This window comes from Crocuta crocuta, unplaced genomic scaffold, assembly GCF_008692635.1.
Source record: "Crocuta crocuta isolate KB4526 unplaced genomic scaffold, BGI_CrCroc_1.0 scaffold28, whole genome shotgun sequence".
NCBI lineage: Eukaryota > Metazoa > Chordata > Mammalia > Carnivora > Hyaenidae > Crocuta > Crocuta crocuta.
The window spans coordinates 5,672,909-5,744,407 of NW_027533256.1; the positions used below are offsets into that span (position 1 = coordinate 5,672,909).

Consider the following 71,499-nt stretch of genomic DNA (forward strand, 5'->3'; position numbering starts at 1 on the left):
AATATTTAATGATCACAAAGGGAAAATAATAACTTCCCAGTGGATAAACCTGGCATACACCCCCTTGGCCCCATGAAAAAGGTTAACATCATCAATTATAAGCATGTCAGCATGGAGTTCCACCTGATATAATACACTAAGAAGGTCAAATCACTTCTGTAGTATTCTTGCCAAAAAACCATAACCTCAATCTAATCGTGAGGAAACTTCAGATAAACCCAAATCAAGAAACATTCTACAAAATAACTGACCTGTACTTTTGAAACATGTGAAGGTCAGGAAAGACGAAGAAAGGCTGAAAAACTATCACAGATTAGAAAATAGTAGAGACATGACACCTAAGTGCATGCAATGTAGAATCTTGGATGGGATCTTGGAAGAGATTTTTTTTCATTTCATGGGAAAACCGGTAAAAATCTGAATTAAGTCTATAATTACTGGGATTGTACCAATGTAAATTTCTTAGTTTTGATAAATATATAAGTTGCTGACATTAGAGGAAGCTTGATAAATAGCATGTTGGACTTACACTATTTTTGCAACTCTTATATACGTCTTAAATTAATTGTAATTAGAAAGATAAAAAAAAGAGTGTTTCCAAAGTACTCATAAAATAAACTAATTTCTTTAGCATGACATTTAATGTCTTTCATGGTCTGACCTGCTTGTCACCTCTGTCTCCCACCACTGCTCATAACACAACCAAGGTTTTTAGCCCTATTACACTTCTTACCTTGTACCACTTTTTATAAGCACACACACATTCACTCTTACTCATATATACTCACTCAGCACACATGAAGCCCACAAGACAATTGTCTGATTTTGTCATTAATGGACATAGGGCTAAAATTAAGGTTCCCTGATTCCTAAACTGCTAGTCTTTATTAAATCAATATAATTCTAGTCTGCTCACTGGGACACCCAAGTTATGACGTATGACATGTCATAGCTAAGTGAAGATATTCAACTTAATTTTTCTACCAGCTTAATTGAACCCTTTGATGGGGAGTAATTCTAGGTATGTCACACATGGAATTAAGGACTTTTAACTCATTCATCTCAAATGCAAATACTGCAATAATTTCTCATGAAGACAAAAATGGGCACACTTACACACATTTACAAAGTGCATAGTTCTGCTTTTATCACTCCCATTATAGTCCTATCTAAACCCTAAAGTAAAAATGAACGTCACAGTGAAAAAATTACTGGTGCATATAAAACAGCCTGGTCTAACTTTTTAATATATTCATAAACAGGGATTTCATTCTTTTATTCGTAGTTAGGAAAGGTTGCATTAATATTCAGTAGTTAAAATGTGCCATTCTAAATTTTTCATAATTTCCCATGGGGGAATAAATTTTTTTGAAATTATTCCCAGTAGGTGAATGACTTTAATAACACAGTGTCTGTAAAGATGGCAAATAAAATGGCTCATAGATCTATGTGTAGGCAAACAGCTGAAATAGGTCTTCCTTTATAGACAAGTGTTAGCCCTGCACATCAAACGTTAATTGAGTTGGATAGCTTCTGTACATAAGTGTGTATTAACTTTTTGGGTCCCAAAATCCTTTCCTGAGGTCTTTCAAAGCTAACGCCTTAGTACAAAGAACAGAAAGTACACACAGATGGGCTTCAGGAAACTGAAGGATTCCAAAATAAAAGAAATGAAAACACTAAATAAAATTCTGGGTTGCCAATCTGTCTCTTTTTCCTTTCTCTCTTGGTTGTGGAGATAGAGTAGCCAACGTCTATTTATTTATTTGTTTAAGCATAGCAACTTGATGTAGCAAAAGGGGAAATTTCTTACTCAAGTAAAGAAAAGAGCTACTAGAAGCCACAGGAAAAGACAGGCAATCATAGTGGGACAGAAAGGACCACAATCCTGTCAAAAGCTTTTCTTCGTGGGGTGCTGGAGAGAGGCATGGAGCACTCCACAGTTCAGAGGCAAGACCAGTTGCAACATTTCCTGGCCAGAAAGAATCAATGCAACTACACACAAGGCTCATGATGGATTCTTTTCTAGAATTTGCTCACAATCAGATAAACAGCCTTTTCCTTGAGAGTGGCCATGTCTAAGGATTCCAACCTTTGGAAGTGGAGCTACTTTTCTGTCTCCCCAAGGCCTGAAGTAGATTTGTAGATATGGATGCAAGGGGTTGCCTGTGCCCAGGCAGGTTCCCATTCGCAGACAAAAACATCAGAGATAACGGAGAAGGTGTGTAGGGAAGATTTAGGGAATCCCCCCCACCCCCAACAAATCCCTACTCTGATGAAGAGGACAGCAGAGTACATGAAAACAGCAACTATCCTAAAAGTAGTAAAGTGAGATTATGGACACACATATATAGGAGGAACATAAAGATAAATCAATGAAAGAGATAGATGGGGGCACTTGGGTGGCTCAGTTGGTTAAGTTTCCAACTCTTCATGTCGGGCTCAGGTCATGATCTCACAATTTGTGAGATCAAGCCCCTCATCCGGGCTCTGCACTGACAGCAAGGAGCTTGCTTAAGAGTCTCTCTCTCTTTTTGTCTCTCTCTGGGCCCTCCCCTCACTGTGTGCTCTCTCTCCTTTCAAAAATAAATAAATAAAACTTAAAAAAAAAAAGCCATAGATGGAAAGACCAACTAATCTGCATTCATAGGAAAGGTTCTAGACTTCTATAACTACTGTATTAACAGTGCTATCTCTGACCCCTGGGATTATAGATTGCTTTGCTTTCATTATTTTTGATTCATTCAAGCATTTTTACATGTCTCTCAGATAACGTTGGCCAGTCATTGGAAACTCCAGCTCTTACAAGCATCTTTTCTAGGAAAAAGATGAAAACAAATGATGAAATATTCTTCCTGCATCTAGGATTTTGTTACAGAGAACTAAAGAAGGAACAAAGAAAATCAAATAGGGATCTGGGTACCTTGCAAAGTGCTTTTACTGAAAAGAAGAATAAGCTTTTAGCATGTATTTCTATAGAAATACTGATTTTATTTGACAATTACCTTCCAAATATTTACATATGACCTTCCTTTATTATTTTAATCTCTCTTTTAAATGAGACTATAAAAATTACAAATGAATTGCTTTATTGTAAGAACAGAATTATACCTTATATTAATGGAACTCTAAATAAGGGAGAAAATATTTACCCTAGTTTTATTTTAGAGATACTTGTAAACTTATTTCTGAAATTAGGTGAAACCAACTATTGTTCCAAATTACCTTTACTAACCTCAAACTCTAAAAAAATGTATAATTAGGTACCATGATCTCTTGGAGAAATGGTAAGATAAAGAATTGCTTTATGGTCAATTTATTCAGAGATCCGATTCCTCACAAACAATGTGTGTCATTCCTCACAAATAGTATGTGTCGCCTGGGATTCTGAACAAAAAGCCCATTTCTACCGCTCAGAGGCAAAGGCTTATGAGTACCTATACCCTGGCAATGGAAATGAAGATACATTCCCAGTATCTTAATAAATCAAATTTTGTGGCAAGTGTGCTAACGGTTTGACTCCCACCTGCTATAGGGAACTTGACAGATCTGATATATATGATGACTTCTTTCCTTGAAATTAGCCTCAAAGGAGGTTGCATATTTCAAGTGGATACTAACAAACTGAGAGTTTTGAACAAATCCCTTCCTGTTTCTGGAACGGTCACACTACAGAATATTAAAGGTCTCTTAACCTCAGGGGTCCCAACATTAGAGTCTTTGCTCAATGTAAACCTGCAAGCGACAAATTTCTATTCATTTCTAAAACAAGAACCAAAAATAAAATAGTAAATAGAGATAAATGTATGAATGAATGACGAACATAAGCGCTTCTACATAAAAAGGATTTGGATTTAAATATCCTCTGGTTTCTCCTGAGAACAAGGCTCAGGAACCCCAACATGCTAACTATTCAAGAGTATTCCCAGCAACTGTGCTCCCGAGTCTGTGGTGATATCGGTTCTGTCTCCATATGTCCCTGTTCAGATATTTATTACAAAGGCTGAAACAGAGAACTTTCTCTTCTTAAATAGGTACAATAATGTAAACACAAATAGGTGCACTAGGCAAGCCCCCAAACCCTATAAACTGTACTAGGACAGGTATCTGAAATACACAGCAGGAGGCAAAGCTGCGGCAAGCTCAGGTTTTTACTCCAGATCTAATTTTTAAAACGTGCAGCACAAATTCACTCCAAGGAGAAATTATATTAAGCACAGACTCCTTTATTTCTGCTGATGAGCATAGCCGTGTGAACAGCTGAAAAAGCCATCTCTCCCTGCAAAAGGGTGCCCGCAATGTAGTCAAGAGTTTCAGCTCCAAAATTCAAAACCACCCTGTTGCTAATGCAATTGTAGATCTGTTGCCATTGCACTAGGCTAAATATATAAGTGACTTCGTTGTATCTTTTTTTGTCTTACTTAGCAGGAATGGCAAGAAAACGTGCTCCGCCTACCAGAAAAAAAATGTTTCATATGTCCATTCCAGAGCCGAATGCAATGTGAGGTGATATGAGAATTTCTGGAGAAGCGTCAAAAATCCTTAACAGAAAAAAGTTCTCAGCAAGAGGATGCCGTGTGTTTTGAAATCTGGGTGAGTGAACGCTGAGCCGCCTACTTAGGCTCTACAGAGAAGGTTCCTCCGTGGGCGTTAAAAACCACCCTGGGCTGGGGCCATTTTCAGGAAATTTCTTATTGATTCTCCATTTTATTCCATCTCGAAGCCTTCAAGATAGTCGTGTAGGGTATGGCATCTATTACAAATTTCTGTACATCAGCCCTGCAACGGGTTTTAAAGATAAGCCTACAGGCAGGATGGCACACATGATTTACCAGGTGAAACACAAAATAAAATTCTTAATAACTTTTGAACATTTAAACAAATTTTTTTTTAATGTTTATTTTTGAAAGAGAGAGAAAAGAGCTGTCAGCACAGAGCCTAATGCCAGACTCGAACCCACAAGCCGTGAGATCATGACCTGAGCTGAAGTTAGAGGCTTAACTAACTGAGCTACCCAGGTGCCCCTCTTTTGAACATTTTTTAAACAGCAAAAGCAGAGCAGTAAACCAAGCACTGGATTCTTCTAAGCAGAGGGCTCTATGGAACACCTTATGTCACACGCTCATGAAAGTACCTCTGCTTTCTCCTGCAGTCAAAGCCAGGTACTGGCTATACTTGTCTCCAAGAATCCATTGTGATTTCTCTGATTTTACGCCCCTCTCAACTTCTCTTACATACAGATATACAATGTCTGTTCACACACACACGTGTGTGCGTGTGTATGTGTGCGTGTGTGTGTGTGCGCGCCAAGAACCCCAGGAAATGCGTTTTGAAAAAAGCAGCAGAGAACACGGACTCTCACTCTGTCTCATTGAGCCCACTGCTAGAATTTTTAGGTCTTGGACTCCTGAGCCAAAGCACAAGTGCTCACCTTTAAATCCTTGCTGTAAATTCTTTTCAAACATAAAATATGGCCTTAAGCATAATAATATCAAATGTTCACATTCATAATACAAAAAGAATATTGAAAGGAGAAATGTCAGCATTTTTACTGAGAGGTATAATAAAAATACAGGGGAGTTAGGCATGAAATACTATAAAATATGAAATGCTATGAGTACTTTCATTAATATTAATAATTAGCATTCTGCATTTAACCAGGTATTATTAGTAACAGCATTGTTTACATTAATACTTCAGTATAATAGATTCAGAATCATTATAAATAATGTAAGTTTTTTATTATTGATATTTTCTTTAAAACCTAAATTATTTAAAGATGTGGACAATGATCCCATGTTACTGGACCTGGTTTTAATGAGGAGTATCTCCAGAATATTGCTTAGGGAAGTTATCTAAGAGTAAATAAATACAAAGGAGCCAAATGCCTGAGAGAAAGAATGAAAAGCAAATGGACATTCAATTAGGTCTGAGCAAGGTTAATTTGTAGCCCAATTTATGGCTTTAACACGCGCAGCTAGCGCCACCTGTAGAAACAACAATGAAAATCTGTGCCAACAGCAGCTAGGCTGTTTCTGCCACAGTTGAACTGGATCAAACATTAGGAAGGAATGAGTCAGCATTTTAGTGAAAAACTGTGGTCTTTGTTCAGTAAACAAAGAGCATTTCTCTAATGAGCCTCAGCACTGAGCTACTAAAGATTTATTGGAAATGGAAAAAGTGGTGTATTACCAAGGCTGCCTCTAAGTCTTATCCCAGCCTATTATAAGAGAAAAACAAAAGTGAAACAAGCATAACAATTCTGCTGGAGAAGAAAGAACGTTGAGCCTTTTATTGTAATTAAGATGTCACATGGCTTGTCCTTTTCTGACTCAGTACTTTATTTTTGAGGTTTTTTTTAAAATTTTTATTTCTGAGACAGAGTGAGCAGGGGAGGATCAGGGAGAGAGGGAGATATAGAATCTAAAGCAGGCTCCAGGCTCTGAGCTAGCTGTCAGCACAGAGCCCAACACGGGGCTCGAACCCACGAACCGTGAGATCATGACCTGAGCCAAAGTCGGCACTTAACCGACTGAGCCACCCAGGCGCCCCTTGACTCAGTACTTTAAAACGTGCTGAGGGGACATCTACTTTCTGCCAGGCTCTTGAAAACAAAATACTCTGTTCCTCAAGGTGCTTCCAACACCTAAATAGAAAAATATATACGTATGTACATAAATCATAGAATGCAGGATAGGAAGTTTTAAGTGTCATAAGATGACTCAGATAAAAGCTGTAGTGCATAGCGGAGGTGCTTCCAACTAGAAAATCAGAGAAAGCTTGGAGAAGTGGTGCCTGAGCTGGACTTTGAAAAAGGAGTTTGAATCCGACAGAAGAGAAAGGCGGGAAGATACAATTGGAGTACAAAAGAAAGCAGAGAGAGACACATTTGGAAGGGTACCCTGGAGCCAAGATAAAGTAAACATTTTATTACTTTGGACAGCAAAGTAATAAAATGGTAAGCACTTGCATCATATCTGCAATGTGCTAGGTACCAGTCTACAAGCTCTCTGCAGATTAACTCATGTCATCCTCAGAACAGTCATAAACAGATCAGTACATTTCAGATCTCAGTTTTACAGATAAGAAACAAATACAGCAAGAGTACCTAACTTGACAGAGATGGCATAGCTGGTAAGGTTTGAACCACGCTCCTAACCACACCCATTACTACCGCTTGCTAATAAAGACTTTGGACTCAATTCTGTGCAAGATGAAGAAAGGAGGAACAGTTGCTCTTGGTTTTGGTTTTCTTTTTTAAGTAAATAAATGCTTTCATGAAAAAAGAAATAAATATCCACTATAGAGAACTCAAAAGACAAAAAAAAGGGGGGGAGGAGGATATATAGTTTTACTTCCCAGAGACAAACACTGTTAACATTTTATTCGATTTCATTCCAATGTGTTTTAAAACCTCCTGATAACAAATTTAAAAATAAAAGAGAGCTTAGACTGAAAAGAAACAGCCTCCCCCACCATCCCTGCTCCCCAGCCCCCACCCCCTGAGGCAGCCTTTTTCAAGATTGGACATCGAAGGCAAAATCTATAGAATTCAGGTATGCTACTCCTCTTTGCCTAATGTTTGAAAATTACAATATTGCTTTTACATCTACTTTTATTTATCTTAACCATTTAATTTAATTTTATTATTTTTTTAAATATTTTTTATTTATTTCTAGGAGAGAGAGAGAGAGACAGCGTGAGCAGGGGAGGGTCAGAGAGAGAGGGAGTCACAGACTGAAACAGGCTCCAGGCTCTGAGCTGGCAGTCAGCACAGAGCCCGACGCGGGGCTCGAACCCACGAACCGCGAGATCATGACCTAAGCGAAAGTCGGACGCTTAACCGACTAAGCCACCCAGGCGCCCCGATTAACCATTTAATTTTAAATAATATAGTAGTCTTCCACTTACTCTATCAGCTTGAGTTGGTTCACTCTTTCCTTTGCAAAATGAGAATATTAATGCCTCATTCATCCCGTCAACTTGCCTCCTTTGACCTTCAGCAACTGCGCTTTTCCAGTACAAGGCTGTTATCATTTATATTCTCTGTCACGACCACAGTCAAGTCTTTTATTCTTTGTATTTAGGTTGACTTTAAGAGCTAAAAAACCAATAAACAGCATTTACATTAATATGACTCTAAATATTTTTTTACTGCAAGGCCAAGTATAACGCTAGGATTATGTTTTCTTTTTTACAAGCCCAATGTCACACCACCGGGGGCCATGGAGAGGAGAATGATCCTTGCATCAAGGTGAAATGGGTTCTCTTATACGCTATCAATTGTGTTTAAAATCAATCTTTGCATATTTTATTAAAATTAGGATCACCACAGCTTGTGACCTTATTGTGATTTTGTTTTGGGAGGGAGTCTTAAATTGCCTTTTTTGGAGCCTTCTGCACTCCTGTTTTAAACTGAAATGTTTGTCTCCAGGCCTGTGGCATAGCTCTTATCCTGAATTTGCCTTCACTGCCCTCTTGGACTGGAACCAGTGCTCCCTCTTGCCCTCTGATGGGATTTCTCTCGAGTCCCTCCATTGTTTTCCTAGAGTATATCATCATGAAACTTCTTAAGAAGTGCAATAGGGAAACTGAAGGATACCATAATAATTTGCTTTTCTACTCCTTTTCCTGATTCTATTCTTGCTGGGACGATCACCTGCACTTTATGTATACAAATAGTGTATGTCCTTCTTGTAAGGAACAAAGACTTAATGATTTCTTTGGAGTCTTCCAGCACAATAGATAACAGCTAAGAAATGACCAGATAAAGATGCCCAGGTGAAGCAATCCCATTAGTATTCCAAACCACCAGCTCTAGACATCTCAACACCAAGATCCCCTGGCTTTAAGGAGTAAGTGACTTGTAGATGACACCTAGACCTTTGCTCTTGTTCTGAACAGTTTCTGGATGCCTGAAAGACACATACTTCAGACCACAATCCTTACTAAAAACCCCAAACCCCAAGCAAAGACAAGACTCATTCTACATTTCTTTCCAAGTCTCCCAGATGCTCTGTCTGTATCTGTACTCTCTCTATACTTTCAATAAACTCTGCTTTCACTTCTCCCCAGCTCAAATATGATTTCTATCCTGTGAAAGCCAAGGACCCTCTCAACTAGTCCTGCAAGATCCTCCTCTGGGTCCTGGGACCTGGCCTGCCTACGTCAGAAGGAAGGTGATAAGCTTTCTGATTCTATGAACTCCAAAAATGTCTTTATCTTGTTACATACATTACTCAGATTCCCAACAGGAAAAATGAAACTACTACATCCACTAGAAGCATAAGGGCAGTAGGAATTGTACCCTGGTTTCTTCATTCCTTCTGTGCCCTCACTGCTTGAAACCAACCAGAAGCCAATGAAATAGGAGCCTGGAAAATCCATCCTACAGAGCCAGTCCCTTGCAATACAGAGCAGAGCAGAGCAAAGGCCAGGAATCCATCCCAGAACAAACTCCTGCCCTCACTCACACTTGATTTGTTTCCTTCCTTGTTATAAAATTCTAGGTCCTCAGTCCTATTCCTTCAGAGCTTTGAAAATGTTACTGCACTGCCATCCAGCATTCAATGTTGTGGATAAGAAGTCTGATTTCTTCCATTCTGTGTGGCTTGTCTTCTCTCCTTCCCATCAAGCCACCAGAGAAAGTACAAGTCTCAAGCTTCCTATTCAAAGTAAGATACTCCCCTCAACATCTTTCTCTTCTCCTCTCCCCTCAGCCTTCCAGCCTGCCATACTACCTTGCCTCCAGAACAAAGAGAGCTTGGGGAATAATTCAAATTCCTGGCATTAAGTCCCTGGGATGCCCCAGAAGGATGCATTCCCTTGCCCATACTCCACCAACCCACTCATGACCATGTGAGAGCTTCCTCGTGGGTGTTCAACAAATAAATGAAACTCTCTGGAAATAAGAGACCCTCAGGAATCTCACTTCTCTTCCTTGTTTATCCAGGTGCCATCAGAAACTGAAACCCCCCAGGTTCTCCATCAACATATCCCTGTAATCACCAGGGCCACCTAAATATGATCCTATTTCCTACCATTCCCAAACCTTCTATCATGACCACTGGAATTCATGATGCATAGCCTGTAAAATTCCTTCCTCCTTCTGAAACCCCAGCAACATGTAAATGTAGGCATCAGGCATTGCCTCCTTAGATCTCTCACTTACCACCCTATCTCCTACCTAGTACCATCACTCTCCTTAATTTGTTAATGACTCTAATATCTGCTGTTTTAGCATCTTTTTCCTGTTATAATAAATTACCACAAATCCATTGGCTTAAAATGTCAGAAATTTCTTATCTTGCAGTTCTGGAGTCTAAAATAATTTCAGCAGGGCTATGTTCCTTCTAGAGGTACTACCTTCCAGAGGGGAAAATTTGTTTCCAGGCCTTTTTCTAACATCTAGAAGCTACCCACATCCTTGGCCCATGACCTCACATCACTTCAAACACTGCGTCCATCATCACATCTCCTGATTCTATCGCCTGACTCTTATAAGGACACTAGTGATTAAATTGTCCCTCCCCCTGTAATCCAAGATAAACTCCTCGTCTGAAGATCTTTCACTTACTCACATATGCAAAGTCTCTTTTGCCATATATGGTAACATCACTCACAATTCCAGAGATGAGAAACTGGGTGTTTCAGGGAGACATTATTGTACTTACTACACTACCTTCCCTTCCACCCCTGCTCCTATCACCATTCTTGGAGCATCTTCATCCATTGGAATATCCAGGCAACACCTGGACCTTTCAGCTCCTTGTCACTTTAATCATCTTTTTTTCTGCCATACTCAGTTACCTGTCACATGCTCATACTCATGACCTTGCCATTACCAATAACCCACTTCCTCCAAAATCTGCATTTCCAATCTTTTTTACTATAATCTTATTCCGTTGAAATTGCCAACTCTAACCACTATTCAAACTCAAAAACTTCCAAGCCATTAACCATAGCAGTTTCTTAGTGCCTCTCATTTTTCTCTCTTATCTGTTCTGACCCAGCCTAGATCCTATGGTCCATCATTACAATCCCTCCCTTGAAGTCTCTTAACGTGTTTGCCATTTTCACCCTCCTACACACTCACCTGAAAAAGCCCATCCCCTGGTTAAATCCAATCAAATGATTTAAATTCTTCTAGAGGTAGGATAACAGGGGAAAGGGCAGGGTCAAGCCTCTGATACTATCTTACAAGAGTACACAATAAAATAAATATAAAAGGACCAGCAACTAATAATGTCTGCCCACAATAGAATTCAATAGGCCACCACTGTTATTAAACTATTCTTTTGGCCTACTTTCTGTATTATTGATAAAACAGTATGATGTTGGGGCACCTGGGTGGCTCAGTCAGTTAAGGGTCCACCTCTTGATTTTGGCTCTAGTTATGATCTCACCAGTGTGAGAATGAGCCCTGCATAGGGATCCACTCTTAGTGTGGAGCCTCCTTGTGATTCTCTCTCTCCTTCCTTCTCTGCCACTTCCCCACTCCCCCATGCACTTGCTGTCTCTCAAAATAAGTAAATAAGTATTTAAAAAACTTTAATATATAGTATATATAATATATGCACATATATTATACATAATATATATGCACACATATATTATATATATATATTATATATAATCTTAATAGCTAACAAACTATCTCACCACCTTTATCCTTTTTTAGAAGATCCATGTGGACACCACACATGTGGGTTTCTGATCATATAGCCCAGTACTGAAATATTTGGATCACAGTGCTTTATTATAAGCATGCCACCCTTTCAGTAAACCTAAATAAGTCCTAAAATAGGATTTTTTTTACCTGAAAATATTTTCATTGTTTTTTCAAAGCCATCAGTGTGTTTGATGCTTAAAACTGACATATAAAATGACATAAAATGAGTGCTTTCTGCCCACAAGCATTTACACACTAAAAAGACAAGCAAGTCAAAATGTAAAACACAGAAGATAAAAACGAAAATAGTGTTGGGTCTGCTATTTGACAAGAACAGTTTAAGATGTGGCAGGTGAGCTTCATCAGAGACTAATACAAAGTAATTCACATAGAAAAAAATGTATATAATCTATATTTAGAGAATAATGAGCTCAGAACCATCTGTTATAAACCAGTAAAGAAGACATTATAAACTACTAAAATGAGACACTAATCCGAAGTGCTACAGAGGTGGGAGGAGGAGACTAAGACATTTTAAAAAGCAAGTTATAAATAGAATGTAAAGATATCCTAAACCACAGAGTATATGTAATGTATAAAGACCTATTTGGTTCACCTCAAGAAAGATAATTGGAGCTCAAAAAAAAAAAAAAAAACCCTACAGAGTGATATCTAAAAATCATAAAGTGAGACTCTCAGTGTTTAACTCTTAATAGCAGTAATAAAAATAATAAAGAGTCATTGTGCATCTATTCAGTTCAGAAACTTCATGTTACATCACTCGATCCTCGTGGGAACCCCATGAGACACATGTTACCCTCTGCATCTTGTAGGTGATGTGTTCGGCTGATCGGGCTGCCATTAACAAACGACCACAGACTAGGGAGTGTAAACAACAGAAATTGACTTTCCTACAGTTCTGGAGGCTGGAAGTCCAAGACAAGGAGCCAGGAGGGCGGGTGTCAGGGGAGACCTCTCTTTCTGGCTTCTAGATAGCTGCCTTCCCACTGTGTCCTCAGATGAGAATGAATAAAAGTGTCTATTCCTCTTCTCTTATGGACATTAGTCCTATCAGATTAAGGCCACACACTTATGTTAAGACCTCATTTAACATACCTTCATAAAGGCCTTATCTCTAAAGGGGTTAGAGCTTCAACATATGATTTTGGGAGGGTGCAAGTCAGCCTATAACAGATGAGAAAGTCAGGAGCCATTCTCCACCCTTCTCTACCCGACCATGAGCCCTGGAAGGCTCTGGGATTGCATTGTCCCTGCTCCCTTCTGGCTTAGAGCTGGGTTCAGCCATTGGGAGGCACCAGCAGGTAATGAGAGGGTGCCAAGTTGGAGTATTTAACCCCCTGGCTCCTGCCCTGCCATACTATGGGTTTAATGGTAGTCACAACTCCTGTTTGGTGATCCGTCCCCTATAGCAGCAGTTCTTGCCCCATCCACTATGATCATTTCCTCCCCCTTATCCCTCCAGACCCAAGGTGATAACAGCTTCCCACTGCTGATAATTCCAGTGTGCTTTACTATCCCCATGTGTATGTTATCCCAGTACACACATTTGCAAATAGTGACTTCATTAGACTTTCTTCAATTGTCTCTTTAATGTGCCATCTGTCTCCTACTGGATGCTAATACAGTAAGTGGTATCCAGGAGACAGACTCTCAAAACGTGATTCTGAAATTGCTCACATATTTGATGAAAGCACAGATAACCTCTTTTTTTCAGTCATGAGGTAACATCACAATTATTCAGATTAGTGCTGGTAGTGGCAAGGGATGGAGTATGAGTCCAGGGACAGGAGTTGAGAGATAGATATGGTATTTAGTTGCTAAGACAAAAATGTGGCATTTGTTTGTTAAGGTATGTGAGGTCATTATAAATATTGTGGGGGCAGCTGGCTATTTCTGACCATCCTACACAGAGAAGGGGATACTGAAACTTTGAAGTCCAAACTCAAGTAATGGGTGTAAAATCAAAATACTACTATGAAAGGAATCTCTAATCTCCTGTAACCACAGAACAGATGTAGTTGAGGATCAAATCCAGGGACCTATTGGAAGGATTATGAAGTTGCACATGAATTAACTGGGAAAAAACCTACCAAGTCCCTCACACTCAGGTAAGGGCATTGGTGCAGAGAGAATGGTGTGGCAACATTGGTCCAGACACTAATGAGACTGAGAATTTTGAACCCCCAAGTGCCCCTTAATCTTTTTCACTGGTAGCAGTGTAGACACACACACACACACACACACACACACACACACACCACCTGTCCCTCATTTAAGGAAACCAGCCTTTGCATCACTTAAAAAAAAAATAAGATTCAACAACTATACCTAAAGCACTTGACTCACTAGAGATACAGAACCTCATCACCCATGCTACCCCTTATTGGCTCTGGTCCTAAGAGTTAGATTTCAGCATAGTCCAGACACAGCAGTATAAATTGTGCTCCTAGAGAGACATATTACATACCAAAGGAGTGGTGGGATCTCACCAATTGGTATCATCAGGAGCCTGGTTAGCATGTATAGAAGTGGACATCAAGGGTATTACACTAATGAAAATAAAACATGTGGTTTGATTTTCAATATGGATGCACTTTCCTAAAATTTGGGGTTTGAATGTATTAGTGTAAGGTTATGAAAGTGCCTGTATAGTTTTCTAGTTGGTTGACGCTTAGACACAATAACAGCCTATAGCTTATAAGTATGAGATGCCAAAATTTCTCTGGCATACTGTAGAACAATGATTTTTAAATTTTAGCATGAATTAATAGAGATCTGGTTAAACAGTTTCCTGGGCCTCTGACCTGCAAATTCTGATCCAATAGGTTGAGAGTAGCCTTGAATTTCATTTTTAATGAGCTCATGGTTGATGTCACTGCTGCCGGCATTGGGACCCGGGACTACACTTTGAGAAACACTACTATAAAGGAATCTGAAGATTCTGGGGGAAAAACAACACTGGAGTAGATCTATTATGCGCAGCTGCTGCACCACCCCTTAGCCATACTCACTGAGCATGCACTGGCAACAGGATAACCAACATCCTTACAGTTTCCATGGTGCCTGACCTCTGTAGGTTGGAGATGACAATTTTGAGATGCCAACATGGAATTGTGCTCCCTGGTCTCAATGGGAATAATGAGATCCCAGTGCACCAGAGGCCAGATTTTGATTCTTAAAATCAAATGATAGGAATGATTACTATAATAAACCTCAAAGACAGAAGAGTAGTCAGAGTATTTTGCCCCAGGTGCACATATGACTAACTAAATGGACCACTCAGTCCTGGGGAATGAGATAAATAAGTAGCCTAATGAAGTGCTGTTCCATAATATATAAATAGAAAGTTTCTTGGTCTGATAAGCAGACGCCATATTTAAGTTGCCATCACGGAGATTCAAGGATTCCTATGTAATTTCCAGACTAAAACTAGTAAACAGATTCAAAATCTTTGTTTGAGATAGAGACTGGGTCCCTCTAAAGAAACATCTTAAAAGAGCCGTGAGCATGGACTATGACTTTCCTTCCGTGTCTTCTATGACCACTTGCTAGAGAAACAAAAATACCCAGCCATTCTGAAGGTTATTATACTGCCTCTGAAGTGTCAATAATCCCTGAAGAATCACAACATTGTTGTCATCCACTCTTAAGCACGAAGACTTATGGAGGTCAGGAGTCTCTCAGTGAGTCCAATCCATCTATAGACAAATTCTGTGGTTATTGCCCAAGAGCCAGAACATACAGTGAAGAGATTACTTATAACTAGAAGAATCTCCACATTGCTTTCCTGATCATGCAAATTTATGGAAGAAAGGGTCAAGTGGAAACCTCTGGAATATTCTTTGCCAAAATAGTAAACATGAATCGATATGCATTCCCAAAGAAATGCAAAGATTAATGTCACTTCCAAAGATTTGAAAGATGGAAGTGTATATGGGGCGCCTGGGTGGCTCAGTCTGTTAAGCATCCAACTCTTGACTTGGGCTCAGGTCATGATCTCACAGTTTCATGAGTTTGAGACCCACATCGGGCTCTGCACTGACAGTATGGAGCCTGCTTGGGATTCTTTCTCCCTCTCTCTCTGCCACTCCCCTGGTTGCTCTCTATCTCTCTCTCCCAAAATAAGTAAAAAATTAAATTTAAAAAGTAAGTAAATAGAAAGATGAAAGTATGGTAATTTCTTCACATCTCTATTTAACCTGCCAAGATGGCTGGTGCAAAAGTCTTCTAGGTCTTGGAGATGACTGTTAATTATCATAAATTTAATGAGGTGGTGATGTCAAGTGCAAGTGAGGTTCCATATAGGGTATCTTTTTTTAAATTTTTAATCCCCGTATAGCTAGCATACAATGTTTTATTATTTTTAGGTGTACAATACAGTGATTCAACAATTCCATACATCACCCAGTGGTCATCATGACAAGTGCACTCTTCAATCCCCATCACCTATTTCCCCCATGCCCCCATCCACTTTCCTTCTGGTAACCATTGGTTTGGTCTCTAGAGTTAAGAGTCTGTTTCTTGGTTTGCATCTCTCTTTTTTGTCTCCTTTGCTTATTCGTTTTGTTTCTTAAATTCCACACATGAGTGAAATCCTATGGTATTTGTCTTTCTCTGACTTTTGTCTTAGTATTATACTGTCTAGCTCCACCAAATATAATATCTTTACTAGACCAAACACCAAACACCCTGGTCCCTGGTATGTAACAATTAATGTAGGAAATATTTCCTTTTCTATTTCCATCAACAAAGATCACAAACAAAATTTGCCTTTACTTGATAGGGTGATTAGTCCATCTCAGACCTCACTCAGTAGTATGACAATTTGACTGCTTACTTCTAATATACTCCAGAGCTGCACTGTCCAAATGGCAACTATTAGCCACTTGTGGTTGAGCACTTGATATGTGGCTATTCTGAATGGAGATGTGCTATAAGTATAAAATACACACTAGATTTCAAAGACTTAGTACCAAAAAATGTAAACTATTTCATTAATAATTTTGCATCCTGTATGTTGAAATGATAATATTTTGGATATGTTTGGTTAAATAAGGTTATAAAAATTAATTTTACATGTCTCTTTTTACTTTTTTAATGTGGCTACTAGAAAAATTACAATAACATATGTGGTTCATAGTATATTTCTAGGCATCTGGGTGGCTCAGTGGGTCTGATTCTTGATTTTGGCTCATGTCATGTCCCAGGGTCATAGGATCAAGCCCCACATTGGGCTCCATGCTGAGTGTGAAACCTGCTTGGGATTCTCTCTCTCCCTTTGCCCCTCCCTGGCTCATTCTCTCTCTCAAATAAAAAAGAATTAAAAAAAAAAAAAAAACACCAGTATATTTCTACTGGGCAGCACTAGGTCATTGAACCTGGTGAACAGAGAGGATCAAGTACCCAAGATGCCTTAGAAAGATATATGGATGCCAGAGAATAAGAAATAGAACCTGCAAAAGTACAGTGGCTACCATATTGGTCATTTCTAGGAGTTCCAGAGGTTGACTAGGGCTTCAGATTTACATTCTAGAATGAAAGACAAGTTACTGCGCCTTCTCCTACCCATCACAAAGAAGCACAACACTTGGTGGGCCTCTGAAATTTGGAGGTAACATATCTTATTTAGATATGTTGCTCATGAGAATATTTAGGTGTATGTTGTCTGTAGTTTCCCCTTATTATCCCTTTAACTTCTTCAACATTCCCGTTTTTATTTCTGATATTGAAAATTTGGGTCTACTCTGTTTTCTTGGACAGTCTGGATAATGCCTTATCAATTTTATTGATCTTTTCTTAAAATCAACTTCCTATTTTATTGATTTTCTCTATTGTTTTCTGGTTTCAATGCCACTGATTTCTGCTCTTTATAATTGCCTTCTCTCTGTTTTTTGGGGGGTTTAATTGCTCATCTTTTACTAATTTCTTAAAGTGGGAGCTCTGATTATGGAGTTGAGACATTTCTTCTCTTCTAATGTAAGTACTCAGTGCCATAAAACTCTCTGAAGCATTGCCTTAGCTGCACCATGCAAATTTTCTTTTTTTAAAGATATTTATTTATTTTAAAGTAATCTCCACACCCAAACTGGGGCTCAAACTAAAAACCCCAACATCAAGAGTTGCATGCTCTTCTAGCTGAGCCAGCCAGGCACCCCTGCATCACACAAATATTCTACGTTGTATTTTTATTTTAATTCAGTTTAAAAAATATTTTCTATAGTTCTTTAAGGATTCTTCTTTATTCATGTATTATTTAGAGATGTATTATTTAATTTTCAAATATTTGAATATTTCTGTATACACTTCCGTTATTGGTTCCTCACTGAATTCTATTATGGTCAAAGAATATACTTCATATGATTTTAACTCATCTAACTTTGTTAAGATTGTTTTATAGCTTACAACAGGGTCCGTATCTTGGTGAATCTTCCACGTACACTCAAGAGGAATGTGTATTTTGCTATTCTTGGGTGGAGTGTTCTGTAAGCATCAATTAGATTAAATTGATTTTTAATCAATTAAATTGATTAAATTGTTCAGGTCCTGTAACTTCTCTTGATTTTCTGTCTGTGTCTTCTATCACTTACTGAAGGGAAAACTTGATGTTTCCAAGTATAACTGAGGATTTGTCTTTTTCAGCTTCCAGTCATATCACTTTTTGCTGCATGTATTTTGAATCTCTGTTTTGTAATAGGGGCACACACATTCAGAAGCCTTATGCCTTTTTGATGAATTTAACCTTTCATCATTATGTAATTATCGTCCATTATCCCTGGTAATTTTCTTTATTCTGAAGTCTACTTTGCCGAAAATTAAAATAGTTACTTCAACTTTCTTTTGCTTAATGATTGCAAGGTATTTCTTTTCCCATCATTATTTGTTTAATCTACATTATTTTATTTTAAATAGGTTCCTTCTACATGGCATGGAGTGGGGTCTTCTTTCTTTAAAATCCAACCTGAAAATCTGTATCTTTAATTAGTATATTTAGACCATTTATATCCAGGTTAATAATTGATATGGTTGTATTTAGATCTCTTTTTAATTTGCTGTTTGTTCATCTGTTTTTTTGTTCCTCCATTCCCCCTTCCTTGCCTTCTTTTGAAGTATTTGACTTTCTTTTGACATTCCATTTTAATTTATTTCTTGACTCTTCAGCTATATATCCTTATGTGATTTGTTGGTATTGTTTTAGTTTTGTTTTCATTTTTGTTTTGGTGTGGTCACTCTAGGGTTTATAATATATACATACCAAACTTTCATAATTGACTCAAACTTAGTATTTGCCACTTCAAGCAAAATTAAGAAGACTTGCCACACTATAGATTTCTTGATATAACCCCTTTATGTTAGGATTGTTGTGAATTGTGATTTATAATAAGAAACATACATTTGGTGGCACACAGTTCCTAAAACCCTTGGAATTTCCCAAGTGATAAAGAAACAATAAAGGTGAAAGGGGTGCCTTTGTTGTTCATAACAAGCACCTTTCAACTACACCTGAGTTCCCGTTAATGAGGTGGTTTTTAGAAAGCCCCTAGATAACTAAGCATGGGCACTGGTTGCCAGGAGAACCAACCATGTGGGTTTTAACAAAGGGTTAAAATTTTCAGCCTAAGCCTCCCACCCCTGTCCTCCAGCGGAGGGTACAGGGGCCAGAGGTTGAATCTATCATCTATGTCCAATGATTTAATCAACCATGCTTATGTAACGAAGCCTCCATAAAAACCCAAAAGGGCAGAGTTTAGGGAGCTTCTCAGTCGGTGAACACGTGGACGTGCCAAAAGGGAAGCACACCCAGAGAAAGCATGGAAATTCCATGCCCCTTCTCTCATTCCTTCCCTTATGCATCTCTTCGGTCTAGCTGTTCCTGAGTTATATCCTTTTACAATGAGACAGTATACAGTAATTACACTGTTCTCCTGAGTTCCATAAGCCACCCTAGCAGATTAATCAAACCTGAGGAGGAGGTTATGGGAACCTCCAGTTTACATGCTTAATGACTTTCCAATGTTTGACTTGAGTCACTGTGACACAGCAATACTTCCTGCCCTTGGATCCTGTGACATGTCCCCACTGAGAATGCTTGTTCTAGACCCAGATCTACCATTACCTTGTTACGTTTTCTTAAACCATTGTCATTTGAGTCTTAGTGCCTTCTTTGCAACCTGACCAGAAAGTGTGAGATTATTCTCAAGACTCCTCCAATGTTCCGCCCTTTACCAGATACTATGCATTAAGGAACTTGCTCTTTTGGCATTCACATATAACATTTGGTTGCATCTCTGTGAAGGGTTTACATTGAAAAATTCCTCGTAAAATAAGTACAAAAATGAACTACATTTTTTCCTTAATCTGTTATCAATATTGCTTTTGAGCCCCCAGTCAGCCTAAAGTGGATAGCTTCATTTATTCCATTCTGGCAAGCTCAGGACAGTCTGACAATCTATCAGTCATATTTAAGACTTCTCACAATCAGTTGCCTTGTAGTTCAAAGCCCTGTGTCCTCTTCTGTGCCCCCCACCCCACCCCTACCCCGGCTTAGAAACATTACATAAAACAAGAGGAAACAAGTGTGGCCTGCTTTCTCTTCCTCCACTCTACTTTCTGGTCAATGTCCCAGGTCCCAGGTAGTGCCTTCAGCAGGACCCAGAGGAGGACGCAGTTCCTTCTTGACAATGACTTCATTCTTCTTCAGTTGAGGTTGGCACTGTTTGGTCTCTCACCCAGGAGTCAGATCCTGGCTCTGTTGTTTAGCACACATCATGGCCTGTTGGTGTCCATTTGAGTGTCTTACCCATGCATATTTCTGGTGACTCCCTCACTACTGGGCAATGTCTTGAAGGGTGCAATTGAGCTGGCTGACACTCACAACTATATTCTTAGGTTTTTCCAGGTCTCAGAGATTCTAGGAATCTCCGACACAGCAAATTTTAAATGCAAGGAAAAACAAGGAGGGGAAGATATTGACTCCTTCCCATTTGCTTTATTTTATGCCACTTAATAAATACCAGCTAACAGCTGGTCCCCCATGTTCACAAACATCTCCAACCTTTCAGGAAGGAGCACCTTCCCTTTTTTGGGAGACACAGTGAGCACATAAGACCCCATTGAGGAGAACAGCGGTAAAGCCCTCCCAAACTCCCCTTTCAACTCTGTTTCATCAATCCCATATCTTCTGATGGAAAAGTTTAGTGAGGCAAGGTAGGGGAATTTATTTTAACTAAACAGAAATAAAATAATGTTCTTTAGTCCTTGGCGCTGATTTTGCTCATCTATAACCCAGCACTTTTCACTTAGTGAGCAGGCAGATAAAGAACCAGTCATCAGCCTTTAATAAACATTGTGGTGGACATACAGCATTAGGAGTCATGATTCATGTCTTTTTGTTTTTCTGTCCTATGCTCCAAGGCCTTAGAAGCAGAGCACTTACAATTTAACACTTCATACTGATGCCAGCAGGTCAGGTCCAGGGACCCAGAGGGAGAGGGGGTCCTGCAGAACCAGCCAAGAGGATCCTTGGCTTTGTATAGGATGGAAATAAAATGTGAGCCAGCAGGAAGTGAGAGCAGTGTTTAGGGAAGATATAGAGAGCAGATATAGATGGAGTGTCTAAGAGACTCCGAAAGGAAAGGAACATGAGTCTCGTCTTTGTTCCAGGTCTTGGAGTTTTCACTGAGGATGATGGTCTGGCATACATGTCCCCTCAGGCATCCAGGAACTGGTTAGAACAAAGAAAAGGGCCCAAGTTTTATTCCTTGGAGCCAGGGGGCCTTGGCATCTAGGTGTCTAGTGCCAGTGGTTTGGAATGTGCTTTGTCCATTCACTCTGACCTGATCCTTCCTTAGATATTATCTATTCTAAAGAAATTATTAACTCTTTGTCCCTTACAAGAAGGACATTATGAGGCATGTGAGGTAAGGGTGCAGGTTCTAGCAAGACCAGAAGCAGGGGAAGGAGCAAAAAACAGACTTTCATGGAGTCCTTCAGTTTCCCTGTCTCAATACTGACTTTTATTTACCTACTTCCTCCACATCTGTAACTCTTTCTGTATCCTACCTCTAAATTAATGGTGTAATTATCCACCCAGTTTCACTCAATTCAGAACACTGGCATTAACCTGGGTGCCTCCCTCATCTTTATCAGCTATATTCAATCTGTCATTAAATCCTGTAAATTCCTCCTTAGTCATATATCTCTGTCATAAACCCCTTCTCTGTCCCTCTACTATCTTAATCCCAGCCTTCAACACCTTTTGCTTAAACAACTGCAATAAATTCCTAATTAGTTTCCAGTCAATGAAATCTCTCCCTACCCTACACTGAGCATATCTTTCCAATGATGTGACCAATTAACTCTCTTTTTTCAAAACATTTGACACCTCTGGAAACAATGCAAGTCCCATACTGGACAGAATATGCAATCAGAAATTTATTTCCTTTCTGGAGATCACAAGCTTTCATTAATAAGAATCTTATAAATCACTTAAAAAGGCATGTTGTTTATTCAGGTACCGTGCTATGAATCCTTTCCCTTTGCTGATAACAGAAGCTTGTTGGGAGAAAAAATACATACTAAGGGAGCTAAACAAAGAATCCATTTGCTAGCTAATCAAATTGGGTGAAGATCTAAAGATTAAATTGATCTTGCTTGATCCGTTCACTATCGTAAGTGACAGATTTCTCTACAGTATTTTCTTGCCATTTCCAGAGTGAAGAAAAATTGTGTGCTGCCAAACCATTTTATTAACCACATAAAATGTAAGCCTTTATGTTTGTCAAGATTTACATGGTTAGTGGATTATCATAAATCACAATTAACAATGGCTTAGAATATAAGGCTCATGAATTTTACACGTTAATCATTTTTACCTAAAATAGCACCCCTCCAAGGCTTCATTTTTCTCCATAGTACCTACCACCAAACATTTTCTCTATTTTTTTGTCGCCACCAGGAAGTAAATGCCTTAAGGGCAAGGACTTTGTTTTGCCCAAATAACAGTATTAGTTGTGTTTTGCTCATTTGTAAATATCCCTTGTTCAGTGCTTGGTACAAAGTGAGCCTCAGCAAATATTTGTGTAATGGATAAAAGGAAGTGAAAGAAAAACAAAACCTCTGTCGTGTAGCCGAGAAATGGCTTTTCACTTCACAAATTACGAGTAAAGAACACATTTTAACCGTCCTCAGGACAAGGTAAGAGATGGAGGCTATTATTAGCCCTGTTCTACACGTAGGTATACACTGCGCTTGAAAATGTGCCGTGGGGAGGTCACAGAGCAGAGGTAGGAAAAAAAACCTGCTGAAATCTGGCCCGGTGACCTTGGATGATTTATACCCTCTCCGAGATTTCAGGAGCCAATTTTAGGTGTCAGACCCAAGAAACCGATTTGCTCCCCTTTGGAACTACCACGTTTGGCATGGTATTCATCTCGAAACACATTCTTGAGAAGGCGAAAAAAAAGCGACATGAGGAAAGAAAGGGGCGACGGAACAATTTTTAATTCTCACACAATTCTTTTTCAATTTTTACGTAACTTTTGTAACTATCACTAAGAAAAGTGTTGAGACAAATAAGAAGACTAGCTCCGCCGTCCACATCTAACAAGCAAAACGACTTCGCTGCCCACACCCAAAATGGACGCTGACTGTGACGCCCCCAACAATTCTCGACTGGCCCCGCCCCTCTAGCTCGGAACCCCTCCTCCGTACCGTGCCCGCCCTTCCGTCAGGGATCCGCTCGTGATTGGGTGCCCCTAGTGTTCGGCGCGTCTCCGGATGTTGCGTCACGCAGGAAGTAGGGGAGAGTGCGCGCGCACAGACAATAAGGAGCGGGCGAGAGGCCACGGAGGTGTGCGCGTTTGCGTTTCGCCGGCCCGGAAGGGTAACTGCGCGGTTGAGGTGACCGGGGACTGAGGTATGGCTACTCCGGGCCAGCTGTGGCAGCGCAGATCCACTGTCATGACGGCCAGCTTGGCGGGGCGTCTGGGTGCATCCGAGGACAGCTGAAGGCAGCGTCGGCGGCGCTGGCTGCGTCACAGCCTGGCGGCGCGTTGGAGTCCCCGTTCTGTGGGTGAACGGGGCTGACGGCTGCAGGGCCTCGCCCCCGCTGCCCTCTGCTGCCTGGGCCGCGCGGTGCTGAATCACCCTGCGGCCGAGCCGCACGGACACCGCTCTCTCAGATAAGTGGGCGCTTTAAGGGTTGTGCGTTGACTCTGGGAGACTGCAGGCTTGCTGCCGAGTTCCAAACCGAATTTCGTCTAGAGAGCTTGGGTGAACTTTCTCGGGACCAGGCGCTCGAGGGCATCAACACTTACGGAAGCGTTTAGGGCTGGGTCGGTGATACCTTATCTATAGTTAAGTCACAGGAGTCTCACAGGGCAAACTGTTTTGAGGCCGTTTCTAGCTTGTGGCAGAAGCAGGATTTTAACGTTGTTCTGTGACGCGACGTGGTGGCCACTCGGCTGGGACTCTTTCCCAGACCGTATGCCGATGACTGAGGGAAACAGCAACAACATACTGAGATGATGTAACGACGTGAAAGTACTAGAAGGACTCGGTATTTTCCCGGTGTTGCACACCCCCTTACAGATTCAGTGGCAAAGCTGGGTCCCATTCCTGGAGATTGAATATTAGGACCAGAGTTAAGACTCAGGATCTACATTTTAATATACATCCCAGGTGGTTTCAGTACCTTGAATATTTTTATCACATTTTGAAGTAATGTTTGGCGTGTTCAGCAAAAATTTATGAGTCATTACTGTTGACGTCTTGATGCCTTACAGTGCAGTATAACCTTGAAGAGTTAATTCATCTCTTCCTTGGATGACATTTTTCTTTTGCTCAGAAGTTGTACAGCCTTGCTATAAATTTTCCCATTGAATGCTGGTATAAATCTTAAAACCACATCCATAAAAGCCATCAAACATCCTGTAATCGTGTTAAGAAATTAACATTCACTTTGCGTTAGATACATAACTTCTACAGAGTCTTACACCCTATTCAAACTGGGATTTAATTCTCTTTTGGTGATCCATCCCATACCGGATTCTCTGGGATAGATTTCTTGAAATAACAAAGAATACGCAGAGAATTCATCATTACCATTTAAAGTGGTCATGATTCCATTTTTCTCCTAAAATATGATTGGCCTTTTCATATTTCAGTACTTCTATGTTATTCCCGTACTTAGCTAATGGGTTCTCTTTTGTCTGTGTCTAACTAGCATTTCCAATCTGCTTGGTAAACCTGGTGCACCACCATGCTGGCCGCACGACTTGTGTGTCTCCGGACACTACTACCTTCCAGAGTTTTCCAACCAGCTTTCACCAAGGCCTCCCCTGTTGTGAAGAATTCCATCACGAAGCATCAATGGCTCTTAACACCCAGCAGGGTAAAGATAATCTGAATGCTTTTATGTTGTATCTCTTTGTGCCCTAGGACCTTTTTTTTTTTTTTTGACAGTATGAAGTTCATCTACCATTAGTGATGCACTGAAACAATTAGCCCTGATAATGCCCCAAATCAACTCTTTCTCCCCATTAGTTTTGTACCATTTTGTTACTCCTTACCATGTGTGAAAGACCTCTTAGAATTTTCTCTTACAGCTTTTGAAGTTTCATTCAGAGAATTTAGAGTGATTTGTGAGAGATTGAAAGCTCTATGGCACAAGAGATTGTGGAGGCTGTAGTTAAAAGCTGAAGAGCCCAGGAGTATTACTAGTTGGCCAGTAGTAGCTAAAAATGTTACTAAAAATGTCATTTCAGCTTTTGATTAGAGAGTGGTAAAATCCTTTAGGTTAGAGTCCTTTTATAATAGATTTATCCTTCATCATTCAAATTAGAAGTATAAATTTTGAAATGTGAGGTAGATAAGGAAACATACAACCTAAAAGAGACCGCTGTTTTCCTCTTAACTGTCCCTGTTGAAAAGAGCTAAAATAGAGGTAGCAGTCATCCCTCCCTTTGGTTTTGTGTTCAGCAAAGGTAACTTTCTTGAGCCTCATTCCCCAGATTTTAAAAAATGCAGCTAATACATATTGAATGCAAATTTTTTTTAAAGTTAGTGCTTGAAATATAATTCTAGAGATACATATCTGTAGTTTATGAAATAAACAATTATTCTGAAACTTTAAAACTAAAGTTGTAAACTAAGACATGGATTGCTTCAAAGATAGACCACAGGTAGGGTCTATTGCATTTAATTTTATAGATTGGCTAACATACCTTTATACTGAAAGTACATACATAGAAAGTACCAAATTAGTATGGAATTTTCTAGTGCAGTGAGATTTCATTTTATTTTATTTGGTAACATTCTGTTTTGGTGTGTTTCTACTGTGTGTCTTTTTTTCGTGTATATCAGGAATATGCCACCAAGACCAGAGTTGGGATCCGGCGTGGGAAAACTGGCCAAGAACTTAAGGAGGCAGCACTGGAACCATCAATGGAAAAAATATTCAAAAGTAGGCAGTAGTCTAGTTTTTGAACTGGAGTATGAGAATACATTTTTAAGTCCACGAACAGCCTCTTAAACATATATACAGATTTATGTGTATGAGCATTTTCTGGGAAGAAAGGCAATCAGTTATTCTTCAGGATCTTATGACCCAAAAAAGATTAATATTTCACACTGAGTCCATTGGTTTCTATTCATATTTCTTGTAGAGAAAATGTTACCTTAAACATTTTTTAAAAAGGATTGATAGTGAATATGCTATGGTACAAAAATATATAATCTGTTAAGGAAGGTCATTTGAAGTTGCATAGAATCTTCATTCAAGTATATCATATTTGTGTATGTTTCAAGTCGAGAAAATCACTAAACCAGATACTAATAAAAGCCTAGATGTTCAAGAAGAGTCCTCTTAATTGATTATTCATATATGGCCTCCCTAGAAACCAAACCTAACAGTCAGTTTGGATTTCAGCTTTGCAAGTTTAACCACATTGTTAATCTACCGACATATAGTCAAAGAATATTCTTGCTTATTAACAACTTTACAAAATGTCAATATATTATAATGGGAAAGAGCTGTAATCAGTGTCTTTAGGGCATTTCTTTCTGATGAGTAAGTTTGTCATGAAAATCAAATTATATGAATCCTACAGCTACAGCATAGTAAAAATATTCTTAATGAATTTATGCTAAAGGCGGTGAGATGCTCTTTATGAGTACCTTCAGCCAATTATGATAAGCTATTTATTTCTCTTGCTCTTACTTTAGAGCACCCTCTCCCTTGATTCTGCTGCATAAACACTGATTACATTTTTTGGTTCCTTTTTCTTTCTCTGTTACACATCATCCTTGTGAATAGCACTTTAGACACAGTGTGGTATGACTATTAACATTTGTTTTTTTTTTTAATTTTTTTAATTTTTAAAAAATTTATTTCTGAGACAGACAGCGTGAGCAGAGGAGGGCCAGGGAAAGAGGGAGACACAGAATCTGAAGCAGGCTCCAGGCTCTGAGCTAGCTGTCAGCACAGAGCCCGACTCAGGGCTCGAACCCACAAACTGTGAGATCATGACCTGAGCCGAAGTCGGACGCTCAACCAACTGAGCCACCCAGGCCCCTTAACATTTCTTTTTCATCTTTCTAAGAATGTCTTGAGAACATACCCCAGATTCTTATGAGTAAAATACTATGCATTACAGAAGTATTCCCATATCCACAGGTATACTGCCTCCTTAAAGTTCATTGGAGTGAAATTAAAGGCCAGTCAATCTGATCTTTTTGTATTATTACATGTAGGTTTTAGCATTGTCCTTTTTCACTGGTCCCCTAATTTTAAGGCCATTTCTATGCCTCCATATGTTCTAATTATGGTTGTTACAAAGGAGTATGGTATATAGTTTGATTTTCCTCCTATAAATATTAGAAAGGGCTTACCATCCCACAGTTTAATTTAGTCAAGATATGACTATTAATGTGCAGTACCTTCTGTGCTCTGCAGTTGATCAGATGGGAAGATGGTTTATTGCTGGAGGGGCTGCTGTTGGTCTTGGAGCGTTGTGCTACTATGGCTTGGGAATGTCTAATGAGATTGGAGCTATTGAAAAGGCTGTGTAAGTAAATTGTTCCCAAACATTCTAATCTTAGAGGTTCCAATTTGGTTTTCATCCTTCTCTTTTGCCACTTTTGGAATGTTTTATATCTGATCTTCCAACTGTGAATGAAATGAATAAAAATAAAATCTTTTGGGATCTGTTCAGACTTCAGTCAAAATCTTTTGCCAAGGTTATGTGTGTTTAGGCAAGGAGATTTTGTGTTTCTTTGTATGTGTGCCAAGTGCTTATGTTTTATGTTTCTTAAGCTATTTATTTTGAGACACGATGAGAGTCCAAGTTGGGAAAGGGCTGAAAGAGAGGGAGAGAGAATTCCAGCACAGAGGCCGAAGTGGGGCTCCATCTCACGAATCGTGACCTTAGCCAAAATCAAAAGTCTGAGCCACCCGGGCCCCAAAGTTCTTATGTTTTATATCACTTAATTTTCATGATAGCTCTAATGTATGCATCATTATTTCCATGATAAATGAAGTGAATAAGATTAGAGCAGTAAATTCTGCACAGCAAAGGCAACAATCCATGAAACAGGCAACCGATGGAATGGGAAAAGATAGTTGCAAATGACATATCAGATAGAGGGCTAGTATCCAAAATCTATAAGGAACTCCCCAAACTCCACACCCGAAAAACGAACAACCCAGTAAAGAAATGGGCAGAAGATACAAACAGACCCTTCTCCAAAGAGGACATCCAGATGGCAAACAGACACATGAAAGGATGCTCAGCATCCTTCCTCATCAGGAAAATACAAATCAAAACCACACTGAGGTACCACCTCACGCCGGTCAGAGTGGCTAAAATGAGCAAATCAGAGGACTCTAGAGGCTGGTGAGGATGTGCAGAAACAGGCACCCTCCTACACTGTTGGTGGGAATGTAAACTGGTGCAGCCCGTCTGGAAAACAGTGTGGAGGTTCCTCAAAAAATTAACAATAGAACTCCCCTATGACCCAGCTATGGCACTGCTAGGAGTTTACCCACGGGATACAGGAGTGCTGATGCAGGGGGCACATGTACCCCAATGTTCATTGCAGCACTCAACAATAGTCACAACATGGAAACAGCCTAAGTGTCCATCAACAGACGAATGGATCAAAAAGATGTGGTTTATCTATACGATGGAATACTATATGGCAATGAGAAAGAATGAAATCTGGCCATGTGTAGCAACATGGATGGAACTTGAGGGTGTTAATGCTGAGTGAAATAAGTCAGGCAGAGAAGGACAGATCCATATGTTTGCACATATAGGAAGATTAGGAGGAACTTAACGGAGGACTGTAGGGGGTGGGGGGAATAGTGGGGGAGAGGGAGGGAGGCAAACCATGAGAGACTCTTGAATGCTGAGTACAAACTGAGGACTGATGGGGTAGGGGGAGGGGAAGGAGGGTGATGGGCATGGAGGAGGGCACTTGTGGGGATGAGCACTGGGTGTTATGGAAACCAACTTGACAATAAACTATTAAAAAAAAGATTAGAGCAGTAAATTGGTATTTCCTAAAGTGTCCCAGCAAATAAGTGATTGAACCAAAATTTATATCCATGTTTCTATAAATAAAACCATGTTGTGTTTCTTACAGAATTTGGCCTCAGTATGTGAAAGATAGAATTCATTCTACCTATATGTACTTAGCAGGAAGTATTGGTTTAACAGCTTTATCCGCCCTGGCAGTGAGCAGAACTCCTGTGCTCATGAACTTCATGATGAGAGGCTCTTGGGTGGTAAGTCAACTTATTTTTGTTTTCCATTTCCACTAAATACCAAAAGATTAGGCAAAAAATGTTGATGGAGTGGGGTGGATTAAATGGAAAGAATCCCTTACTATATTGACAAGTTGTTCAAATCTGTGAATTAATAGTGCAGCTGAGACAAAGTAGGAAGTACATTCTGAGGTAAATCAGCTATCATTCTTTGTTGAGTATGTATTTAAATTCTGGCAAAGGGATTGAAAACCAAACATACAGGAATATCCTACTTACCTAGCGGCAGATATCAAACAGCTTGTATTTTGTTGAAAAAAGAAAAAAAGATGGGTCAAATGCAAAGCCATCTTAAAAGTCAGAAAATATTTATCGCTAACATTTTGAACTTTTCTGACCCTCTGTTGGGTTTTACATTCAGTGAGTGTTTCTTGAGCACTTGTTGTTTTGCTGGATACAAAAAAAGAAAAAATGATTTCAAAAGTGGTAGCTATTTTTCTAATGTCTGGTTGAAGAGATGAACTTGAGTAAGTGGTAAAGGATGTGCAAGGAAAAGTAGACAAAGTGTAAAATCAGTTGAAAGACTGTTTTTGTCTTGGACTAGTAGGGAAGTTCCATGAAAGACACATTGATTTCATCAGAACTGTTGGAGGCTACCATTTTTTATTTAGGAGAGAACAAAGGTAGTCTAGGTTTACAGAACAGCTTGAGCAAAAGGAAAAAGGTAGTCATTAAAACCGGCTTCACAATAGTACCAGAGTGCTCGTGCTCGCTCTCTCTCTCTCTCTCTCTCAAACGTTAAAAAGAAAACATCAGAGTGGACTTCGAGTATTTGAGGTCTAGATGTGAAGAAGACACAATCAGACAGGGTTTGGTTGCCACATGAGGAAAATGCATGAGCAGTCAGAGGCAATTTCAGGTACTGGAACAGCAGAAAATATGAGTTCTAAGAACTCAAATGGAAGAGACAAGAAGCAAGCATACCAGCTGGGCTTTTAAAGTTCTGAAATAAAGGATTATGAGAATGTGAGCTATGAGTTTGAGACTGGAAGGGAACTGGGGATGGGACAGTTTATATCATACATATTTCCAAATCTGTGATGTTTTCACTGTACTTTCTAAAGGATTCATAAATAGGTTTTGTTAGGCCTCTGTCTAGGAAGAATAAAAGTTTTAAAAGATGATGGTATCAATCAAAGCTCAGTGTACTCACTTGGAGGTATCTGCAAAACTTTGTGTGACAGTAGGGGGCACTCTTGTCTCCTCCTAGGATCGGTTCATTATCCTTAATCTTTTTTTTTTTTTAATTTTTTAATGTTCATTTATTTTTGAGAGTGACAGTGCAAGTGGGGGAGAGCAGAGAGAGAGGGAGACACAGAATCTGAAGCAAGCTCCAGGCTCTGAGCTGTCAGCACAGAGCCCTACATGGGGCTCAAATCCACAAACTGTGAGATTATGACGTGAGCTGAAGTTGGATGCTTAACCGATTAAGCCACCCAGGTGCCCCTATCCTTAATCTTTTTAAACAAAGTTTATTGGAGGGACTAGCTTAACTTGGAACTTAAGGGTTTTTCCTTTGTTCTTGTATATAAGCATTGGTTTTTCTTAATATGTGTGTTTCAGACAATTGGTGCAACCCTTGCAGCCATGATCGGAGCTGGAATGCTGGTACAATCAATACCATATGACCAGAGCCCAGGCCCAAAGCATCTCGCTTGGTTACTACATTCTGGTATGTTCCAGTTTTAAATTTTTATTAAACAACCTTCACTATCTTTTTGGTGGTTCTTTATAATTGTGAATGACTTGTGCATAATTTAATAAAGACTCATGTTTAGAAAATACTTAACAGTTTTTTGTACTTAATACTGGTGATATTATTGCCAGATCTCTACTTTGAAAAGTTATGATTCAGATAACTAAGATCATGGAAATCCCCAATATTACACTTGACCTCCTGTGACAGTCTAATCTATGTAGAGATATCCTTATGTATTTTGTCTAATACTGGAAGCGTTTCAAACCTGATACATATTACTTGAGAATTATTCTTGTGTATCTTGAGAAAAATTTTAAAATGAGGTTGGAGAAGGAAAGGCGAGGTAAGTCACAAGAAAGAATAGGAATACAGGATTTTGTAATGGAGCATTGGAAGAAAGAAAACAGTAAAAAAGATCTTTGGAAATGCACTTTGTCTCTGATGCGGTTAACTGGGTCATTATTTAGATAGGTCTGAGCACAGAGTTACCGTGAACAGGGCAAAGACTGTCCACCCCCTGGTATTGCAGGACAGGTTTCATATCCTTTTAGGTATGTTCTGACCTCTCCCTCCATTATGGAGACACAGATATTTTAAAGTTTAGATAAAGTGTTTTCCGTATCTTTGGGTTGACTAAAGAATGAACTAGATCGTCTTTAAAGTGCGTCTTAGATACATGTTCTCTACTGCAAACCAAGGCAAATTTTATTTTTTCTATATGTTTTTTTAAGTATAGGCATTAAACAATGTTATAGTAGTTGCAGGTGTACATGATGATTCCAGTTCTCTGTACATTATGCTATACTCCCCACAGTGTAGCTACCATCTGTCATCATTGAGCACTATTACAGTGTCACTGACTATATTCCCTTGCTGTGCCTTTTACTCCTGTGACTTACTCGGTAACTGGAAGCTGGTATCTCCCACTCACTTTCATCCATTTTGCCCATCCTGCAGCCTCTCCTCTGGCAACGGTCCATTCTCCTTTAATGGATCTGGTTCTGCTTTTATTTTTTTATTCACTTAAGACAAATTTTATGAGCATTTCCTTGAAACTTCCATGGAAACAGGCTCTGAAATGTTTCTAACATGGGTTAGTAAGTGGAAATTGGATTTTTGGGACCCAGTATGACAAATTTCTGGTCCAAACTATGTCATTTGTATTCTTATGTGCTGTTTTTATTTTGGTAAACATAAGACAGCATAACTTCGCCTTGGTTTTCAACTCTCTTCCATTAGGTCTGAGGTTATTCAACCATTGATATTCTCTATGGAGTTTTATAAGTTAAATCCCTTGTGTTGAGGGAGATAGTCCATTATTTTCTAGTACTAATAAGCTGCTTTAAAAATATTTTTATCTAAAATATAATACATGTACTTCTATAAACTTTATTGCCTCTTGAGTGCTATCTGTAAATATTTAAGGCTTACTCAGCTTTGGGACAACTGCATATCACAATAGTATACAGAGCTTTTTGGGTTTTTTGAAGTATGAAGTGTGTATCCTTTCATTAATGAAACTCCTCTGAGTTTAGTATTTACATTACATTTATAATTCTCTGGATTGTGGTATCTTGTCCAGTGAATGGAGTTTTGCACACGTTTCTGATTTTAGACACTTGAGTTCCTTGAGAAAACAGATTCAGTGTTTTTATCTCTGGTAAATGATAGATACTTAATGACTTTTTGAATTAAAATAGTCATGTAGTTTCAATCTGAGCTTAAAATTAAGGGCTTTCTATCTGGGTTGCTTAGAAAAACTTTTAATCTGATATTATTGTAGTATATAAATTACGTGAATGAGGTATTTTATGTGTTGGAGGGGGCCTCCAAGACTACCCATTTATTCAGTATTTTTTTTAGAAGGAGTCATAGGACTCAGCATAAGTTGTACTCAGAGCTAAAGACAACAAAAGAACACATGACAGAATCTGGAGAAAGCCATCCATAGGCTTTCAGTGCTCCCTCCTTCCTTTGAGGGGACACAGCAAGGATGTGTAAAGTGCAGTAACGTGCAGTATTTCTGCCCAGGGAAGCACATTAGAGACTTGGTGCCCATGGGCTTTATTAAGGGCTAATCATGTAGGCACCCTCCTAACAACTACCAAAATACAAATTTCCAGAAGGAAAACAGACTTTCAGCATAACTCATTGTTTGCACAAGTAGTCTAACCCTGTCAGAGAATGCTTCAAGTGCCAAATTCTTAAATACCAGGCAAGGATCAGCCCTGCATACAAGTCTACATGAAGACAACCTTAGGCCTTCCATGTTAAACCTTCCCTACACAACATGAATGCCAATTTTTGTTTTATACTTGATACATATTTATGTATTTTAAGCTGTGCAGGAAGGCATTAGTATTTCTGTTTTGTGGATGAGGAAGTTGAAGCTATTTGAGGTCAACATGCCAAAAAGTGCTTTATTTCTTCAAGTCTAGCCCTCTATCTACTTTTTTTTTTTTTTAAAGTTTATTTATTTTGACAGCACATGAGCAGGGGAGGGCTAGAGAGAGAGGGAGAGAGAAAGGATCTGAAACGAGCTCAGTGCTGATAACAGAAACCCCGATGTGGGGCTCAAACACATGAACTATGAAATCTTGACCTGAGCTGAAGTCCGACATTTAATCAGCTGAGCCACCCAGGCACCCCATGCCCACTCTTTCATAAAACTGGAATGATTGAGATGAGACCTGAAGAAAGCTTGGATGACCCAAAGTCAACCCCTCACAGAATGAAAGGGACATCAGAGTTGGCTTTTGGCTAATTTTAACATACCAGTGCATTCATTTTCATTTTTCATCCAGATGTTTAGCACTGTGTGGATACACACTGTGGATACAGTCTTAATCCAGTCTATTGATACTAGGCAGGGATTACTGAAATGATCATTGGAAAATTATTCTAATTGTGTTTTCCCCCCAGCTTTATCAGGATACAATTGGCACATAACACTGTAAATTTTCAGATGTACAACTGGTTGATTTGATACATTTATGTATTGCATAACGATTACCACCATACCATAAGTTAACACCTCCATCCCATATATACCATTTCTTTTTGTGGTGAGAGAACATTGAAGATCGGTCTCTTAACAGCATTCAGGTAGGTGATAGAGTAATAGCTGTAATTTTCATGTTATACATTAGGTACCCAAATTTTTCTTACAACTGGAAGTTTGTACCCTTTGACCAGTATCACCCCTTTTCCCCTACCCTGTTACCCCTGGTAACCACCACTCTACACTCCTGTTTCTCTGAGTTTGACTTTATTTTATATTGCACATAGAAGTGAGACCATATGGTATTTGTTCTTAGTTCACTTAGTATCATGTTCTCAGGGTCTATTCATGTTGTCAGAAATGGCAAGATACCATTTTTACAGCTGAATACTACTCCATTGTGTATGTATACCACATCATCTTTATCTTTTCACCCTTTGAAGGACAATTTGTTTTTTTTTTTTTTTGCATCTTGGGGATTCTAAGTAATGCTGCAGTGAACATGCGAGTACAGACATCTGCATGAGATCCTGATTTCACTTCCTTTGGTTATAAATCCAGAAGGGGGATTGCTGATTCACATGATAGTTATAGTTTTAACTTTTTAAGGAACCTCCATACTTCTTTTCCATAGTGGCTGTAGCAGTTCGGTGAATGCTAGTTTTTGTTCACACTAATAATGTTGAGCTGTCTTCGTTAGTTTTGTGATTGATATGTCCTTAAGCAGCAGACATCTATTACTATTTATAATTTTTATGAGAAAGTATCATTGAAAAAATCTCCAAATAAACGTAAAAGTTTTGCTAATGCTACAGGAAGGCTGGACCACAGCTGTCCATCAGATAACCAGGCCTTAGAGAAGAGACTCACCAAAGAGCCAGACGGTGGGGAACAGACCTTTGGAGGGACCTCCCTAGAGCTGACAAAATGTCCTGGAGGACCAGACCCCCAAAGGCCTGAAACTTAGGGGCTACTATTCTGAAAAGGCCAAGAATCAGGTGCCCACACTCAGAGGACCCAGATATTGAAGATAAGTCTCCCAGAGGGCTAGAACACACAAGCCTTGCCAAAGAGCTAGGCCACGAGACTTGGATCTCTCAGAGGACCGTGGCATCTAGGATGAGACCTTGGCACAGCATGGTGGCCAGGATCTCTGGAAGACTAAGCCACCAGGGGCCAGACCCCCAGTGATAAAAGGTCCAGAGATAGAACCTCCAGTGAACCTAACCGTGCAGAATGGAAAAACCAAAGAAGCGTGTAATGGCCATCGAGGCCACCGGAGAAACTGTCGTTGACAGGTGAGCCCACACAGGAGAAGACCACTGGAGAGCCAGGCCATGGAAAACAGGACCACCAGGCTAGACCCTGGGGACTCCAGGCAGGATCAGGTTCCACAGGGGAGTGCTGTAAAAGCGTGGTGAGGGAGGCACAGCCTCATTCTTGCTTGCTGGTACCAGCTCTACCTCCTGCTCCTGGCTGTTGGTGGCCAGTGGGGTCAAAAGAACCTGGAGCAAAGAGCTGGCACCAGTATAGGGAAGTGAAGAGGAAGGACACTTTTTCATCCTCTACCTGTGCCTTAATCCAAATTTTGGGACAGGGAGTTACCTGGGGCAAGTAAAGTGGAGAGCATGATGGAGAATAAAGGTTTTTTGTCGGCTCTGCAAAAAANTTATGGGAATCCTAAAAAAATGTCATAGAGGAATTTTTATTCAGTATCTTTCTTACAGCAAAAGATATTTTTAATTGTTCATTATCATGGGATAATATCTAATTACTTGATCTAGAAATGTTACTTTCACAGAAGGAACACACTGCTGAAATTTTAATTTCTGAGTTAAACTCTGCACATTTAATGTGTAAGAAGAGGGTAACTTGTTCTACTGAGCACTGAAATAATGCCTTATCTGAGATTTATTTTTTTTAATTAAGGAGTTCTGTTCACTTTTGCTGGTTAAATTATTGGTGCCTTTCACTGTAACTTTTCTGAACTTGTTTATAAATATCTGACAACTAAAATTACTGTTTACAAACTGAGATAACCTTCCCTATTACACAAGGAAACAGCAGTGTCTATCCTTGAAGTTCCTGCATCTTAAGATTAGCGTCATTGTATGCGTTCTCTCGTTTTACTTTATTCCCTTTTGGCAGCAGCAGGTTTGACCTTGAGTTACTCATTTTAAGCATTTTTGTCTCAATTCTTTCATATACGAATGTTGTTATGAACAGTACCAGTAGGCTCACATAAAGATAATGAACCACATAGAATTTGATAAAGTTATTAAAGCTCCAAATTTATGTGTGTGGTTTTGAGTTGAGACTGTTTAACTAGGCATAGTGTTGTGATTTTGAATTTAGACAGCCACAGTTTTGGGGTGTGGAATTTGGGGATAGTATCGCCTAATTAAGGGAGAGACATTGTAGTCCTGTTGTTTAACAGTAAGGTACATGATGTTCAGATGGCGTGTTAGAAGTGGCATTTTCTTTCCGGTTATTATTTAGTCAGTACTTAACTACTTGCTCTTTCTCCAGGTGTGATGGGTGCAGTGGTGGCTCCATTGACGATATTAGGGGGGCCTCTTCTCATCAGAGCTGCATGGTACACGGCAGGCATCGTGGGAGGCCTCTCCACTGTGGCCATGTGCGCACCTAGTGAGAAGTTTCTGAACATGGGAGCGCCCCTGGGAGTGGGCCTGGGTGTCGTCTTTGTATCATCACTGGGTGAGCCTCTGTGCTTTGACTTCCTGGTATCCTAAAACCATTGATGTCCTATCCTAATGGAGGGAACTTATTAAGAGTTATTTTTAAAAAAATTTTTAGGGGCGCCTGGGTGGCTTAGTCGGTTAAGCGTCCGACTTTCGCTTAGGTCATGATCTCGCGGTTCGTGGGTTCGAGCCCCGCGTCGGGCTCTGTGCTGACTGCCAGCTCAGAGCCTGGAGCCTATTTCAGAGTCTGTGTCTCCCTCTCTCTGACCCTCCCCTGCTCACACTGTCTCTCTCTCTCCTAGAAAGAAATTAAAAAAAAAAAATAGTAAAAAAATTTTTTTTTAATGTTTGTTTATTTTTGAGACAGCATGAGTGGGGGGAGGGGCAAAGAGAGAGGGAGACACACAATCTGAAGCAGGCTTCAGGCTCTGAGCTGTCAGCACAAGCCCAACCGACACAGAGCTCAAACTCGTCAATTGCGAGGTCATGACCTGAGCCGAAGTCAAACGCTCAACTAACTGAGCCACCCAGGCCCAAGAGTTTTAAAAGTTTAAAAAGAGAAACACTTTTAGACTGTATGTTTTTATTTAGCATCATGGTAAACTATTATTTTTGGTTTTACAAAATGTACCTAAAATAGGAAAGTTGGTCTGGAGAACATGAAAATTGCTCTTGATGCAAGAATTTTTCGGGGCGCCTGGGTGGCTTAGTCGGTTAAGCGTCCGACTTTCGCTTAGGTCATGATCTCGCGGTTCGTGTGTTCGAGCCCCGCGTCAGGCTCTGTGCTGACTGCCAGCTCAGAGCCTGGAGCCTGTTTCAGTCTGTGACTCCCTCTCTCTCTGACCCTCCCCTGTTCACGCTGTCTCTCTCTCTCCTAGAAATAAATAAAAAAATTAAAAAAAAAAAAAAGAATTTTTCTGTAATGTGGGCCAGTGACCCATTACAGGAATAAGTATCATGGATTTGGAACTGGATATGCATAAAATTACTCAGTGCATATAGTCAGTCCTTTTCCTATCTGTGCAGGACACTACACTTTTTTTTAAAGAAATGTCAATCATATATCGAGTTAGAAAAGAGTCCTTTTTTGCTTTTTTTCCCTCCTAGGATCTATGTTTCTTCCACCCACCACTGTGGCTGGTGCCACTCTGTACTCAGTGGCAATTTATGGTGGACTAGTTCTTTTCAGCATGTTTCTTCTGTATGATACACAGAAAGTAATCAAGCGTGCAGAAGTAGTGCCACCGTATGGAGTCCAAAAATATGATCCCATCAATTCGTAAGTAGTCTTCAGTGTCTTGTCCTTATCACATAGGATATTTGTGTATGGTCTGTTTTATGGTCGTACTAGTTTCCTAGGGCTCTTGTAACAAATATTAGAAACCAAATGGTTCAAACCATAGAAATTTACACTCTTGTAGTTCTGCAGGCCAGAAGTCTGAAATCAAGATGTCATCAGGGTTGATGCCTTCTGAGGGCTCTAAGAGAGTCATCCATCCTCTCTTCTAGATTCCAGTTTTGGCCAGCAATCCTCAGCATTCCTTGGCTTGTAGATACATCACTGCAGTCTCTCCCTCTGTCTTCACATGGCATTCTTCCTGTATATCTGTCTCCTCTTACAGGACACCAGTCATTTTGGGTGGAAGCCCACCCCATTCCAGTATTAACCTCATCTTCTCTCCTCTCTTGATTATATTTGCAAAGACCCTATTTCCAAGTAAGGGCACATTTACAGTTACAGGGATTAGGATGTCAATGTATCTTTTGAATTGAACCCACAGTAATGGGTTTGTCAAATTTTACAGTTCTGTTGCTCTTTAGTCTATTTTATCTCTTTAGTAAACTATGTATCCACAGAACATTTGATTATATCGTAACTAAGTTTAATACTTAGGTATTCATTTAAGTTCAAATATTTACCTATTTTTGTTAATTAGCTTTGTGGTGCAATTGTTTTATAATAACACTTTTTTTCCCTTTTCTTGGCCTCTCCACCAAAGTAGGTTATTTTATTTAAACAACTTTGTTAAGTTTCATGTTGTCTATCACATTTTTCAAAGTAATTTGTTTTTTGTTTCTTTCAAACTAAAATTTAGTGGTTTTTTAAAAAAATGCTGCTATAACACAGATTTGTAACAGTTTTCTTTGGTTGGTGGTGGGGGGTTACCTTGAGGGGGCATACTATATTTGAAAATGCCAGACTTGTGTCTAACACATTTTTGTGAAGGTGTTACTTTAGTTTTGTTTTAATTATTTCATGGTCTCCCAGAGAGTTTTTGCAAGATATGATACTCATAAGAGAGGACCAGAGGGTAGAATTATGATTTTTAAAGCTGCCCTTTAGCATTTCAGAGATTAATCTGCCAAAGAACATCTTGACTGTTGTCTGGGCCTTCCTTAGTTGGCATATTCTTTTTTTGATTTCCATTGCATATGCCGTACCTATGACAGGTAGTATCAGGTAGTATTGCTTTTTCTTTTCTAGATTAAGAAATAGTTCTTTTATGGTTGTTATTAGAATTACATCATCTGTAAAAAAAAAAAAAGAATTACATCATCTGTAATAGGCTGTAATTTTCTTTTCCAGGATGCTGAGAATCTACATGGATACGTTAAATATATTTATGCGAGTTGCCAGTATTCTAGCAACTGGAGGCAACAGGAAGAAGTGAAGTGACTCAGCTTCTGACCTCCCCAGTACCTTGGGTATCTTGCTGGTTTAATAGGGGCAGGTGACCACTAAATAGTTTGTACAAGCAGCTTTCATTGATGTGTAGAAGATAAGAATTGTTAGCAGGTTTCAGATGTTACAGTGATGTGATGTTTCAGGTCTGCTTTTTCTTCTGAAGAATAAATTCAGTTGCTCTCTTCCAACTAAGCACACACATTTCCAATTCTCAAGTGTGAGTAATTCTAAAAAGTTTTAATGAATGTGAAAACTAAGGTTTGTGTTGTGAGGATTTAACTGTTCTGTTTTAAAATTTATTTAAGTGAAAATTAGCAAACTTTGTTTTGCTGCATATTTTTTGAAATGCAGAAATACTAACAAGTAATGTCATAAGTGACATAGAGGTTTGGTAAAGGGACCAAAGAGAGGCAAAGGATCACCTTCAGTCTTTCTTTGAATACTTAGCACTTTTGTCATTGGTGGTGAGCCAGTGAGCGGGGTCTGGCTCTTTGGAAACAAATAAACCATTACTGTTTTCACATTCATCTGTTGAACTTATCAAAAGCATTGAGCATAAACAAAGATATAGGTGATTCATTCTCCCAATGTTCTTTCTTTCTTAGTGATATCTTTACAATGTAGAAGTGGTTGTGTTTGGGTTTTCATTGTTTGACATTGTTAGGACAGTCCAGAATGTTAATCACGTGGAGAATTCCTGATACGTAGCTATATATGTTTCAGTATTACCTTTAAACCTTAGAGAGCAAAATATCCTTAAAACTCCTCTCAGGATAAAACATTCAAAGCATGAGAACTGTTGGATTTTAAAATATACAAACATGGCATTCCTAATTGCTAAAAATTTTTTTGCGTATTTATTGAAATGTTTAAGAGAATACATGCTTGCCTTTCTTGACCTTTTCAGGCTTTAAAGCTTTTATCAGAAAAACCTGTTTGTGGCTTGCATAAGATTATGAAAGCAGTTTTCCCCCCAAGACTTGGTTTCTTGCATTCCTCTCAGACTAAGCACTAAAAATTCAGGAGGGCATATAGCTAGTCTTTCTTCATCAACTGTATAAATCAAAACTATGATGGGCAAAGTGCTTCATTAGAGTTTGCCCCAGCAGAGTTTTCCTTCTCTCCTGCATGGACGATAAGTTGACTCTATTGTGATATTTGTAAGTTTTTTGATACAGAAGAGTTATTTTTGGAAGTTCATAATGAATGAAATAAGTGTGTAGGATTATTGAAATGATTGGTGTTTTTGACAAATATTTATTACAGTAATCCAGAAGTAACTATTCTGACCACCTCAAATTACATAGAATGCTTATTTCTGAAGTAATAAAGGTTCCAGACAGGTGGTGATTGGTCTGTAATTTTTCTAGTTGAACCATATGCATACTATTTGAGTAGAGGACTTACTTCATGCACTATGTTACTGACCCTAGTATGTAGAGTACAGTGTGATTATGACCACAACACTTAGAGCCACACTGCCTTTATTTGAACCCCACCTCTTCCACTTATTTCTTATGTGACCTTGGGCAAATTACTTACTCTCTCTGTTTCAGTTTTCTTATCTCTAAAATGAAGATGGTTTAACAGACCCTCTCTCCTAGGATTGAGGTAAAATGTGTGGGCATTTGGCACTATATATGCTGCTTCTGCTGGTTAAGGGGGTCAGGGTAGGGGTTGTCCTGAGAAAAATCTTAAGTGCCAGACTTCTGTTTCTTTCCCTTTTTTATTTTAGTCTCTGTACAATGTCCATGTGATCTTAAAGGTCTTGCTGTTTTCAGTCACATTTTAGAATCCAAAGTTTACATCCCTATGTTTGGATGGTATCACACAAAACAAAATGCTATCATTTCAACAGTGGGTATCGGACAGAAACTTATTTAGAAAAATAAGGTGTGTGGGTTTTATGTTTGTTTAGCCTTTGTTTTTAATTTAGTTTATTTTTTAGTTATGCCACTTTTTCTGACTTTGCTAAGACAAGGAAGACTGCAGTATAAAAAGTGAGTTCTATAAAATGTGAATACTTATAAAATAAAAATATTATAATTTAAAGCGATTAAAAAAAAAAAATCACTAGTTGCTAGGCTCCATTAACATGCCATCAGGGTCTTTACTTCACATCCCTCACAGGGAAGAGTGAAGACCTGCACATGGATAGGCTTTAGGCAAAAAAGAAAAATACCTGTTTCCTACGGTCTAAAACACCCCCGAAGTGTTAGAGGATAATTGAGGTATATATTTGAAAATAATCACAGTGGAGGTGGCTCAGTTGGTTAAGCATCCCGAGTCTTGATTTTGACTCAGACCATGATCTCACAGTGCAAGAAATAGCATGGAGCCTGCCTTGGATTCTCTCTTTCTCTTCTCTGCCCCTCCTCCCTCCAAATAAATAAAAAAATAATCATCATCACAGAGTGCCTGAGTGGCTCAAGTGTGTTAAGCATCTGACATCAGCTCATGTCATGATCTCATTGTTTGTGAGTTTGAGTCCTGTATCATCAGGTGGGCTTGAGCCCCCCTTCTTTCTCTCTGTCTTCCCCTTCCCCTCCCTCTCCCCTCCTCCTTGGTCACTTGCACCCTTTCTCAAAATAAATAAATAAATAAATAAAGGCCCTTTTGGTTTGCTTAGAATGGTATCATAAACATTCAGTCAGAAAACAGGACTGTGGTGGGGCACCTGGTTAGCTCAATTGATAACGCATCTGACTCTCGATTTCAGCTCAGGTCATGATGTCACAGTTCATGAGCCTTATACTGACAGCATGGAGCCTGCTTGGAATTCCCTCTCTTGTCTACCCCTCTCCAACTTGGACACTCATGCTGCACTCTCTGTTTCAAAATACTAAAAGCAACAACAACAAAAACATGAGTGTGGCAGGTACCATGCTGCCTGAACCCAGGGAAAACAATCATGGTCCATTAGGATGAGGATTCTAAGAAGTGAACAAAGTTTTACGTTTCTAAGGTGTGCCAGAAGGAATTCTTCCAAGACTAAACAATTGTTTCAGCCCATGGTAAAGGCAGTGAGGCTGTTTGACACAGCCTGAGTATGGTGGAGGAAGAGCAGGGAAGCATGGCAAGAAACAGGTCTCTTGAAGCCTGATTTCCCACTTAACAGGTGCATGTTCTGAGCTAGGACCTTGAACCCTTGAATGTTTTATGTGTACTTGAAAATATTAGAATGTGGGAAGAAAGGCAGGCATGTTTCCTTTAAAATTGTTCATCTGGACAGAGGGTGTGTGTCCATGTTTGTGTCATTCCAGTACCTTGGGAGGGTCCAGATATGCTGTTAATTGCCAGTGATCTAATTGTTTACTTATTGTATGCTAAGTCCTTTGCATAAATCAGAACATTATTTTGAGCTAGATACTTGGCTTTCCCCATTTTGCTGAGGAGTAACCTGAAGCCCACAAAAGTACGATGTTTGCACAAGGTCACATGGCTGAAAAGAAGGGGTAGAGCCGAACATCTTAGTCAGTCAAGCTGGAAAGTTCACTGGATATCCCAGAGCTGAAATCCTATTTGAGAATCAGATGTGCTTTACAAATTAAATAGGTTGAGATTTTGCTAAAAATGCCTAAGAGTGTTAAGAATTTTAATGTTTATCAAAAAAGATTGGGTCCAATATCTGAAGAATAAATGGCAATCATGTTTTTCTTCCCCGGATCCTGTTTCTTACATCTATGTAGTACCAGAAACTCCTTTTCTCAATTGCTTGGTCAAACGATTTTTTTAAGGTCAATACGATCAGCAAGATGGAGTCCTCCCTAAATACACTCAGTTTAGCTACCAGTCAGAATGGAAGCCATTTTCCAGGAAAAGATGAAAGCTATGACTTGGAAGACTTGACCTTTTATGAAGGAGTTCAGGAAGCTGGAGAAAGTTCCCCCAGTATTAACACTTGAAAACTAAGGAGCATATTGTGCCAGAAGCAAAGATGAAATCAATTAGAGGAGGAAGAGGGATTATGTGGGCCATTCTAGCCAGTTAGTCTGAGAGCCGCTTTGCACGGCCTCTCCCCTTCTGCCTCAGTATTTTATTCGGCCTCATTCAGTGCTTCCTCACTGGTGGGGTGTCAGTTCTCCTAAGGGGCCACTGAGTCTCAGGTGATAGGGGTCTGTATCACAGCCTCATTGGATCTAGAAATAGAGAATTGATATTTTCTAGCAGGTCCAAATTGACACTCATGCTCACACATGAGCGCACAAGTTTAGGAACAGGTTTTGGAAATTTAAGACAAATGCTTTCCACTGAGTGCTTTGTAGAAGTTGCCTGGTCACATATATGTGACACATGTATGCCCTAGAGTGGTTTTACATAGCATCACCTAGCTTCATGAAACAAGGTTCATGTGATAATTTCATAGGAAGGGTGTTCTATATCTTAATTTTTATTTGCTCATTAGTCATGTTATCTCAATTCCAAGAGGCATTTTACATTTCATTTCTAAATTAATTTCATGGGTTTTTTGCAAAACTAAATTATTTTAAAATCAGTGGAATTTTAGAATTAAGCGTATGTTTTTTTCCAGTAGGTTTTCCCATTTCTAATAATTCATTGTCCTGTAAGAACAGGTAACTGAAGGATTATCTTTCCGTAATTGTAGCAACTTTTACTGATGATTTAGAGGGAATCTTCCACAAGAGGATACAAACTAGCCCCACCCAGTTATGTAAGTCATACAGGGTGAATGGACTGATTTCCCAGCAATGCAGAAATGATTCCAAAGCAGGAGGACCAATGAGAATTGAGAAAGCATTTTGATGTGCTCTGACTTCATAAAGGAGAGTAAGGGATTTGATAGATTTGTTCAGATTGCTACTCTGAAGGAATTAACTCCGCACCAACCGTGGGGCGAAACAAAGATGAATGAGAAACTTTCTGCCTTGGCGTTGTAGCTGGGCTTGAAAATCTGATGGACAGAAGCAGTGGGTAGTAGCCAGGAGAGATCCGATAGTGAGAGAAGGCCACTGCGCCTGCTGACCTTTGAGCAGTGGATGTTGGAGGCAGAAGGTCTCCAGTGGGGAATTCACGGCCCAAACACGTCACTTTTCTAAGACATTAAGTCAACAGAGCCCTCCATTAGGTTCCATGTACTTAAAATGTGAGAAATAGCAACAAACAAATGACCCAAGGTAATTGTGAAGTCATTATCTAGAAACTACAAAAGCATTATCCAGACTAATTGCTACAGGAGTTCAGAGAAAAGGGGGCAGTTGTGTGAGTGCCCACAGGAATGTAGGGGTCCACACACACCAGCACAGAGTGTTGGTGCCTGGAGGAGGCCCCTTGCTTCCGAGGGAAGGGGGATGTTTGCGCAGCCCCGTCATGCAGCATCATGGGAGAGAATTGATATTGAATTGACAAATGCTTCCCTACTTACTGGGAACTCAGCCTTCTCTGCTCGCATACCAAACATGTTTGTGACTCTACAAACCCCTTACCGAACTGGGTGCCTCAGAAAAGATGACAGTATGATCACCTACTTCATTTAAGTAGAAGAGTCATGTATAAAGAAGTTGGAGAAATCATGACAAGATTTTCACTTTTGTTAATTCTGAGTAGGAAAAAAATGGCATTTGGTAGGAAAATGGGGTATTCTGTATCTTTGTCAATATATTAGAGCTGCCCCTAAGCAATTTTTTTTTCAAAAGGAAAGCACATATGGAAAGTACATTGGAACACCTTAAAAGCTTTTCGGATTTTAGGCACTTAATGGAAAGACCCGGAAAGCAGAACATCTCTCCACCCTGTGGCCTTTGGCACATCTTTCAGATGAGCTGGACGCAGAGCCTTCAAGGTCCCTGTGGCCCTGACATGCTGCGTCTGCAACAACAGGCTTGAAGCTGGTGCCAGGATGACAGGGCTCCGGCTGCACCTCGCACATCCATCCTGCCCCGGTGGTGCTAGATTGGAGGTGAGAATACAGAAAGGTGACACCTCTCTTCTGGGAAGCCTGCTGCCAAACCTGCAAGGCACAGAACAGATGCTGACAAACAGGATCCATCCCAGCTCCATGGTTCTCCAGCTCTAAGCGCTGACAAAAGTGGAAACCTTAGCATTGCCCTTCCTCCCCGCTGCCCAAGTCTCGCAATTCCTCTCCTGGTCCTCACCCTCTTGGTCAAACTTCCCATTTGTAATGGACCTGCTCTCAGTCATTTAGATCTGAATTTCAGTGTTCTTTTTTTTTCCTTAATTTTTCCTGAATTGAAGCAAGAAAAGACCACCATTGTTCTGCATTAGAAAAGCATCATACGTCCTTGAACACAAGTGGGAAGCTGGTATTGTTTTGGAGACCGGATGCTGTTGACAAAGGGAAAGAAGCTAGGCACCTGCCTTCTGGCTACGGTCCACCTAATCTAACAATTATTTTCATGTAGCACAACATTTTAGAATTACCCCTCATCCAAAGAATCTGTTTCTCTTCAGCTGCTCTTTTACTAAGGAACAGAGCTGAGCAATTTGTCCAGGTTCGCACAGGCTAAACGTGGCAGAGCTCTGGTTAGAGCCTGGACCCCACGGCTCTAGAGTATAAGGATAGTAGGAAGACAAATTGCGGACAAGGGTCCTGAGGCCCCCCGCCCCGCCAGGCTGAAACCACAGGGTGGGTATGAGGTGATGGGGGCAAAAGGCCCACAACAACAGAGACACAGAGACAGACCGGAAAGCAGCCAAACCCATCAGGTGGTGGCCTCACAGATCTTCCAGTACCCATGTGAGTGGAAACGGGATAAAAAAAAAAAAAAAGGCACACAGGTGCCTTTGTGGTGTGGAGAAGGTGGCGTTCCAGCATGACTCCCATGGAGGAGCCCCAGGCCTACTGGCAGCTGCTGTGGTGAGGCAGGGTAGCCCACCCTAGAGAAGAGAGCACAGTGCGGGGATGCACAGCGTCAGTGAGAACCCAGGGGACCAGTGAGGGCAGAGGTAGAAGGAGCACTCCCTGGATTTACCAGTCTTCTTCCAGTTGCAAGAGGCAGGGAGGTGGAGNGGAAAAAAAAACCTCAGCTTTGGGATCAGGCCGAGCTGGTTCCAGGTGAGAAGTTGCCATGAGTCAAACCTCGCTTTTTTGCAAGATGAAAGTTCAATGCCTGCCTCTCGGGTTGGTGGGCAGGAGGATTAAATAAAGACAGCTGAGGGATCACTCCAGGGTCTGGCTCCTCCCTTTATTGTAAACTGATTTGCAATTTGCTAGGCAAATAAAAGGAGGGAGAGTCATTTCTGACCAATCACAGGATTCATAAAACACCTTTGAGGAAAAAAGTGGCCGCCAAGAGTAAAGGGTGGGACACAGGCCAAAAATGTTCTACCTGTAAAGGGTGAGGACGCTTCAGGCATTTTCCTAATTGGCCTTAGAAATCACAAATTTGACTGGAAAATTTTTTCTTCCTTGTAAATTTACCTGCATGTTGGAGATTTCTCAGGAAGGCTTCCAAGTGTTTCAAAATCATCTTTAGATGATTTATTGAAAGCCTCAAATCTTACTACTTTTTGTACCCAAACTGCTTATGTTTAAAACTAACAGGTGTTCCTGTTAAAATGCTTCTCATTTTCACTTCTCACAACCCAACATGAAATTTCAAATATTCTAAAGAGCCAGAGGTGTTTCTTCCTTTTTTAAATTAAGAAGTTGACAACTACCTTTGAAATGTTAAAAAAAAAAAAAAAAAAGGCAGTTGAAAATTTGTGTGCTGTGATGCTCTCTGGGGAGTGGAGTTTTGAGGGAAACGGATACTTTATGCCCGGTGTTACTCAAATTAGTCCGGGCATAGATTGCTTCAGTAATTTTTCATAAGTGTTCAAAAAGCAGGGTGGAATTCTGACATCTGAATCTTTTCTTCCCGTTTAAACATACATTCCCAGGGACACCTGCAAAATCTGTGAGTCCTATGTGTGAGTGGCTAAGGACCAGAGGCCTAGAAATAGCTGTGCAGCAGTTACCCTTCCAGCTCTGCTCTGTAGTGAGAAAAAAGGTTGAGAACGTAACCTCTATTTCTGACTCCGCGGCTGAGTGGCAGAGGGTCCTGAGCAACCCAGACAAATCTCCCTCTTCGCTAGCCTGAGAGTCTAATTTCTCCACCATTGCTCAGCAGTTAGAGTTCAGATTTGGCCCAGTCCCTGTTCCCTTTTGGCAGAGAGTTTGCTCTTTTCTCTTCTGAAGACAGTTTGCCAAAAGCAAACCGGAACCATGCCAATGCAAAGACAACAGGTAACGGGTGAGTGGTAGCCAAAGGTAAGCTGTTGACCATCTCACTGGTGACCCCCGCAAATGACCTCAAATAAAAATAAATGAAACAGTGGCATTAGTCCTTGATGTGGACCATGGGTGCAATCCTAATTATAGGAAGCATCATTAGGAAACTGCTGATTTTAAGGACCTGTAACATGCTGTCTGAGAACAGTGTACGGGCTGTCCAATGCAGCCTGAAGACAAGTCCTGTCCTCTTCCCGGCCCTTTCCAAGAGTGGCTTCTCCAGAGTCTCTCCTAAGGCAGCCGAAGTTGTCCCTGGGAGCCCCCCCCCCCCCCCTCCCCGGGGTCTTCCTGACCACACCCTCTGCTATGGCCACTGCATGCTTAGCACAGCCTTCAGGATTCAGAACACAGCTTTGGAAAGGGAATCAGGCAGGGGCTGGGCAGGTGACTAACATGATACAACATAAACCCAGTTCTTAAGCCCAGCGGCCCAACCAGTTTCTTGGTGTGGTTTGCTTTTACAGTTTTTGTAAATGCATAAAAGCTGACTTTAAAAAGATATCCCCAACCACGGGTTTGCTCACCATGCTGTCTGAACACTTGGTCTAAATTGTATCTCTAATCTCTAGCAAGAGAAGGGCCAGTGGAGTGCACTGTTGGCCAGTCTCAGGCAGCAGGGAATGTCTGAATTGACTGCCGGAAGCCAGCAAGATCCTGGAGGAGCTGAACCAGATACTGGCATCTTCCCATGTGCCCTTTGAAGCTGGAAACCAGATAGGCAGTTGGCTAGAAGGGGACACTCATGAAGGCAAAAATGGCCATGATACCACAAGGGCAAAGTCAAATTCTGAGTATCTGCATGGCTTGCCTCTACCAACAGAAGCTCCCTGAGGCCAGGCCCAGTGTCTTTCATGTCTCCTGGGGCAAGTGCACGGCCTAGCCCACAGAATATGTTCAGTGAGTAGGTGACCAGCGGCCTACTGCACCCACTGGCGGACTCTTCCCTATGGCCACCCTTGTAAGATGTTTGCTTCCTTCACACGTTTGCTCAGGCTGATCCTATACCTGAAGTGCCCTTTCATTTCATCATACACATCCAATCAAGGTGCATCTGCAGCCCCAGCTACTTAACAGTTATATCAATATCCACTGTGTCACACATGGCCTCTCAACATGCCCTCGCTCACACTTGTGCCCATTTCACAGATGGGAAGCAGACTTAGAAGCATTCAATGGCAAGTTCCAAAGTCACACTGCTGATATGTCCTGTGGAAAGCAAGAACTCAAACCCACGTCATCTGATTCCAGGCTCTCTGCTCCCTACTTTTCTCCAATTGCCTAGAAGTCCTCCCTGAGGCTTTGCAAAGAGTTTTATGGTCCTCCTGCCACATATTAGGAATGAGCGGGAAGATCTGTGTGATGGAATTATTACTGACACTAAAAGTTAACGTTCAACACCAGGAAGTGGCCCTTCCCTGACAGGGGTTTGCCAGTCTGACCACTGAGGCCAGCTCTGGGAGCTCCCGGGGCTGGGCATTTATAGCTGTGTGTTACAGTTCACTAAATACTCTCAACTTCTCAAAAGCTGGTTTTTTTCCTCTTGGGAGCGGCTGGCTCTACCTTTTATGAGAATTGCAAAGCTGCTGGTGCCCTGCCCATTGGGAAACACCTCATTCTGTCACTCTATAAATGTCTGAGGTGGCCCCAAGGGAGGACTTGTGTGGCACAGCTGTCTCCCCAGGACGTGAAGTTCCCACCACCCCAGCATGAAGTTGCTAGTCCTCTCCAGATTGCTCTGCATCTTGCTCCTCTGCTTCTCCATCTTCTCCGTGGAAGGTAGGGCTGTCCCCCGCCACCCCAACATGCCAGTTCCTGAGCAGGGAGTGCAGGGCCTGGGAAGGTCGGAATCAGAAAATGGAGGGCAGGGCCCCAGCAGGCAGTCCTGGGCTGGGCCTGGAAAGACAGACTCTCACTCCTGAAACTGTAGCACTTCTGTGCACAGTGGCAGCACCAAGGAGTGGCCTTGGAATTTAGACCTCACAATCTCCACAGCCCCTGCTCCCCCAAACCCACACACCAGCTACGTGAAGGGGATGTGTTTACCATGCAAACATGCAACCTCCTGGCAAGATTGGTTCTTGCACCTAAATCCTACCCAGCTAGAAATTCTAGAGCCACTCCCCTATATTGTATCATGCCTGCAGTATGGTAAAATTTGCGTTGAGTGAATGAATACCTTCATTGTTAGACTGTCTGAGTCTGAACATCCCAGCAAACAGTTGCAGCAGATGAGATGAGTGTTGTGTGGTGGTGGTGAGGGGGGACGTGTTTGTATGTGTTTGGAAAGGGGGAGATGTTCCCCTGCACCTCTGTGGATATGAATATTTAGGGCTCCTGTCTTTCTTCTTTCATTCGGGTAGCTCTTTTGAGCTTTTTCTCTTGCCTAACTCTCTAGACACTGCCTACTTTTATTATTTTTTAAAGCAATTATGGTTATTTTAATATTTATTGGAGTTGGGAGTATAGACATATAGATGGGGGAGAAAAACACCCATACCTTTGTTTATGACTCAAGAATCGTCATGATCCACATTTTATTTCTTTTCAATATTGCAGACAAGCATTTTGGGTAATTGGTATATCTCTATATGTTCAACATTGTATCTTTCTAAAATCACTGTATTATTATATAATCAAAAATACTGACTATTGAAATTATTCTAGAAGCATTGACACCAGGATATCAACAGCAATCATCTCTGAGCAGTAGGATGATAGGAAGTATTTGTTTTCTGACGTTTCTGCAGTGAACATTGCTGCGTGTGTAATACAGAAAACAGTGATTAGAATTCCTCATAACCACAGTCCAAAGCAGTGCAATTTATCAGACCCCTAATTTGGGGGCATGTTAGATGTTGCCACTGTTACCTTACTGACAATTCAATGAATATGAATACCTTTCTCCATAAAGTTTCTAACACATTTAGGAGTACTTCCGACATATTCTCCAAATAGTGTTATTTAAGTAATATTTTTAGGTATAACTTGCCATCAAGTGAATGTGCTATGATGAATTTCATGCTTAGACATTTAGATGGTTCATAACTTTGCAGTAGTTTAAGTATGTGGTAAAAGCATATGTGTATCTAAAACATTCCTTGTATTTGAGATTATTTTCTTAGGCTACATTGCCAAAGGGAGAATACTAGGTCCAAAGGGCGTAGACACTTGGACTGAGGCTGCCGTGTTTTGGACAGGGATGTGAGGAAGACAGTATCTACCCACAATGACTTTGTTATTTCTGAAGAATAAAATCACCTCCAGGCCCACCCATTCCCCAGGCACTCCCACAGCTTGGCTCTTCCTGAGTTTCCTTGAATAAATATTCCTGACCTTTGTACCTTGAGAGCGGAGGCTCACTCAAGTCATTGGTACACAGATCCAACCTCATGGTGTCCCGAAACACACTAAGGAAGGGTCTCCGCCCCTCTGTGTCTACCCTCAGGGACAAGGCATTCTAGGCACCTTACCAAGCCCTGGAAAGGCAAGCTCTGCTGTTCCCGCGTTCCTAGCCCTGTCCTGAAGGCCCAGAAAGGTAAGCACCCTTGTCTGGATGGTAAGAAGAGGCTCTGGGGAGGCCGTGGGACAGGCCGTAAATGTGGATCTGCCCTCACCTGTGCCTGGCACGGAGGAGCCACAGCAGATGGGATCTTGGCCTCATGGAGCTTCCAATCTAGTGCAGGAAAACGACCCCCAAAATTACTCATTTTGAACTGGATACGTTCTGTCAAGAGAAGAACAGGATGCAACTAGAAAACGGCACGGGGAACAGCCCCCACCCTGGCTGGGAGGCATCAGAGGAGGCCACATTTGAGACCTGAAGAAAGGCAGGGAGACAGAGGGGAGGATTCAGGCTGGGAAAACATCGGGCATGGAGGCCTGAGGTGGGCAAGAGGGAACCACGGAAGATAGAGAGGCTGGTGGGTAGGGAGGTGCTCACGGAAGCTACTACCCAAGGTAGGGCTGGCCTTGTGAACTGCCACATGAGGAAAGGGGGCCAGTGGGCGGATGGGACTCACAGGCGCAGAGAGTCCCAGAGATGCAGGCTGGCAGCATGAGTCCCAGGAGCCAGGCTGGAGGTGCAGGGCCAGGGTGAGGCCTGGAGGAAGAAGACTGCCTTCTCCCACAAGGCCTGGGGGGCTCCCGGCTGGTAAGGGAGGCTGCAGGGGCCCAGCTCCCAGGATGAGGGCTAGCTGCTGCATGGCCACCTGGCCTAGGTGTGAAGTTAGCACTAGCAGGCTTCTGCGGCCTTGGGTAGGACGACCCCACAGCCTGGGGCAGGCAGAGCCTCCAGGGAAAGCTTTAGAGCCTAGAGCCAGCCAGGCCTGACACTAATCCAGGGCTTCTGCCCCCCACTCTCCACAGCTAAGGCCCTTCCCAGGCCCCAGTCCTTCTGGGTCCTCTGGGACCATGGCCCAGGGAGCCCATGACCAGAGGCAAATCCTGCAACCCATCCCCCAACACCACTAACTACCAAGAGTCCTGTGCATGAACGAATGGGGAGCTTGGGTATGAAGGAGAGGGAGGGAGACAGCACTACTTAGCCTAGGGCCACCTCTCTGGAGAGGCTGACAGCCCCTCCCTCGACTGGCATCACATCCAGCTGCAGTAAAAATAAAAATAACCCATTCTCACACACTGAAGCCAAGTGTGAAGCACCCGCCCGGGAAAGGTGAGAGGAAGTGTGCTCTCTGGCTGACTGCAGCTCTGCTCTCCTCTGAGGCCCCAGCCTGGTGAAGGAGGAGGAGTATTTCCATAAAAGAAATAAGGCAAAGCCTAGGGAAGGGAGAGGTAGAGTCCCTTCCTGCCGCGTGAGTCCATCCCCAAACCCCTCCCCAGGATGGATGCACTCACGGGAAGTAAAAAGACCTTAAGGATGTGCATGCACACACACGCACACATGCACACACAGATCCTAGGAAACAGCCAGGTTAACTCCTTGTGCCCAGTACAAGGGCAGCTGTTTTGTAAGTCACTCAACACTTTAGAATAATCGAGGTGCACAGATTCCATGTTGACTCTGGGTTCCTTTCAATGTACATACATGTTTTTAATTCCATTGCAGAAATTTGCAAACAGCTTGGAACAAAAAGAGAAAAAAAACCTTTTTATTGGGTCCTTTTTATACAATCTCATTTAAATCTTTGGAACCACATCAGGGAAGCATTGTCACCATTTTACAGATTGGGAAACTGACGCTCAGAAAGAACCTGAGGCAGAGTCGGGAGCCCAGATCTGTTCTACCTCTTTCCACTACAACAAACTGCCTCCTCCTTAGAGAGCAGGTGCCCCTCAGCACGCTGATGAAGACACGCGCATTTCTAAGACCTCAGACTCCCCCAGAGCAAGGCACCATCTGGGTTGGAATCCCAGCTCCACCGCCTGCTAGCTGTGTGCCCTTGAGCAGGTTGCTCTGCTCCTCTCAGCCTCAGTCTTCTCACCTGTGAAAGGGTACGATCATAGACTCTACCTTGCCAGGCCATGGTAAAGAGTCAGCAAAGTGATGACTATCAGCCAGGCATTACCCCCATAAACACGCCTGCTGAGGAAGTCAGAGCCTTGCCAGGGCTCCTGAAGCGGGAGACCAGCGATTTCAACACTGAAAACCAAGGCCCGCGTCTTCTTACCCAGGCTTAGTGGTTCCGCCCGCCATTTTCCAGGCCCGACCCTGGGGCTGTGTCATCGACAGCAGAGGTGCTGGGTGTGCCAAACTCTGGGAATGTGGCCTTTGTACTTTGGTCCCCTGACATACACGAGTGTCTGCACACCTGTCCAGAGAGAGTAACTAAGGGTGACTGGAGGGTGTCCCTGAGCTGACAACACACCACCAGTTATGACACACACATGCCAGCGTGAGGACCCTGCAGCGTCAAGTGTCTTTCCCGAGCTTTGCTTCCTACCTAAGTGCAGCGCCCTTGGGGATGACAGGACGTGGCAGACACAGGACTCTGGGTCAGTTCGCCAAAACCATCACCAAAAGTCAATGGGCTGAATTTACCACATTTACTATTTTGCTAAACAAAGCTTTCTCCTAAGTATATGAAAAGCTTATATCAATCTGTATAGCAGCATGTCGTAGCAACATTTTTTAATGGCGTGTTCAATTTGTTAATTCTGTTCGCGCTGGACAGGCATCAGGCTTAGGCTGGGAGCAGAATAACGGACCCCACCTGGGACCTCTGTCAGGGCTCCCTCCTTCCAGGTGTCCTGAGGTTTTCAGTGAGGAGGGTCCTGGGCAAGACTGGGGAGGTCTTGTGTGAAGACCCCTGGAGCCTGGCAGTGTGCCTGCCCCTCCCACAGGCTGCCTGGGACCTGAGAGCTCTGGGTCACCCTCCCTGTTTTGAAGACAAGCAAAATTACCTGACCCACAGTGGGAGGTGGGGTGAAAGGGGCCCAGAGAGATTCCTCCCCCACCATGGGGCTCTCCTTGCCTCCAGAAGAGGGCCCAGTCTACAGAGACAAAGACTACCCACTGAGGGCCACCAGTGTGGTTACTTGGGGTTTTTGGCAACTTCGCAGAACCTGGGTTGACACAAGGGCCAGTACAATGGACCCTGGAAGGAAGAGGTGACGAGGGTGCCCCACCCATCCTGTCGAGTGGACCAATCAGAAGGTCTCGTATCAGTAGCCTTTCTCCTCGAGGTTATATCCGTTAGCCATAGCTGCATAACAAAACACTCCCAATGTCGGTGGTGGCCCAACCTACACGTATTTCTTATTTTCCATGAATCTACAGGCCAGCTGAACATTTCAACTGATAGCTGGGCTCATGTATTCTTCCAAGGGTTGGATACACCATTCTGCTATCTTGGCTGGGCTCTCTCACAGGTTTGGGGGCCAGTGGTCTGTAAGTACAGCAGGGTCTCAGTCGGGCAACCGGACCTTCTTCCACATGGTCTCTCATCTTCCAACAGGCTAGCCCAAACTTCTTCACAGAAGCTGCGTGGTTCCCTCTATGTGAGTGAAAGCACCTCAGGACCTCAGAACTGGCCCGCCATTACCTGCACTGCATTGTTGGCCAAAGCACGTCACTGGGGCAGCCCCGACTGAAGGGACAGAGAAATAGACCCCATATTTTGGTGGGAGGAGCTACAAAGTCACACTGCAAAAACAGGGTGGAGAATTGTGACTCTATTTTCAATCAGTCAGGATTTATTGTAGGAGCCAGAGAAGAGAGCCTTGGGGATATGAGCGGGGTGGACAGGGAGTGCAAGCTGTGTTTAGGAAAACGTGGTCCTCCATCAGAAATGCTAGTGAAAAATTCTCACTAGCCATGATATTACTAGAAAAGAGTACTTTACCCTTTATATTACTATGACTATTACTATTGGAAGATGAAAGCACTTTCAAATAGGAAGCAAAAATACATAGACAGCTATACCAATATTAGCACTTATTTATGATTGAGACATGAGGCTACGGATAAATTATGATAATTAAATTTATTGCTATAGCTGGTAGTTATATAGCAATTATTGTCTAACACTTACATCTGCTAACTCATTTAATCCTCACAATCGTAAGAGTTAGATACTATTACTATCCCCATTTTTACAGATGAGGTGCCAAAGCACAGAGAGGTTAAGTAGCTTGGTGAAGGTCACACAGCTAGTAAGTAAATGGTAGAGCTGGGCTTTGAATCCAAATACTCTGGCTCCAGATTCTATGTTCTTAACTATCACACCACCCTGCATATAGTAATAATCTGGAAGCAGAAGGAGAAAAAAAATAGTCTCATTGCAACAATTTAGTAATCTTCACATTCATTTGTGTTTCTTCTATTTTTTTTCAAGCAACCAGTTTATCCAGTTTTATTTTTATTGTACCTTATTTTTTCACTTTTAAAATTAATGTTACATTGTGAGTGTTTTTCTTCCTCTTGCTACAGTCTTCATAATCACAGGATTTTATCACCATTAAACATTTCCATCATGAGGAGATACCATTACTAACTTACTGTTTCTCTACCATAGAACATTCAGATTGTTTCCAGAAATTGTTTTTCTGGTATCAAAAACAAAACTATGAAGAATAGTTTAATGCGTGCCGGTTACATTTTCTGGTGGATTATTCCTCCTGTAAACAGGACTGGTTTGTCAAGGTGCAAACAGAGCTTTGAGACACACATTGCCTGCCACATGCAGTCCGGGAGGAGCTAGCCCGAGGGGTCCAAGGACCCTCCTACTGCGACCATCAAAAGCAGGCCACCCAGACCCTTCAACTTTAGTGGACTCTTGTTGACAGAGCCAGTTTAGCACATAAGCCGCCTTCCCTCCATCTTCTGCCAGCAAATCAGATTTCTCCCTGATAGGACTGAAATGACCTGAGCCGGTCACATTTGCCATGAAAGGCCCCTTCTGGGCCTCCAGGAAGAAGATAAGATCTGATTCTTGTCTTGATTTTTGAAAACACTGTGTGCTTAGAAATGAACCTTAATTGTGATCTCCCTTTCTCCTCCCCCACTCTGCCTGCCTCTGGCTCTTGTCTTGTCGTCCCTGCCCACCGCTCCTTCCCAGGGCACCATGCGAGGATCTGCAGACAGTGCAAGGTCAAGCCAGCGTCCCGCACTTGGGTAGTACCCGGGGCTCTCCCACAAGTGTAATGCTGCTCGAACAAGGCTGCACGCAGGTGAGAGCCTCATGCCCAGTGCCTGAGACACCCAAAGTCTCAGGTTCTCCCAGGACGCTCCTCCTGAAGCTGGGGCTGATGGCAAAGATGCCAAGGGCCTTGGCCCATGGAAGCCTCTGCCCACGAACCATAAGCCTCTTCTCTTAAAGACACAATACTCCTTCCCAGCTATGTTGGATTGTGCTCATGCTGCCTTTCAGAAAAGCGTGAACCAGAATTTTCTGAAAACCACAACATGGATACAAAGATCAAAACTCAGGAATGCCTGTCTTGCTGTGTGGCCTTGGACAAGTAACTTCGCCTCTCTGGATTCATGCTGGCTTCAGAGATGTAAAGTTCAGAGAACAAAAAACCCTCTAAGGAAGACCATCAGTCACTGGCACCAGTGGGTTTCACTATCCTTTTCAAATCCCCTGGCAGTGAGCTGGGATGTTGGGGGACTTCACTTTGGTCAGCAAAGGCCCTGAAAAAGTTCTGGAATTCCAGATGCTAGTCCCAATCATGCCACCCACTCTCAGAGTTATTCAGGCTCAGCCCACCTGGTCTCAGTCCCTTCCTGGCCTCTACAGTGCTGACAGTCGATTCCACTGTGACTTGTGACAGCTATAAATCCAGACAATTCTGAGCCTGCTGGAGTGCAGGTAACAGGACCCCAAGAGCAACAACCAAGACTGTAGAGGCTCAGGTATCTAGAGATACACACAGCCCCTAACCGTCCCACATCTGATGGCCTCTGAAGGAACCCTTCTGAGCAACCCTCACTCTGATGTGAGTCTGCTGGAAAGAATATTCAAACAACAACAACAACAAACAAATAATAAGCAAACAAACAAAATGTATGTGCAACATCCTTGTTTAAGAAAGTCAGTGATGGGGGGCGCCCGGGTGCCTCAGATGGTTAAGCGTCCAACTTGGGCTCAGGTCATGATCTTGCTGTTTGTGAGTTCGAGCCCCACATTGAGCTCTCTGCTATGCACCAGAGCCTGCTTCGGATCTGCTGTCTGCCCCTCAACCCCTCTTTCTTTCTCGCTCTCAAAAATAAATAAACATTTAAAACAACAACAACAACAAGAAAGTCAGTGATTGGCGTGCCTGGGGTGGCTCAGTTGGTTAAGCATCCGACTCTTGGTTTCAGCTCAGGTCATGATCTAACAGTTCATGAGATTGAGCCCAGAATCGGGGCTGTCAGTGTGCAGCCTGCTTGGGATTCTCTCTCTCCCTCTCTCTCTCTGCCCCTCCCCTGCTCGCATGCACTCTTTTTCTCAAAATAAATAAACAAAAAAGAAAGAAAGAAAGAAAGAAAGAAAGAAAGAAAGAAAGAAAGAAAGAAAGAAAGAAAGAAAGAAAGGAAGGAAGAAAGGAAGACAGAAAGAAAGAAAGAAAGAAAGGAGGGAGGGAGGGAGGGGAGGGAGGGAAGGGGGGAAGGAAGGAAATCTGTGAATAGGCTCTGAGCCACAGCTTTCTTTCTGCTAGAGGAAACCTTTGCCCCAAAGACTCTCCTGAAGGCCACTCTTTCATCACAGTAAAATCTAACAGGGAGAAGGGAGAATGATGACTATTGACAATAGCAAGGTTCTTAGTCTGACACACCGGGACTCACATCCCAGGCCTGTCCAGGATTGTCTGTGTGACCTGGGCAAGTCGGGTCCCTTTTCTGTAAAATGGGGAGCCCAGGACCCATTCAGAGGACCGACCTGAGGCTCCAGTGCCCAGATGGATGTAAAGTGCCCACAGAGAGCCTGACACAAAGAGGAACATGGTTCAGGGAAGTCACTGCCTTCCCTGCCCTCCCCTGGGGACTATGCTTCTGCCCACAATGAGCTGAGGCTGTGGCTCACAAGGAACAGATGGCCAGGCCTAAGAGGCTTATCTCTGGGGTAAAGCTCCCTTCTAATCTGGTCCTCCCAGGAAGGTGAGAAGCCCCTCCCCATGCCGCCCCACAGCCCATGTCTGAAAGCGGCAGGCCCACCACTTGTGGGAATTGATGGGCGGAAGTTCTCAGTCACAGGGCTCTGGGGACAGACGTCCCCAGAGTCCTTACCTTGTCCTAGGCCAGACCTTTCAATGCTATTCAGAGGCTGCATTCGTGGGCTGACTCATGCACTCACTCACTCGTTCTCAGGGTAGGCAATGGTCCCACTGCGCCAGGTTCTCAGGCTCAGATATGAACAAATGCGGTCCTTCAGGGCTGAGAAGTACCAGGGTGTGAGCACCAAGGCATAAACAGAGGGCCGGGCACAGGAGAAGGTGGAAAAAGAAGAGCTGATGCTTGGGCTGAATTATGGGAGTGTTCCAGCTAGAGAAGGGATATGTGTGTGAGCATGCAAGCACGTGTGTGTGTGTGTGTGTTTGTGTGTGTGTGTGTGTGTGTGTGTGTGTGTGTTTGGATGTAGAAGAGGAGCACCAGAGGCCAGGCAGAAGACTTGAGGGTCTGAGGAGAATTCACAGCAACTGGAGGGAATGCAGGCAGGCAAAGCTATTAGGAGGAGATGGAATGAGCTGGAACTAAGGCAGAGCCGTGGGCAAGGCACAGAAGAAGAGGAATTTGAGGGGTTCCTGAGCAGCAGTGGAGTGGCCTTGTAGGCTCGGGAGCTGGGGCAATGGAGACCAGTTCACGGTGAACATTCCTGTGCTGTGTCAGACCCTCACCAGGAACGCCCTTGGCAAGGTGAACCACTCAGCTACTAGGAGTGTGACAGCGGACTGTTCCACACCCTTGTTTCCACCTTCTCCTTTCCATCACCACCGCCACCCCCTGCCCCTGAGTACACATACAAGCAGAAAAGGTAAAGAAAACACTTGCATATATAACTAAACATGTGTACTGGAAAGTCAACCAGGAAAAACAATTCAGAGGCCATGTGTCCGGCCCCTGAACCAAGTCTAGACTTAGGCTCAAGAAAGCACAAGCCCCAGGAGCCTCAGCTTCTCTGTCAGATAGGAAAGACCAGTCACTTAATGTACACAAATAAAAGGACACAGCAGGCTGTTGGCAAAAGGAGGCATCTGGCTCTGTGGGGCGGGAACGCAGTGCCCACCGCTCTGAGCCACTGGTGTGCAGGAGACCAGCCTTGGGTAGAAAGGGCAGTGACCCCACAGGACCTTTCAGAACACCAGCCCCTCCAAGCAGCCCAGACCAAAGGTAGGAGGTGGGAGGCACAAAAGGGGCCTGAGGACTCTGCTCCCGTCCCTCCCCTCCTTCACCACCGCCCCTCCCCCACCCCCTCCCCATCTCTCCTTCCTATGGGAAGTAAGGGAAAGCCTGCAACACATTCCCAGAGATGCCAGTGCAGAGCTAGAGGCTGGCCAAAGGCCAAAAACTTTCCTTCCCACTCACCTGTGGGATGTCACCTCCAGAAGTTGCAACAAGAAATTTTAAATTTGGTGGAAGAACTTCACTCTCAAAGAGTAGACTGAGCCTACAGGGAAAGTCTGATGAATAAGGTGATTCAAGGCTATTGGGGATCCCATGAGGATTCCAAACATCCAGAAGTGACTTCAGTCTATAAAACTTTAATTCTTATTTTGCCCTTACTTGACCCCCTAAGAACCTAGACTGATTGACAGCCTACACTAGTGTCATTAGAGAAAGTGTGCGGTCCCCATGGCAACTAAAGGGGCCCACGCTCTGACTAGGTGGGACACGTGGTGTAGTTGAGAGTGCACAAGCTTCACAGATTTGGGTTCAAGTGAGGGTTCTGTCATATGCCCACTGTGTGACATCAGGGAGGTCAGGGGACCTCTCAGAGCCCCAGATTCCCCACCTGTAAAATGAGGCTGTCACAGAGAGCTGTTAGGGAGACTACATGAGACAATGAGAAGTGCCTGGCTCTGAAATAGAAGCCAAATGGTGGTCACAGATCTGCTTCCAGCAAACTAGACAGATCCAGGCCTCTCCCCACTCCCCACCCCCATTCAAGATTAGGTACCGCTGGACCCATTTCATCTCCAGCTATCATCAAGCTTCTAGTTGGGAACCACATGCACTTTACAGCCCTGTGTGCTCACCCATTCTGCTGATTCATCTCTGAGCTTATTTTCGGGTAAACTGTCCTGGGTAGACCACTCTCTGGAGCCTCGCAGGGGCCGTGCCCTAGCTGGCTAGTGTTCACACAGGATCCCACATGTGACTCCCCTGACGGGCTCCCCACCCATTTCCCCTGCTTTGGAAGCATCATAAAACTTCCAGGGTGTGAATGTGTGAATGGCTCTAGTCTGCTCTCCCCAGCAGTGGCTGGACCTTGCCTGTTTACCAGCAGCCTCATAACAGGTGGACAGGTCCAGAGGCAATGGGCAGACTTGTTACCAGCAGCCCCATCTCTGGAAACGGTCTTTGACTCATCTGTCGTTTAATCTGTCAAACTGCACTGCCCCTGAGGATTTGCAAAGTGTGAACCAGAAGGTGGGAGGTGTCAAGTTACAAGATATCAGAACAGAAAAAAAAAGGCTCTTTCCACATCAAAACACAGCCATTTTGTTTGTTCAACTCAATGTTTAAATACATTGTGGACATGAACACGTACATAAGTGCAGCAGTCCTCACCACTCCCTGTTGTCTTTCACTCAGCCGTTTCACACATTTCAGCCTCCTGCTGGGCTCAGCAGGCATTTCAGCTTATATCGCTGGGCTACTTCATACTATTAACTTAAGGATGGATGGAGGAGGGAGCATGTCAAGGCATGTGGAGGATTAGTTGTTGACTACATCCAGGACTTATGTAAAACTTATGTATCATCAGGTACATCAGATATGTATTATCCATTCATTCATTCATTCATTCAGCTCATCAACAACTGCCCATTGAGGACCTTCTGTGTGACTGGCCCTGTGTAGAGACTGAAGAAAACTATGCATGAAATGGTCTCTTCCCTAGATGGTTCACAGCACTCTGGGGGAGACACCAAAGTAGACAGATTTTAGTACTAAAGTCTTTTAAGGGTCCTGTCAAGGTTCCAGGTAGGGACCAATTCTGCCTGGGGGCAGAAGATGCGGCGGGGGGAGGGGCAGAAAATCATTCTGGAGGAGAAGATATTCTTTGCTGTGTCCCCTACCTAGACTCAGCTATGAGGAACATGTAGAAGACAAGGTGACGTGTGTCCGGGGCTGCCCGGGGTCTGCAGGTGAAAGCCAACCCCTCTGTCTCACAGCAGGTGAGCCCTTCCCAGCTATGATAAACCGAGCCTTCCACATAGCCTCCCATTCCTCTGCACTAAAGGTCAAGATCAGAGTTCATGGTGAGGACCTCCATGAGGAACTGCTCTTTTCTCAGTTTCTCAAATGCTTTAAGGACAGGGGCAGATTTAATGTGACCAGCCTGTCCCAGTTCATCCCAGATCTTCCTAGTTTTAGCACTGAATGTCCCACATCCCTGGAAACCCCCTCAGTCCCAGGCAAACCAGGATAGCTAGTCATTCTAGCAGATCGGAGTCTGTACAACTGAAAGGGGGGTGGCCTCTTTAGGGGAAAAAAGTATATTAAACTACAAATACAAAATTAAAGCAATGGAAGGGACACGTGAGCAAGGGGCCCAGCAGCTGAAGCTTCAGTAGCTGCATGGTCCTCTTCCTCTGTTACAGAATGTTTTCGCCTTTCTGGAGCCAGCTGAAACTGGATGTGACTCTAGGCTCTGTCCTTCACTGGCTGGGTGAGGTTGGGCAAGTGATTTACCCTCTCTGTGCTTTACTTCTTCCTTTCCAAAGCAGGGACAATCACATCAGAAGTTGTGCTGGTTATACAAGGTAATATGGGTGACCACACACACACACACACACACACACACACACACACACGACATGTGGGGGGACTCCTTCACTATCCCTGTCTGGTGCAAGTCTGTTGACTGAGTGAACTGAGGAAAGAGAAGTCAAGGCACCAGAACCATGCAATGAGGCGACAGGCAGACAGGACACAGGGAAAGCTGGCTTTTCTCAGCACACTGGCAAGATGCTTGCCCTCGGGAAACCCTGGCTCGGCTCCAGCACACTGGGTGATCTACAGAAAGCCCCAGTCTCCTCATCTCTATGTTGGACTTGTGGAATGGCCCGCCTTGGCCTTGTCCTAGCATTTTGAGACAGAGAGATGCAGAAATACCTGTGTAATTCAAAGTGCATTTTCCAGCCAGGGGCCAAGCCCGAGGGGATTCAACAAGAAGGGTTCTGGTCAACTGGGCCTGAAAATGGCCCAATACTCTGGGACTACTGATTCATCTTCTTGACCTGAATCCCTAACTCTTGCTAACAGTAGATCGAGGAGGTCTGGCCTTGGAGGTGGGGGTGTTCTGCTCCTATGAAGGCCCTTGGGGAGGAATATCAAGACCCTAGCCATGGAGGCCTCACCAGGAAGTACACAAAGGGGTCTCCTCTTTCTATGGACGCATCCCTCCAAGGCCATCCTAGTGAGTGACAAAGTTTGGGCCTAAAGTGACCTCCCTGTACACCCCATGAGCAGAAGGGGGACAGGCTGCTTCTCTAATCAAACTCCATTGTCAGAGCAAGAGGATGAGGGTCAAGCCCAGGGATATCTCCCAACAACAAGAAGGCTCCTGAGCTTACCTGCTTTTCCTACTTATCAGCACCCAGGACTCTCATAGCAGTGCCCTGGCTTTGCCTAAATGTCCTTCAAGGACACAGGGCTCATTGTTCCTGGGGCAGCCCATACCTGTGCTGGTCAGCTCTGTTAGCAAGTCTGTCCAGGATGGGGCTTGATCCTGTCTCTAAGCTGTTCACCCTTCCTTACAAGGCTTGAGCGGATCTCCTGCCTCTCCATGGTCACCCACTGGGCACTGGGGACAGAGAGTGAGGCCAGCCTGCTACCTGGCGACTTCTGCCTTCCACTTAGTGGAGACTTGCATGCCCTCTCTGCTGTTTACTCCCACCAGTGATGACGCTAGTGACCCCACCTGCTGGGACAGCTGGCCCGGCCTGGGGGAGAGGACTGGAAAGATTTGAAATCCCAGGGAGGTGGGCCTGATAACCCCTCCCCATAAGCTCCTCTCCCTACCTCCATCCTCCTCTTTGTTTGTTCATCTCACCCCCACCACAAGTCTTCAGAGGCGCCATTGCCCAGCCCATCCAACCCCTTTTATCCCCAGCTCTTTCCTCCTCTAGGGAGGGGGTCCTCTGGTCCCAGGCTGGGCCGTTCCCTGCCTGCCGCTGTTCCTCAGCCTGGAACGTTCAGGCTCAGAGAGTGGCAAACCCCCTCAAAGTCACAGTGGAAGTTCATGAAAAGGGAAAACTCCAGCAGAGCCCATGCCCTCCAGAACTTGGGGACCGGGAGAAGCCCCAGCTTCCAGTGCCCTGCTCAGGACCATCTAGGGGAAGACACCTGGCCCCGTCCCCAGGACTCCCAGCTGCAGAGTTGGGGACCCCGTGGCGCCTGCGCCCCAGACCCGGGCGAGGGGGGCGGGGTAGGAAGAGGAGCTCGCAGTGACCCCTCCCGGCCCGCCGGCGGCTGGGAACCGGTACTCAGAATCAGAGCGCACTAATTGGTGTCTTCTGGCGGCCTGCGGGAGCGCTCCAGCTGCGCGGANGCTTTTTTTTTTTTCTTTCTCAGAAGCAGGTGGGAGGTTTGACGGCTTCTCTGAAGGCTGCTGGGGCAGGGGGGGTGTCCCAGCTCCTAGTGTGACCTTGGCCAGGAAACCGTTCCTCTCTGGGCGCGGGCTCCCAATCGGTCCCTTGATGGGTGGGGATGGGCCGCTGCCTGGGTTCTAAGTCCCGGAGAGGGTGCGCGTCCCTAGCAAGCCAGAGCAAAGCCTGCGCGTGAGGGAGGCAGTCTGTCGGTGTGCTGGGACCAGGGGAGAGACCACCAGCCTGCCCAGACTGGGACCAGGCGTGTGACCACACTGTTGCGGAGCCGCCCTTTCGCGTGACTGTTCTCCTGTCTGTTGTCTTCCTAGCCCAGGCCAATTTTGCCCCGCACTTCTTCGACAACGGGGTGGGCAGCACTAGCGGAAACATGGCCCTCTTCAGCCTCCCGGAGGACACCCCTGTCGGTGAGGAGCCCTGGCACCAGCCCCTGTTGGTTTCCCGGAGGGTGGTCCGCGTTCCCCTGGACACAGCGACTGAACCCGTGACTCCTCTGAGCCTATGGAGACACCCCGTGCCAGGCTGTGGGCCCTCCTGGGGCGCCCTGTTTGTGCTCTGAATTCCCCAGGGCAGCTGCAGGAAAGGAGGTCACGGCTGTCATGGAGACCTAAGCCAGGCCGGTCCTAGAGACCCGGCTGCAGGCCCAGAGGCCTAGAGACTGCCCCAGACAGCAGGCAGTAGTTGGGAGCCTGATGATAAGCCCTGGGGTGCACTCACTCTGTGACCTTGAGCAAATATACTAACCTCGCGGAGCCTCAGTTCTTCAGGATTTAAAGAGGCCTAAGAACATCCCGCTTGTTGGGATGCATGGGGAAAGGAGAAAAGGGGAAAGAAGAGATTCTCCCTTCTCTCTCTGTCTGGGCTGGGAACTCTGAGCAAAAGGATAGCAGTGTAAAAGAGGCACCTACTCAGAAATCCCTGAAGAGCTAGTCCAGGCGTGGGGGCAGAGTGCTGCACAGTCCTGCCTTAACCGCTTCTCCCTTTTCTCCCATCGGCCCTACCCAGGGAACCCCAATCTTGGCTGCTGGCCCAGTCACCAGTACCAGGCAGAAGCCACGGAGTTGGGCACAGCAGACCTGAGGCTCCTGTGTAATCTGTATTATAGATTACAGTCTGCCCAGTGGCCGGTGCTAACATCTCACCCACAGTTAGGAAGCATTATCATAAAGAGTGGGAAGCAGCCCCCAGGTGTGAGGCCTGCAGCGAATGCTCACGTCAGGGCGGTCCCTGTGGCACTGAATTGAATATCCACTTTAGAACCAGTTGAATCTTTGCTTCTGAATAGATGCCACTTGTAGGAAGAGTTGGGTCCCAGATTCTAGTCTCCCCTTCTGTGTCTCCTTCCAGGTTCTCATGTATACACCCTAAATGGGACAGACCCTGAGGGAGACCCCGTCTCCTACCACATCAGCTTTGACCCCAGCGCTAGAAGCGTCTTTTCTGTTGACCCCAATTTTGGAAATATCACCTTGGTCGAAGAGCTGGACAGAGAGGTATGGGGAGGTGTGAGAAGTGCTGCCTGCCAGGTATGCAGACAAACCTCTGTGGGCTAGAAGGTTCCCTTGAGATCATTCCTGGAGAGGCCTTATAAGCCACAGAAAACTGACCACAGATCAGGGCTCGAAAGAGTGTTTTGTTTTTTAATGTAAGCTCTATGCCCAACATGGGGCTTGAACTCATGACCCTGATGTCAAGAGTCGCATGCTCTACTAACTAAGCCAGCCTGGAAAGAGTGGTTTAGAGAATGGGTCTGAGTTTGGTAAAACTCTATCCCTCCATCCCTTTGCGCCTTTCTGAACCTATAGGACATGGGCTACATTTCTCTTTTGAGACCCCACACCAAGCTGGTGGGCGCAGCTGACCACATAACTGGACCTCCACCATGGGGTTACTGCCGGCTCTTGTCCGATGACAGACTCTGCCAGCCACAGGCCAGGGTAGACAACAGAAAAGTTGGTCTCAGAGACTGCTGTAGGGACACAGAGGTGGAGGTGTGACAGTGCACCCCTCCCTTGCATCCGCGGGGACCTAGTGACCTCAACACTCTTCCTCGCTGAGATCCCACCATGGACTCGGGAGTGCTTGAGACACTGCAGACCTGGACCGTGGAATACGGAAAGGTGTGGGAGAGATAAGGGGAAAAAAGAAAAGAAAGGGAAAACCCAGCTCGCTGGAGCTTCTAGCCCACTAGGTTAGCATGTGTCCTCAGTCTAGCAGGGGAGCATTCTCTCTTGGTGGCTCAATAATACTGAGGGTTTAGGAGAACCCCTGATGTGCCAAGACCTGAAACAAGGTCTCAGGCATGGCCAGAGGCAGCTTTTGGCCACCCTGACTTGCACCTGACTCCCTTGAAATGCCCAGGTCTGCTCTGGGGGACTCAGGGAGGGCAGGGAGCTCTCCCCCGAGCCTCAGGGTCCCCGGGTACATCAGATTCCCAGATGCTCATCAATCTTTATGCTTTACAGAGAGAGGATGAGATTGAAGCCATCATCAGCATTTCGGACGGCCTGAATCTGGTAGGTGCCCCCGAGCTGGCCCCTGGCAGCACTAGCCCCCTGGGCTCGACCACAATCCCCCCTCCAGCCTCCTAGGGGCTCTCTGGCAAACCCAAGCCCACAAGACAGGGCTACACAGAGTGAGGCCAGTGGGGATGCTCTCCCATCTGCCTCCTCCAACCAGCTCCTGCCGTCACCGAGGATGAACACCTGGGCACAGACTCTTGATTCTCACTCACCTCCTTCCCCACAGCCATCACTTTCGCCCAGCCCTCAGCAGTGCCTGCCAGGATGATCACAGGGGTTCCCCAGCTTCCAGGCTACCTGACCCCAGTCCGTGTCTGAATTTCAGCCAGAGCCATCACTGTGGAATGTTAGACCTAGCCACAGCCCTGCTCGGGAAACACTTACAGGAGGCCACTGCCCTCAAGATGAAAACCAAGCCTCAGTCTCACGTGCAGGGTTTCTCCATCGGACACCCGTCTGCCTCGCCCACCTTCTCTCCCACGTTCACCCTCCCAACCATCTAGCCTTGAAAGCTGCTTATATTCTCTGAACTCACCATACATTTCACTCCTCTTTGCCTTTGCATGTGTTGTTCCTTCTTCCTGGCATACTCTTCCACCCCTTTCCCTCTCACCTGACAAACTGCTGCAGAGCTTAAATCTCGCTCCTGCTGAAGTGAAGCGAAGCCTCCCTGTTGTCTCCCAACGCAGGCTGGGCTAGATGCCCTCTTCTCAGGGCCTCTGGGGACAGCCTCCTATACCACGCACCCACAACCCCACAAAAAGGGGTGCATTTACTTAGGCCATGGTGTACATGGTGCCCCCAGAGACGTGTAATGCATGGGCCCTGCCTACGGTACCTGGGATGCCACTGTCATCACCCTGCACAAGATCACCACCTTTCTTTTATATATGGATTTTGCCCTGCCATCACATCCTGCAAAACACACACTGTCCGATTGCATCTTCTGTCTCAGGGATGGAACACAGTGCTTGGGACCAAGTGGTTGCTTAGTAATATTTGTTACAAGAATGAATGAAAGCGGTGGGGTGCCTGGGTGGCTTAGTCAGTTAAGCGTCCGACTTTCACTTAGGTCATGATCTCGCGGTTCATGGGTTCGAGCCCCGCGTCGGGCTCTGTGCTGACTGGTAGCTCAGAGCCTGGAGCCTATTTCAGAGTCTGTATCTCCCTCTCTCTCTCTGACCCTCCCCTGCTCACGCTGTCTCTCTCTCTCTCCTAGAAACAAATAAAAAAAATATTTAAAAAAAAAAAAAGAATGAATAAAAGCAGGAAGGAAGGAGGGGAGGGGGAGGAAGAGAGAAGGGGAGGTGAAGACGGAGAGACACTGGGCAGAGACATACACCTGGGGCCTTAGAGGCCACCATCCCTTTATTGCCCAGAAAGTCTCAACTGCCCCAATTCCTGTCTCCCTTGCCTCTTCTCAGGTGGCAGAAAAAGTCACCATCCTGGTGACCGATGCCAATGACGAGGCCCCCAGTTTCATCCAGGAGCCCTACGTTGTCCAGGTCCCTGAGGTAAGCAAGGAGCCCCGAGGCAAGGCCAATACACTCCCACCCCAGATCCGTGGCCTGTCCTTTGGGCTGCCCTGTGACCTGACCGAGGGGACCCGGCCCCAGAGTGAGAGCACCCATCGCTCCCTATCCTCTGGAGAACCCTTCCCCGACATGCTCCCCCACCTCTGTTGCCATCCCCTCCCACATTTATTTTTATCCCAAGGAATGTCCATTAATCATTTTCCATTATAATCATAACATACGTTTATTGTAGAAATGTGAATATGTAGAAAAGTGGAAAACAAAGTCTCAGAAATCATCCTCAATCCCTCCACCGTGAGACAACATTGTTAAATTTTGGTGTAGCTCTTTCTAGTCATTTTGTGCTTATTGGATTTATTTTGTTTGTTTTATTTACGTCTCTGTGACTCTATTAAACATACGCTTTCTGTATGCTATTTTTCGCTTAATTTACAACATAAGCATTTCCTCAGTAATTGTAAAGTTTAGGCAACTATCATTTTAATAGTTTCCATTGAGGGCATATTCCATCATTTACCAAAGTATTCCTTTACGTTTGAATATTTAAGATGCTTTAAAGTTTTGCTGTTATAAGAAACATCAAATTCTAAACATAAAACTTCCATATAGTTAATTAGAATGATTCCCTTAAGACATAGTCCAAGATTTGAAAGGACAAGGTTGAAGGCAGGAGAGGCTGGGAGGTGCTTCCAGATTGCCTTTCCAGAACGGCACGTATCTGCTGTCTCCCCTAGGGTGTGGGAGAGGGTTTGTCTCCCCACAGCCCTCATCAACACTGGGGATTCTCCAATTTTTGTAATGTTTGCTAATTCAGTAGAAGGAAGATATTTCATTTTGGCTCTAAATGATATATACGTGATCCCTGGTAATGCTGAATGTGTCTGTTTATGACCCATTTCCCCATTTCATATTTAAACCCTTTGTCTGTTTGGAGTCTTAGTTTTGGAGGATGTCTGTTTGCTCCTCCTCTCCCCTTCCTTCTTTCCTGCACTCACTTAGACTTTGGCCTGTCTCCTCCATAGGTGCTCGCCGGTTAATCATCATGTTTTCACCTCTTTTTAGCCCTTCATGCTCTGACTTCACCTTTCCATGGCTCCTTTACCCCCAGTCCCCTGAGCAGTCTGTCACTGCCCCAGGACTGACCCTCTCCCTATGGCTATGACCCCTCAGGACATACCTACTGGGAGCAGTATCGTTAAGGTCCATGCGATAGACAAGGATACAGGTTCTGGAGGGAGTGTCACCTACTTCTTGCAGGTAAGGAGGGGCATACTGGTCATAACCAGAGGCCTGGACTAGAGGGGACACCTGGATGGCCACCGCCTCCATCGCTAGCATCTCCACTATTCCCAAAGATTGTCGGAGATGTCACAGCAGACTCACAGGGACATGAGAGGGGCCTGAGTGGGAGCTGTCTCCCCCTGACCAGCCCACCCGGGCTCACTCTGAGTTCCCCTGCCACCCTCTCCCTGGATCTCCGGGACCCTCAGCTCTCCACCCTCAGTCCCTTCCCCAGGAGAGGGCCTGGGCACACTGCACCCACACGAGGCAGAAGAAACCTGCCTGGGCCTAGAATTGTGGAGAGGAAAAGGGCAAAAGGGGGATCTGTCAGGAGAAACAGAGCTGTGACCCCTGCCACCCCACCCCTACCCATCTCCCCCACCCCGCCAAAGGCAGAGACCCCTTCCTGAACCTCTTCCTCCTCCCTGGGCTCCACCTTCCACACAGCTGCTGCTTCTGTAACTGTTCCTCTTCTTTCCACATTTAGTCACTTGCTCTCACAATTGTCCAGGCAGTACAGCTTGGTGGGTAACAACACAGGTTCTGGAATAATCTGCTGGAGAGATCCCACTGCCTCTTCATGGGCCCTTCAGCCCCTTAATCTAACCCTCCCAATTCACTTTCCTCCCGTGTAGAATGGGAAAGATGAAAACACATCTTCATGGGTCCTTGTGTGGATGAAATACATGCACAGCTCTGACAAATAGCCTGTGACACAGAGGAACCNGGGTTGGAAGATCCTGAAGGCTCTCTCCATCACGGTGGTCTCTGAGCCCCACTCCCTCTAGGTTACAGCACTCTGCTGGCCATTTCGACCTGCTGGAACCTGCAGGCAGAGCCGAGCTAGATGCTGAGCAGCAAGAAGTGCTAAGGAAGGATGCTGAGGGGCAGGACTAAGGGGGACCTGAGGGGCTAGAAAGGCTGAGTACCCTGAAGGTTAACCTCAGCCCCAAGGCCAGAGTTCCTGTGACGAAGGCCAGCGAAGACACCCTTTCAGTAAAGCAAAACGGGCATTTCTGGGCCTGCCTGGGTGCCTCTCCGAGGACCAGCCAGCCCCTCACTCTTACAGAATATGCACGCCACCAAATTTGCCATGGACCGCCACAGCGGTGTGCTGCGCCTCCGGCCTGGGGCCACCCTGGACTACGAGAAGGCCCAGACCCATTTTGTCACCGTGGTTGCCAAGGTAACAGGGAGGCCTGGGGAGCATCCCGTCCTTCTTCAACCTTTGTCAGGGGAAGCTTCCCTTGGATTGGAAGAGTTGGGTCCTGTGAGGGAGCGGAGGCAGTTTGGAGGGCTGAAGGTAGGATCGCCATGGGGTAGGGGTGTGGCTGCTCAGAACCTCTGTTGAGTGGACCCACCCAGACATGGACATAGTCTCCAGGGAGGCTGGAATCTGCAAGTTGGAGAGGGCATATTCCCTCTTGGGAGAGGGTGTATGCTCCATCAGGACTCACAAGACATGTTCCCCTCTGGAGGACCACATGGCCGTGGCCTGGAGACCCATGCCCCCTCCCACCTCCCGTGACCTGGCCTCCAGGCACCTCCCTCTCTCTGCCTGGGCTTGCTCTCCTCCCACGTTTCTTTTTGTGTGATGCTCAATGAGCCTCGGTTTCCTCATCTGCCCACCCACGAGGAGTAACTGAGTTCCTCCTATTTCTAAAGTGCATGGTGTGGAACCTGCAAGTCGGCAGGTGCTCAACCAAGGTGGCTGCTCCGTCCCCTGAGGGCAGGAAACCCCAGCTGTCCCTCTAGACCCAGCATTTTCTTTTCCAGGAAAAGAAAGGCCCTTGCTGGTCACACATTGGCTACAGGCCATCCCACTCCAGCCTGCACCACCTGTCCGAAGCTCCACCGAGGGCTGGGCTCCCTGGACACACACCATCACGTAGATCCTTAGGTGTTTGAGGCTTGATTCCTATTGGAAGGGGGAATTTGGCTCTGATCCCCCTCCTCTTCTGCCATTTGTCGGACATGATTACCCTGGAGAGAGAGCTAACTCTCTTTTCCAATGGAACATTTTTGGGTGCCTAGTGTATGCCAGGCACTGACTAAAGACCTCCATGCATCATCTCATTTAAATAACCCTGGGGC

General features: G+C 43.6%; 3 protein-coding genes across 4 annotated transcripts in view; all 3 read left to right on the forward strand.

The window, feature by feature from the left end:
- The first annotated feature begins 23,497 nt into the window (after positions 1-23,497).
- Positions 23,498-40,949, forward strand: GHITM (growth hormone inducible transmembrane protein). Of its 2 annotated transcripts, none has more exons than XM_077746491.1 (9): positions 23,498-23,606; positions 24,915-25,082; positions 26,054-26,153; positions 27,645-27,756; positions 29,336-29,477; positions 31,080-31,188; positions 36,746-36,934; positions 38,026-38,197; positions 39,506-40,949. In XM_077746491.1, exons 2-9 carry the CDS (start codon positions 24,951-24,953, stop codon positions 39,588-39,590), a joined length of 1,041 nt encoding a protein of 346 aa, XP_077602617.1. In that variant the 5' UTR covers positions 23,498-23,606; positions 24,915-24,950; the 3' UTR covers positions 39,591-40,949. The 2 variants fall into 2 exon arrangements, with proteins under 2 accessions (XP_077602617.1, XP_077602618.1); XM_077746492.1 differs by lacking the exon at positions 23,498-23,606 and adding an exon at positions 23,666-24,024.
- An 8,612-nt stretch (positions 40,950-49,561) lies between these two features.
- Positions 49,562-56,457, forward strand: GPR15LG (G protein-coupled receptor 15 ligand). The gene is made up of 2 exons (XM_077746452.1): positions 49,562-49,631; positions 56,372-56,457. The coding sequence occupies exons 1-2, from the start codon at positions 49,562-49,564 to the stop codon at positions 56,455-56,457; spliced, it is 156 nt and encodes a 51-aa protein (XP_077602578.1).
- Positions 56,458-62,806: 6,349 nt separating this feature from the next.
- CDHR1 (cadherin related family member 1) overlaps positions 62,807-71,499 on the forward strand; it is a 23,816-nt gene continuing 15,123 nt past the window's right edge. The window contains exons 1-7 of the mRNA XM_077746453.1: positions 62,807-62,825; positions 64,277-64,474; positions 65,415-65,560; positions 66,533-66,583; positions 68,014-68,103; positions 69,295-69,381; positions 70,475-70,591. Coding sequence (XP_077602579.1) covers positions 62,807-62,825; positions 64,277-64,474; positions 65,415-65,560; positions 66,533-66,583; positions 68,014-68,103; positions 69,295-69,381; positions 70,475-70,591 — 708 coding nt within the window. The remainder of the gene's footprint in view (positions 62,826-64,276; positions 64,475-65,414; positions 65,561-66,532; positions 66,584-68,013; positions 68,104-69,294; positions 69,382-70,474; positions 70,592-71,499) is intronic.

Bases quoted from the DNA above. Each gene is read 5' to 3' on its own strand.
- GPR15LG (XM_077746452.1), top strand. From the start codon at position 49,562: ATGAAGTTGCTAGTCCTCTCCAGATTGCTCTGCATCTTGCTCCTCTGC. The intron at 49,632-56,371 runs GTAGGGCTGTCC...GCTCCTTCCCAG, and splicing joins CTCCATCTTCTCCGTGGAAG to GGCACCATGCGAGGATCTGC.
- GHITM (XM_077746491.1), top strand. From the start codon at position 24,951: ATGCTGGCCGCACGACTTGTGTGTCTCCGGACACTACTACCTTCCAGA. The intron at 27,757-29,335 runs GTAAGTAAATTG...TGTTTCTTACAG, and splicing joins GGAGCTATTGAAAAGGCTGT to AATTTGGCCTCAGTATGTGA. The intron at 36,935-38,025 runs GTGAGCCTCTGT...TTTCCCTCCTAG, and splicing joins CGTCTTTGTATCATCACTGG to GATCTATGTTTCTTCCACCC.